The sequence below is a fragment of the Enhydra lutris genome, unplaced genomic scaffold (assembly GCF_002288905.1).
Source record: "Enhydra lutris kenyoni isolate GAN:26980312 unplaced genomic scaffold, ASM228890v2 scaffoldscaffold28, whole genome shotgun sequence".
NCBI classification, from domain to species: Eukaryota; Metazoa; Chordata; class Mammalia; order Carnivora; family Mustelidae; genus Enhydra; species Enhydra lutris.
The window spans coordinates 1,582,113-1,650,627 of NW_019154112.1; the positions used below are offsets into that span (position 1 = coordinate 1,582,113).

A 68,515-nucleotide genomic window follows, 5' to 3' on the forward strand; every position below is an offset into this window, starting at 1 on the left:
CCCTGCTCATTTGCTTTCTTGCTCTATCTCAAAAAATCTTTTTAGTTACATATATTTTTAAAAAGATTATTTATTTATTTATTTTAGAGAGAGAAAGAGCCAGCTTGGGGGAGGGGCAGAGGGAGGGAATCTTTGAGCAGACTCCCCACTCTTCCACTGACGACCCACGAGATCATGACCCGAACAGAAACCAAGAATCAAATGCTTAACCAACTGAGACACTCGGGCACCCCCTCCCAAATTAAATCTTTAAAAACATTTTTTTTAATTAAAAAAAGAACAAGCAGAACATCTCAAATTGAAATAAGTGAGTACACAAGCAATAACAGAGCAAATGAATAGAAAAGCAGTGAGTGGAAGATGAAATCCGTAATGTGGAGCAGAGAAAACAAGTGAATAACTTTTTTTTTAAACAAGTGAATAATTTGGAAAGGAGGTAAAATGAAGGATAGTATGAGATGAGGCAGCCTTGGGCTTGTGTGGTTAGAGCTGCTTCACCTGGCTCGTCTGTTACAGTGCTGCCGCCAGAACAGCTCTGCGCGGGCGGGGGAGAGTGCGGGGCGGGGCGGGCTGGCGTGGAGCTTGGAGCAGCTCAGGACCATGTGAGCTATTGTATACTTTCCCATCCATTCACATCCTACTTTTCCATCATTCTCTTTTGATGTTGTTCTTTCTTTCTCTCTCTCCTTTAAGATTTTATTTATTTGTGGAAGAGTGAGAGAGAGCGAGTGCACACACAAGAAGGGGGAGTGACATGCAGAGGGAGAAGCAGGCTCCTCGCCGAGCAAGGAGACTGTGCAGGACTCGATTCCAGGACCCTGAGATCATGACCTGAACTGAAGGAAGTGGCTTAACCAACTGAGCCACTCAGACGTCCCTGTTGTGTTATTTCTCAATGAGTAAGGAAACAGGTTATTCCTGAGGATTAAAGTATTTGCTGACTTAAAAAAAAAAAAAAAGATTTTATTTATTCATTTGTCAGAGAGAGACATATCCAGAAAGGGAACATGAGCAGGGGGAGTGGGAGAGAGAGAAGCAGGTTTCCCACTGAGCAGGGAGCCCGATGGGGGGCTTGATGTGGGGCTTGACTCGGAGCTTGATCCCAGGATCCTGGGATCATGACCCAAGCAGAAAGCAGACACATAAGGACTAAGCTATCCAGGCTCCCCAGGTATCTGCTGACTCTTAAAATGTTAACTGTTATTGCTGGCAGTCAGGTGAAACTCAGGTGGCAGTGGGTCAATTCTAGGCTGACTATTGCCTGACAGTAAACCACTGAATTCTAAAGAATGTAGCAAAGATAGAGATGTCACCAATAATCCCCAGTTATTTGCTGACATCAGGTAATAAACTAAGGTGGAGGTGGGGGGTGGGGAGGGGTGCGAGCTGTCTCTAAAGAGCCTTGCAAGAGCAGGTGTCACCCGCATCAGGACACTTCGCATTTCCTGGTGGCATACGGAGAGTTTCTGTGCTCCACATGGGTTGTTTTCTTCTAAAGGAAGCCAAGCAACTGTTACAAAAAACTAGTTTTTAAACTTTTTGTTATGAAACGTTTTAAATTAAATTTAATTTTATTAAAGATTTTATTTATTTTTTGAAGATTTTATTTATTTATTTGACAGGCAGAGATCACAAGTAGGCAGAGAGGCAGATAGAGAGAGAGGTGGAAGCAGGCTCCCTGCTGAGCAGAGAGCCTGATTCGGGGCTCCATCCCAGTACCCTGGGATCATGACCTGAGCTGAAGGCAGAGGCTTTAACCCACTGAGCCACCCAGGCGCCCCAAAGATTTTATTTATTTGTCAGAGAGCACAAGTAGGCAGAGCGGCAGACAGAGCAAGGAGGAGCAGGCTCTCCGCTGAGTAGGGAGCTGGATGCGAGGCTTGATCCCAGGGCGATCATGACCTGAACCGAAGGCAGCCGCTCAACCGACTGAGTCACCCAGGTGCCTCTGAAACTTTTTTAAAAATAAGGTCTACACCTGACATGGGCCTCAAACTCATGATCAAGATCAAGAGTTGTCTGCTCTACTGACTGAGCTAGCCAGGTGACCATGAGGCTTTTAAAACAGTAGGAAGGGACACCTGAGTGCCTCAGTCAGTTAAGTGCCTGACTCAAGGTTTTGGCTCAGGTCATGATCTCAGGGTCGTGACATTGAGCCCTCCACACCCAGTGCAGAGCCTGCTTATGATTCTCTCTCTCCCTCTCTCTAGCCCCTCCCCCCCAAAAACCGATAGAAAGAATAGTATAAAGAACACCTGTATACCCACATCTGAATCCAACAATTGTCAGCATTTTTCCATATTTAAAAGCATGTCAGTGGAGCACCTGGGTGGCTCAGTTGGTCAAGTGTCTGCTTTTGGCCTTGGGGGCTCAGGTCTTAGTCCCAGGCTGCTGGGAGGCAAGACCCACGTGGAGCTCCTGGCTCAGCAGGGAGCCTGCTTCCCCCACTCCCCCTGCTCTCGCTCTCTCTCTCTCAAATAAATAAAATCTTTTTTAAAAAAGTCTAAAAATAGGGACGCCTGGGTGGCTCAGTTGGTTGGACGACTGCCTTCAGCTCAGGTCATGATCCCGGAGTTTCGGGATTGAGTCCCGCATCGGGCTCCCAGCTCCATGAGGAGTCTGCTTCTCCCTCTGACCTTCTCGCTCATGCTCTCTCTCACTGTCTCTCTCTCAAATAAATAAATAAAATCTTAAAAAAAAAGTCTAAAAATAAAAATATATCAAATATATATTCAATTAGGGGCACCTGGCTGCCTCTGTCAGCAGAGCATGGGACTCTTGATCTCAGGGTCACTGAGTTCAAGCCCCATGTTGGGCCTAAAGCTTGCTTTAAAAAAAAAACAATAAAAGAAAATTTAAAAAAATATGTAAAATTCTATACATGTACGTGTATGCATATGCACACATTTGGCAGGCTCATTTCAAAGTGAGTCATCATGACATTTTATCTCTGAATACTTCAGCGTACATAAGTATGCCCAGTGTAAGGACATTTACCTATATATCCACTATACTATTATCATACCCAAGAAAATTGACCACAATTCCTAATTTTACTCATACTTAATTGATACTCAGTTTTTCCCAGCATTCTCAAAATGTTTCTTATGGAAGGTTTTGTTGTTTTTTGTTTTAATTTTTAAAATATTTTTAAAAATTTTTAATAAACATATAATGTATTATTAGCTCCAGGGGTACAGGTCTGTGAATCGCCAGGTTTACACAGTTCACAGCACTCCCCAATGTCCATAACCCCACCACTCTCTCCCTACCCCCTTTCCCCCAGGCAACCCTCAGTTTGTTTTGTGAGATTAAGAGTCTTTTATGGTTTGTCTCCCTCCCGATCCCATCTTGTTTCATTTATTCTTTTCCTACCCCCAAACCCCCCACATTGCATCTCCACTTCCTCATATCAGGGAGATCATATGATAGTTGTCTTTCTCCGATTGACTTATTTTGCTAAGCATAATACCCTCTAGTTCCATCCATGTCGTTGCAAATGGCAAGATTTCATTTCTTTTGATGGCTGCATAGTATTCCATTGTATACATACACATCTTCTTTGTCCATTTATCTGTTGATGGACATCTAGGTTCTTTCCATAGTTTGGCTATTGTGGACATTGCTGCTATAAACATTCGGGTGCAGGTACCCCTTTGGATTACTACGTTTGTATCTTTAGGGTAAATACCCAGTAGTGCAATTGCTGGGTCGTAGGGTAGCTCTATTTTCAACTTTTTTTTTTTTTTTTTTTTTATTTTTTTTAAAGATTTTATTTATTTATTTGACAGAGAGAGATCACAAGTAGACAGAGAGGCAGGCAGAGAGAGAGAGAGAGAGAGAGAGGGAAGCAGGCTCCCTGCCGAGCAGAGAGCCTGATGCGGGACTCGATCCCAGGACCCTGAGATCATGACCTGAGCCGAAGGCAGCGGCTTAACCCACTGAGCCACCCAGGTGCCCCTATTTTCAACTTTTTGAGGAACCTCCATGCTGTTTTCCAGAGTGGTTGCACCAGTTTGCTGTTTTTTTTAATTTAAGTAGGCTCCACACTAAGTATGGAGTCCAACACAGGGCTTGAACTCTGAGATCAAGACGGGAGCGGAGAACAGGGGTCAGACACTTAACCGACTGAGCCCCCCAAGCACCCTGGCAGTTATCATTTCTTAAAGAGTCAGTATGCAATCAAGGATCAAGCACTTTATTATATGTTACATCTTATTACTCTTTTGATTTCAGAATGACCCCCTTCTTTTCTCCTTCCTGGGACATTGATCTTTTGAAGAGACCAGGCCAGTCATCTTGTAGAATGTTCCGTGTATTGGCTTTGTTTACTTGTGCCATTTTGGTGTTTTGAACTTGTTCCTCAATCTTCTCTGCATTTTCTTTAAACTTAAAGTTGCCCCTAAAGGCCTATGTAGATTCTGATTAGCCTGGGCGAGCATACTTCATGTCTGACACTATGCATTACTTTCTCATGGGCTCTAATCAAAGTACTACATGCTTGGGGGGGATTACAGCAACAGATATTTATTTTGTTTATTTTTTTTTTCATTTTAAAAAAGATTTTATTTATTCATTTGAGAGACAGAGAAAGCAGGAGTGGGGTGGGGAGGGGGAGGAGCAGAGGGAGAAGGAGAAACAGGCTCCCTGATGAGCAGGGAACCCTATGTGGGGCTCTATCCCAGGACCTGGAGATCATGACCCCAGCCGAAGGCAGATGTTTAATTGACTGTGCCACCCAGGAGCCCCAGCAACAGATATTTATTCCGTCACAGTTCTGGAGCCCAGAAACTGTCTAAAAGTTTCCCTAGGCCAAAATCAAGGGGTCCACAGGGCCTTGTCCCCTCCAGAGACCCTAGGGGAGAATCCATTCCTTGTCTCCTCCAGCTTCTTGTAGTTGTTGGCAGTCATTGTGACTAGTGGTCACATCAGTCCAGCCTGCCCCTGAGGCACATGGCCTTCCCTTCACTATGTGTGTGCTGACTCCTCTGCTTCCCAAAACAACAGCATAAATGATTGCATTTGGGGTCCGCAGAATAAGCCAGGATAATCTCCCATCTCAAAATCCTTGACTGAGGGGCGCCTGGGTGGCTCAGTGGGTTAAAGCCTCTGCCTTCTGCTCAGGTCATGATCCCAGGGTCCTGGGGTCGAGCCCCACATTGGGCTCTCTGCCCAGCGGGGAGCCTGCTTCCTCCTCTCTCTCTGCCTGCTTCTTTGCCTACTTGTGATCTCCGTCTGTCAAATAAATAAATAAAATCTTAAAAAAAAAAATCCTTGACTGAATCACACCACAGATTCTCTTTTCCCTTGTGAAAGGTAGCAATCACAGGTTCCAGGGACTAGGATGTGGGTATCTTTTAGGGGATCATTTCAGTTTACCACATGCTATGTGCTTCACAGGGCCTTGGATCAGAGGGATCATCATATCTTCTTGTCCCATTCTTCTTCTTTTTTTTTTTAAAGTAGGCTCCATAACCAATGTGGGGATTGAACTCACAACCCTAAGATCAAGAGTAGCATGCTCCACAGACTGAGTCAGCCAGGCACCCCCTACTTGTCCCATTCTTTTTTTTTTAAAGATTTTATTTATTTATTTGTCAGGGAGAGAGCAAGCGAGAACGAGCACATGCAGGGGGAGCAGCAGACAGAGGGAGAAGCAGGTTCCCCGCCAAGCAAGGACCTTAATTCGGGACTTGATCCCAGGACCCTGGGATCATGACCGGAGCTGAAGGCAGATGCTTAACCAACTGAGCCACGGCGAGGGGGTGGGGGGTGTCTTTTTTTTTTTTTTTTTAAGATTTTATTTACTTATTTGTCAGAGACTGAGAGAGAGAGATATCTTGATCTCAGCTTGATCACCCAGTTAAAAGTGGTGGCCCCTAGATCTCTTCATTGTCAAGGTACTTTCCCTGCTTGTGGTTGACAAGTTTTGGCACCTTATGAATGCATATTCTGTTCCCCATCAACCTTTAACCTGATGGTTTTAGCATCCATTTCTGATCTTTGTCCTGTGTAGAGGAGGAAAATGTTCCCTGACCTTCGTAGGGTCCCTGGCTGCATTTGAACATTAAGGCAAATACACAGAAAAGCAGCATACAAATTTATTTAAGTTTCCCATGACACTGGAGCCTTTATATGGAAACAAAGAACCAAGGACACGGTGAAACCTATTTGCTTTTCTGGTGGGTTGAGAGGTAGTTGTGTGACAAAGCAACTCAACTGCAGGGAGGTGACGGGAAATCGGAATTGTTTTAACACAGTCTGTTTGTGTAACTTTCGCTCAGTATCAGCCTCTCATCCTTGGTAATGAGAATGTCTTCCTTCCTCTGGCTACAGCGAGGGCACTTTCACGGGGGAGCTTTATTTCCTGCTTTCAGGAAGAAAGAGGAAGGACAGAGGGCCCTCTTTGCACCTGCCATTTCTCCAGTGCCTTTAACTCAAAATAATCAGTATATCAACACCCCATGTTTGGGACTCCTTTACCTGAGTTAGTTCATTCAGGTTTGCAAAATGATGATTTTCTAATTGATTATTCTTCCTCCACTTATTAGATGATATCCTGCTGTAAAAGAATAAATAAGTCATTTCATCAACTGGTATTTTGTCTAACCTGAATGACTTGTTTCCATTGCAAAGGCAGGATATATGATGCACTTTTTTCTCTTTATTTACAGTATTGTGTGTGTACGGAGCTGGTATAAAAGTCTCCAACAGTGGCAAATGAGTTCCCGCTCTTCTTTGTAGACAATGGTCTGGGAAACTTCCCTGTAGTCCCTTTGACCTTATCAAATGCCTTGCTAACAACCAGACACGCTGAGACACTGGTCTTCCTCTGATATCTGTTTTTAAAATTGTGGCTGAGGAAATACCCATGAGGTTGGCATGGATGTGATTTCTGGTCCCAATCCCACAGGAGTGTGAACTTCTGTTGGGAGTTTTCCAGAGAGACTTCTCTGACCTGGATCCAGAACAAAGCCAGAGGCTAGTTCATCCCCTGAAGATGTGGTCTTTTGATACTTTGTTTACAAAAAGAGGCAGCCAGCTTGTGAGTTGTAGTTGGCCAATTTGATTTTTTAGAAATATTGCATTCAAACATTATTTATCTTGTTGAGTTTTTTGGTGTTCTCTTAAATTATGCATCCAGGAGTGCCTGAGTGGTTCAGGGGCGTGTCTCCTTTTGGCTCAGGTGATGATTCCAGGATCCTGGGATGGAGCCCTAAGCCCCACTTTGGGCTCCCTGCTCAGTAGGGAGCCTGCTTCTCCCTCTCCCTCTGCCCCTCTCCTGCTCATGCTTTCTGTCTCTCCCTCAAATAAATTATTAAAAAAAAAAAAAAATATATATATATATATATATATATATGTATGCGCCCAAAGTGCAGTCCTGCTTTGTTGGGGATGGGTTGGGACAGGAAGAAATTTCTTGTTTAATTTTCAGTCCTCAGGCCCTTGGCTTTATCTCCCGACTGCTAATCTGAGATCCACCGAAACCCTGATTTCAGCACTGAGCATTGGCTGATGTCCCCATGGCAAACAGAGCCTCCAGGCCCACTTCATTTTCTGCATTCTTGCTTTCTATTATTTATGGGTTTTGAAGATTTCCCTTATCTTTCTGCCAGCTAAGCCTTACACGAAAAGTGTGTTCTTAAAAATATTCCATCCAGAATATAAGGAAAGGAAAAACTACTCTTTCATTGTGATAATTTGAGTGAGGTTTGTTTGGTCAAAAACAAGTGCAAACTTTTGTCTTAGATCTTCTCTCCTAATCGTTCTTTTTAAAATTTTATTTAAAAGATTTTATTTATGGGGCACCTGGGTGGCTCAGTGGGTTAAAGCCTCTGCCTTTGGCTCAGGTCATGATCCCAGGGTCCTGGGATTGAGCCCCACATAGGGCTCTCTGCTTGGCAGGGAGCCTGCTTCTCTTCCTCTCTCTCTGCCTGCCTCTCTGCCTACTTGTGATCTCTATCAAATAAATAAAAAATCTTTAAAAAAAAGATTTTATTTATTTATTTGACACACAGCAAGAGAGCACAAGCAGGGGGAGCAACAGAGGGGGAGAGAAGCAGGCCACCCGCTGAGCAGGGAGCCCAACATGGGGCTCAATCTCAGGACCCCAAGATCATGACTTAGAGGGGAGTCTGCTCCAGATTCTCTCTCCCTCTCTTTCCCACTCTGCTTCTCACCCAGGGATGGGGCCTAGGGCTCTGCCTCACGCCCTCCCAGGGAGGATCCTCTCTCAGCTGACCGTTCTTGGCTAAAAAGAAACAAGGTCACTCTTCACAAGACTTCTGCCTCATCTACTTCAGAGAAAGTAGCTCTTGGGTCAGACACTCATGGTATCATTTCCTTTTTTCCTCAGTACTTTTTTAATTTTTATTTTTTTTTTTAAGTAGGCTCCACACTGGGCTTAAACAGATGACCCTGAGATCAAGACCTGAGCTAAGATCAAGAGTTGGACTCTTATCCAACTGAGCCACCCAGGTACCCCTCCCCCAGTATTTCTAATAACACTGTTAGCAAGACCTTGTCAGATGTGCAATTTTTAGTGATATTAGACAGCAGATGTCCCTGCAGACACCACTCTCTCATTCTTCCTGCATCATACTTATCTCATGATCTGCATTAGAAAAGCAGAACCCCCTCCCCCGCCCCCCACTGCTTGGGGCCTGGGTTTCTCTCTCCTTTCTTCCCTCAGATGTCCCCCTGCCTCCTCTGCCAGCCACAGATTCTTCCTCTATATGTCCCCTGTGTGGTTGGTAACAGTGTGGTTTACCGGCCAAGACAAAGTATTACATTAATCAGTTTACTCTGAGAATTGGCAAGTAAAAGGGGGAAAGTTAAGCATTTACCCCGACTTTCCCTATAAACCATGCTTCAGGGTAACCCAACACCTTCGATGAGGGAAAGGTCTTTTTTTTACTGAAGAATTTCAGGTAATAAATGGGGTAGAAATAATAGAATTTTTAAAAATCAACATTTCAGGGTGCCTGGGTGGCTCAGTCATTAGGCGTCTGCCTTCAGCTCAGGTCATGATCCCAGGGTCCTGGGATCAAGCCCAGCATTAGGCATCCTGATCTGTGGGGAGCCTGCTTCTCCCTCTGCCCCTCCCCCTGCTTGTGTGTTCTCTCTCTCACTGTCTGTCAAATAAATAAATAAAATCTTTAAAAGAAAAAATTAGCATCTCACAACCCCTCAAAAATGATTCAGGCAAAATCCATCTGTGGATGAAATTATCAGTTGGAAGTTTGATGGGGGAACTTACAAAGGAGGGGTTGGGCTGTGGCCACAAGCCAAGCTCAAGCTCGGCTTTACTCAGTACTTGCCCCAGGGGGTGCAGTACGAAGCCCACACCATCTGGGAGAGGATCCTATCGTGCAGCCCTCCCCCGCCCCCAAATGGAATTGGCAGCGGAACCTTCAGGTTTGATAAATGGAAATGTGAAGGATGGAGGAAGAAGTTAAATGACAGTCTGAGGAACAAACTGACAAATCAGAGTAGAAGGTTCTATAGGACAAATGCCTCTATTTCTGCATAGGTGGTATCAAGAAAAAGAACGGGTGGGGGCAGGCAGATTAATCTAGATTTAAGAGACATCAAAATGAAATGTGTAGGTTTTCTTTGGATCCTCATTTGAACAAAACCATAAATAAGATATTGCTGACACATTTGATGAAATTTACACATTGACTAAATGGATATTAGATGATATAGAGTTACTGTTAATGTTTTGGGTGTGCAACGGTGTTATGGTTATATAATAAAATGTTCCATTTTTTAAAAATGAGATGCATACTTAAGAATGTAGGGTTGAATGACACAAAGTCTGGGATTTGCCTCAAAATATTTCAACCAAGGAAAGGAAAAGAAAAAAGAATTAGAGGAAGCAAATGTTGGACATGTGGGGGTGTACATGGGGTTCATTAAGACATTTTCTCTACCTTTGTGCTTTTAAAAATGTCTATAAGTGAGAAAAATTAAAGTATTACATTACAAATTCTGGATCAGATCACAAATTCTGGATCAAAAACAGTAAAATTGTACCATATCCTCACATACAGAAATCATTTCATTTTTTCTGAAGGAATGAATTATTCTAACATTTCTTAGATGTTAGGGTAATTAGAGAAGCAAGTTCAAAGTAAAATGAACCTTTAACTCTAATTGAATGTGACCCTTACTCCTTAGTCATTAACATTCTTACCACCTCCTCTAGGCATCGTTATTTTCTTTCCATATGGAGGAAAGCTACGGCTCTCCCACTCATCTGTAGGCTGCCCATTCTCTTCACGCATCTGCCTGAGGAAGGTGCTATTTTCTCACATCATTCCTCACCATGCTTATTCCTCTGCCACACTGGCCTGGAAGAGCCTATCTGCATGTCACACACCTGCCTCACAGAGGATTCCATCTTAGCAATATAAAACAGGGCAGATTTTTTAGTATCTCCCTGCTACTCCTCATTACACCTGTGGAGATGAATCTGTTTTCCCGTGAGAAGGAAGAATGTGAAAGGGAAAGGATTTAATTTGCCAAAATCTGACTTCCATGGGCAATAAGCACACCAGCTTCCTCCCCAAAGCTCATTCCCAGCCTCTTTCAAGTGTGCACGAAGACACACACGGACAGAACCACAGAGACTCTACAAATGCTCATTCTCCTTCATTAAAAACGTTAAGTTACAAATATTTCGACTTATAAATAGTCAAGGCGGGTGGTAAACGCAGTTCTTTACCCTGAATCCAAATTTTGCCCTTCTCGAACTTTTACCAACCCGCTCCATAGCCAGCATCTTACCTCAAAGAGGAAGCTCAGCCTTCCCCAATTCCCTGAGTTCGCATTTATTCAATTCTACAGGCCTGCCTAGCCCTGTCGAAGAAAAGGACCAATCATCGCCCCAGGAAGGCAGAAGCCATAGGGGAACAAACCCAGCAATGATGTGGAAACAAAGTGCTCTCAAGTGAGAGCAGGACTTCCTGTGTGGAAGAAACCAGGCTTGCAGTCCTAACAGAATGATCTCCCTGTCAAAGAGAACTTGGTTTTGCAAAAGGCTAGAGTCTAAAGGAAGGTGGAACTGTTTTTTAGGCAACTCTAGCAAACCCCCTATGGACCCATAGTCCCGAAGGCTAAGTCCAAGGCCTTCTACTCCTGTGGCAGGCGTACAGGTCAGAGTGTCCCATAGACGCTGACTTTGGCCAGGGAGATGCTCTCTGTGTACTGGTTCCGGCCTTTCTCATACAGGACATAGAGCTGGGGGGCCTCGTCCTTCCCGTCCATGCTGCCCTCTAGGGCTGCCAGTGAGGAGTAGCCACTGGGGCCTGGCCACAGCTGGACTGTCTCTTTCCGCCACGAGGTACCATTGCTGAAGCTCCAGCGCAGCGTCAGGTTCACCCCTGGGGAGGGCACGAGGGTCAGGGAAGGGAGGGGCTCTGGGTGCCCCTTCTCTAGGTAACAGGGACTCCCCCCACTGGCCCCATCCAAGAGATACTCACGAAACTCGGGATGGGCTGGATTGGAGAAGAAGATGATGCCAGAGCTGGTGGCTACAGCGCCTGCAGCCACCACAGGGTCCACGAGCTCAGGGTCGAAGGTTACGTCACGGGGCCGTATTGTGTCACAGGCATCATAGCTGCGGAGGACAATGCGACAGTGGCAGTGGTAGTTGTTCTGGTTTCGGGCGTTGATGACAACTGAGCCATCTGGGAGCTCATAGGGCTAACAAGAGAGAATAGGGCTTCAGCAAGACCCAGGGAGGGGGCAGGGCAAAGGACCCTTGTCCCTGAGGAAGCAGGCTGGGTGGCACAGAGCTGAGAGGGCAGATCCTGGGTCTGTGAGGGAAATGGTGCTCTGGAGGGGGCAAGGCAGGTGGGGTGGGTGGGGAGCAGCCCATGGACTTCTGACCTGGCACTCATCAGGGTTGAAATCGTTCTCCTGCTTGGGCTGGCCATAGGGGATGCCGCTGATCCCACTGCCATAACGCCAGGAGGCACCATGATCATCACTGAGGAGGCAGAAGACCCCATCCCGCTCCAGTGTTCCATGGCCACACACGATGAGGCGGCCCTTCCGTGGCTCCCGCTGTTTCTGTGGGGAAGGAAGCTGGGTGTCACTGAGGGAGACACTGAAGGGACTCACAGGCAGGGAAGGGGAACCCATCACCCCCCAAGTGTGGGAACACATCTGGTCCCCTTCAGTTCCGTCCTGGCTACTGAGTGTCCCAGGAAGATTCCATAAACACCCATGGCCTGAATTGAGCTCCTTCGAAGAATAAGCTCCTTCGGGACATCTAGGGTGTACACTGGAGGACAGGTTGTGCACAACACAAGGGGGTCTAGCTGCAGGGGTGCATGGGAGCTTGAAGCTATGCTTGGTGTGCTCACTCACCAAGCTGTGCACCACAGCACAGGCTTGCATCTGCTCAAAGGAAGGGGTGCCTTTTTCCATTCTGCACAGCCCTGTTGACAACCCCCAAATGGGAAAGCAATGGCAAAGTCCCATCTTCCCTTGGGAGGGAGTTTCTCCCAGGATGTCCCTTTCTTCCAAGGAATCCCCAACTAGGGGGAAACCTGAATTCACAAGACCTTCTCCCCAGGGAAGAAGCCCAACTGGGGGCAGACTCCTCAAAAGACAGCCCCCTCCACCCATCTCGGAACAGAGACCTGGATGCCGGAGCCTGGTCCGGGGGCAAACATCTCGGTGCCAATGTCCATTGAAAGATTTCGGGGAGGGCTCCAGGAAACACCGTCATCTTTGCTCCACACCAGCATGGTGGAGGCCACCTGGCAGCCAGCCTTGTGAGCGCAGAGGGAATAGAAAAGGAACACCACTCCTGTCTTCATATCGCTCACCACTGCCCCCAGGTTCAGCCCGTCTGGGGTTTCCCCATCATCTACAATGAAGGCTGTTGGAGACCATGTGCTGCCTAAAGAGAAAAGAGAGGTTATCCAGAGTGAGCACTCTGAAGGTGCCCTTTCTACCACTCCCTGTCAATTTCCAGCTCTTGATAAGGACCCAAGGCCCCAGAGTGGCCCCAGGGCCCTACAAGACTACCCCACCTCCCCTCTCTGACATTATCTATTCTATCCTTGCTCTCTCCATCTTGTCCCCTAAGCTCCTTCCCATTCCTCGAATACTTCTCTCCTGGAGGCCTCTGAACAGGCTTGTGACATCTGACTGGTACATTCTTCTTCAGGGTAACTCTCACCTCCTTTACTCAAAAGTCACCTGTTTAAAATTGCAACCAGGGGTGCCTGGGTGGCTTAGCTGGTTAAGTGTCTGCCTTTGGCTCAGGTCATGATCCCAGGATTCTGGGGATCTGCATCAGGATCCTTGCTCAGCAGGATCCGATCTCTCCTTCTGCTGCTACCTCTGCCACTCCCCCTGCTTTGTGCTCTCTCTCTAGATATCTCTCAAATAAATAGATAAAATCTTAAAAAAAAATTGCAACCAATCTCCAGCAGCCTGTTTTATTTTTCTCCATTATATTTATCACTTTCCAACACACACAAAAAAATAAATTTACCTATTTATTATGTTTCACAACCATAATCACAGAATCTAGAACAGGGCCCAGTATATAGCAAGTGCTCAATAAATGTTTGAATGTTCAACTCCTAGATGATCACAATTTCTAGAACACTGCTCTGGACAGCTTCCCTCATAAAGTTCCCTCAGGAACCCAGGCCTCCAGCTCTCCCAATGGTCCTATCCTATTCTCAGGGACCTTGGGCAGGTCAGGCTCCCCACCCATGCAACCTAACACCAGCCCTTGTCACCCAGGCATCTTTATACCCTGGTCGGTGGATCTCCGAAGAGCAATGAACTTGGCCCCCTCATCCGATGTGGACATTTTCCTGGCCTCGGCGAAGGCAAGGAGAGTCCCCTGAGGAGTGGTTGTGATGAGCGGGATTCGGAAGGTGTGCACAGAACCGATCTGCTTCCCGCTCACCCACAGCAGCTGCTCCATGGTTACCAGCGGCTGAACCTGCGAAGGGAGGAGGAAGGGAGTGTCAACGGACAAACTCGACTTCGAGTTTTAGGACGGATGAATAGAGGCTCCGAGTTGAGTTTCCCTGGGAAAGCGATGTTGGGGATCAGAGTGTGGGTGGGGGGCAGAATGAGGAAGGGGAACGGGAGGAGAGTTTGGAGCAAAGCTGGGACCTCGGAGACGGGGAAGGGCTAAGAGGGGAGAAGGCGCCTTCGGGCAGCGCGGGGGTGGGGGACCTCCAAAGGGGAACGAGCGTGAATGAAGAGGAGACTCGGAGTACAGGAGGGCAGGAGGACAAGGGCCCCGGGAGGGAGAGGGGTTGGGAGCGCATGGAGGGAACGGGGTCTGAGAACGGCGAGAGAGTCCCTCGGAGGACGGGGTCTCAGCAGCTCGCGTCCCGGGGGACGCTGGGCACAGACGACCTGCGTGGGTCAGGGATGGGGATATACGAGGGGAGACTCACCAGACTGAAGTCGTTCCTTATCCCAGCCCCAAATTCTGCCAGAGACAACAGCAGCAGAAAGATCGCGGCAAATACCTGAACTCTACAGCCTCCCCAGAACCCCGGCATCTGCGGTCCCCCGGATCTGCCTGGGAGCACTGCGCCGGGTCGGCCAGCCATCATATCTCTTCCCGGGCCGCCGGGACGCCGGCCCTCACGGCTAAACGCGGGCGGGAGTCTGTCAGCTGACCCGGCCCTGTAAATGCCAGCTACTACCGCCCCCCTCACCCGCAACTCCCCTAACCCGCCCGGAGTCCAGCCACCTGCCGCACTTCCGCGACTCTAATTGGCCCTCACACACCCCAGACTCCTCACATGACCCTTCGGCGCCGTGGAGCTGGACCTTCCAATTGGCTCCTTTTGAAGCCTCGGAGCTTGTGACCCGGACTAGAAGCTTATTGGCTGGGATGAAGAAGGGCCGGCATCACTCCTCAGGAATCTTTTGATTGGCCATGGCCCCTGGGGCGGGTTTAGGGGCGGGGTCTACTTTAAAGAGCCAGGCGGCGAAAAAAAAGCTGCACATCGTCATGAAGGCAATTAATTAGAAGTCCCGGACTTTTTGAGAAAACAAAATATCAACATTTAATAATTTGTTTTGAACTACAAAATCAAGATCTGGAAGGCGGGGTGATGCTGGGAGGCTGTACAGGAGGGGAGCAGCCCTGATCGGGGCCGCGTCTCTCACTTCTTTTTCTTCTTCTTGTCCCCGGGGAACGCCTCGTTCTTCTTGCCTAGTATCTTCAGAAGGGATGTAGGCATGTAGTAGGGCCGGTCCGGGGAGCCGTCGTTCCTCTCCAGGTCTTCCACTGAGCCGCAACATAGACCGTTAGAGTGGACCCAAGGGCCCCCCAGTCCCCGGGAAGATCGGGGACGAGGAGACTAGCCGCATGGGTCCAGGCTGCACCAACATGGGCTGTTCTTTTGGGGGCAGTTTTGGTAACATACTGGGCAGGTTATGTAATCTCAGTTTCCCTGGGGTGACGTGGCGTCAGTAATACTGTTATTTCATAGCGTGCTTGGGCTTAACAGAAAAAATGCAGGTCAGCCGCATACTGCAGACTGTACTAAACCCTGAATGGACGTAGAATTGACTCCTGAACGACACAGGGATTAGCGGCGCTGACCCCCACGCAATCAACAATCCGCCTATTACTTTTGATCCCCCCCCCAATTTAATAGCCTACTGTTGACCGAAAGCCTTACTGATAACATAAAAAGTCGATTAGCGCATTTTGTATATGTACAGTATACTGTATTCTTAAATAAAATAAGCCAAGGAAAAGAAAATGTTAAGAAAATCCTAAGGAAGAGAGAATACGTTTACAATACTGTATTTATCTGAAGAAATGGGGTTGTTCAATGGTCCTAGGAGGGTGAGAAAATCCGCACTCACTACAGCCACCTGCTGGGAAGTCTCCTGTGGTGAAGGTCTACCTTTGATTTTCTGGGGAAAGACACCAGAGGCCTCTGCCCTGGAATGCTCTTTCTTGGGAGACTCTGCCAGCCCCACAGCTCACTTTCGCTTTTCTGCAAGCCCTTGGCTTGAGGATGGCCGAAGAGGCTTCCTCTGACTCTGGCTCCTTTAACTCCCAAAGTTGCTGTTTCTAGAAGTCCCAAGTCTCCAAAAAAATCCTAAACAATCTGGTACCTTGACATCTGGGGGAGGTGGGAGGGAGTGTTACTCACAGAAACAGAGGAAGAGCGTGTCCACACACATGCCAAAAACGCTGAAGAAGCCACTGGCAATGACGTAGGCCCCCAGGATGGAGATCTGGAAGATCCAGGGAGCGTTAGAGTTCGTTTGGGGCGTTGGACTGTAAGGCAGAGCCTGGGAGTCACTCACCATGATGGGCAGCCAGTAGTAGTTGAGGGAGGGGTTCTCAAAGTCTCTACCCAGGCCCCGGATGCGACCAGTGAAGAAAAAGAAGGACAGGACCCCTGTGGGAGAGGTCTGGAGGTCAGTGTCGTCACTCCTCTGAGGTCACCTCTTTGGCTGCCCTGTGCTTCTGCCCTCTGTCCCCGTAACTCCCAGCCCCAGCTCTTACCGACACCCCCAACCACCAGCAGCTTCCCGAAGAGCAGCAGCAAGTCTGTGACTTTATCCAGAACGACCACCCTGTATGGGAAGTTGGGGTGGGTCAGGCTTGAGTGCCCTGGTAGCGCTAGGAACAGGATTGGCTATATAAGTTGCTGTGACAGATGTCAAATGAAAATCATTTGTGCTTCAAGACAAAGGCAGCAGAACATTTAACCAAGCTCGAGACCCTTCTGAGCCCGCCCGTCATGCTCATGAAGCCAGCCTGGGCTGGGAGATCGCGGCAGGGGGCCAGGGAGAGCGGAGAGCCTGACCTGACAATGTTCCGCATGAGCAGCATGAAGGCATTTTTGGCGGAGACACAGAAATTCTTCCCGTAGATGGCGATCTGAGTGGGATGGAAAGGTCAGAGTCACCTGTGTGGAGCTCACCTGGGCCAGGGCCGGGGCCTGAGCCAAGGGACCCCAGAACAAGGGGCTGCTCATTCCCCGGGGCTCACCATGATGTAGGCGTTGCGGTTTAGGAACTTGATAAACTTCTCCAGACACCAGAGGCAGCACTTAAAGCAACACATGATGCAGCGGGCCACGGGGTTCTGGGCTCCTGGGAGAAATGGGGAGCTCATGTTTGGTCATTATCCCGTGGCAGCCCCTCCCCAAGAGGAGGTGAGCCAGCTGTTCACCTCTCAGTTTGTTGTCGATGTACTCCAGAACGACTCGGGCTATCTGCACAAGGCTCAGGATGAGGGCTCCGAAGGCCAGCGACCCAGTGTGGTACCTGCAGAGGAGGGAGTCAGAGGCAGCCCCAGGACCCCGAGACTCCCGGGTTCACACTTTCCAGTCCCCTGCCCCGGGCTTACCGGAGTGTGCGGATGAAGGCAGAGCTCAGGGGAAAGGTGGGGATGTCCTGGGGCTTTTGGAAGGCCCAGTAGAAGGAGGCAAAGGCGCCAGCCAGGACACACTGGCCCAGGGCCAGCACCCAGTTGAGGGTCCAGAATAGCCCCAGGATCCCGTAGATTTGCAAGTTGAAGAGAGAACGCTGAACCAGGCCGGTGGATGAGTAGCTCTGGAAGACGCACCTCAGCCCCGGGCACGAGGAATTCATGGGCTGGGACTGGTGGTGACAGAGGAGGGTCATTCCCAGCCAACTCCTGCCACTCCCGGAGGAGAGGGAGGGAAGTAGCCACCTCCCTGAGCTGGGGAAGCCATTTCCTTCCAGGAAATCATTCGTCAGGTTCTAGTTGGGTTCAGACTGCCTAGTGTGTGAGAGTAATTCGTTTTCCTTCCGTCTCTATATGGGCAGGAGAGTTCCCAGGCTGCGAGGGCCAAGCCTTAAGGGTGTGAAGGCAGTGTGACCAGCCCCTAGCTCTCTCCCTGGCACTCAGTCAGCAAGCCCCTCTAAGACAGCCTTTGCAACGTCAACCAAAATGCTTTCTAGCAAAAATGAACAGACTGGGTATTAGATGGTATTAAGGAATTATTGTTAATCTTCGGTGTGATAATGGTATAGTGGTTATGCTTTTTATTTATTTTTATATTTATTTTATTTATTTTTGGTTGTGTGTATGTTTTTTTGTTTTTTTTTTTTTAAGATTTATTTTTGGAGGGCAGGAGGATGGGTGAGCCTGGGGATGGGTATTAGGGAGGGCACGGATTGCATGGAGCACTGGGTATTACAAGCAAACAATGAATCTTGGAACATTACATCAAAAACTAATGATGTAGGGGTGCCTGGGTGGCTCAGTGGGTTAAGCCTCTGCTTTCAGCTCAGTCATGATCTCAGGGTCCTGGGATGGAGCCCCGCATCTAGCTCTCTGCTCAGCAGGAAGCCTGCTTCCCCCTCTCTCTGCCTACCTCTCTGCCTACTTGTGATCTCTCTCTGTCAAATAAATAAATAAAAATCTTAAAAAAAAAACCCCAAAAAAACCTAATGATGTACTGTATGGTGACTAACATAAGAAAAATTTTTTTAAAAAGATTTATTTTTAGAAAGAGAGTGCGAGCAGGGAGAGGGTCAGATGGAGAGGGAGAGAATCTGAAGCAGACTCTTCCCTGAGCAGGGAGCCTGCCCCAGGCCTCAATCCCACCACCCTAAGGTCACCACTCTGAGATCATGATCTGAGCTGAAATCAAGAGTCAGACGCTTGACCAGCTGAGCCACCCAGGCGCCCATTTGGTTATGCTTTTAAAAGTCCTTCTGTGTCAGGGCACCGGGCTGGCTCGATCGGTAGAGCGTGCGACTCTTGATGTCAGAGTTGTGTGTCTGAGCCTCATGTTGGGGGTTGAGATTCCTTAAAAAAAAAAAAAAATAAAGTAAAAAGTCCTTATCTGTCAAGATCCATCCTGATGTGTTTATGGGTAAACTGGCACTTATGTCCAGAATTTACCTTAAAAAACTCCAAAAAAGAAAATAAATAAATTAATTAAAAAAACAAAACTCCAGAAAAAAAGAATTGTGGGGTTGGGGGCGTAGAGATGGATGAAACAAGGACAGTGGGAAGCTGAGGGTTTCTGTGAGTTTGAAAATTTGCATAATAAAAAGTAAAAAAAACGCAAAAGTAAAAACAAAACCCTTTACAGGAAATGTGACAAAAATCTTGAGAATTGCTGAAATCGCTGAAAGTGTTTTTGAAATTTGAAAATAAACCACTTTCCACTTTGTAATTGTGTGTTTGTGTCAGTCTCTGCTGCTAGATCCTGAGCCAGCTGGAAGCCAGAACCATGTCGTTTGGAGATTTGCATACCTAGTGCCTGGCACAGGGTGGGTCCTCCCTAAATGTAAACCTCCCTCCCTCCCTCCCTCCCTCTCTTGCTTTAGAGTGCCCTAATGCCTGTGAGCAAGCCCCTGGTCCCAGCTTCCAAGGGGTGGCCCCCCCCACCAAAGCTCTGAGGACAGCAAACCCCCTGCAGTCCCTTGCACTTTCTGGAAACCTCACAGGGCAGAATGTGGGGAAGCGACTTCTCTCCGTCCGCTGCCCCCACCTGCCTATTGCCTAAGGCACCATGCTGCTAGGAAAAAGGCTTTTAAAAAATGAAACAAAACCCATCTACAGTTATCAGCTCTTATCAGGTGCCAGACATGTACAAAGCACTTTATGTGCCTGATGTCATTCAATCTTCTCGGCCACCCCGAGGGACAGATATTACGACTGTCTCCATTTTACAGATGAATGGACTGAGACTGGAGGCCGAAGTGGCTAACAGTTCTCCTGGCAAAGGCAAGTCCAGTCCAGGCAGGGGAGGGTGGGAAGTGCCGGTACCCAGCTTTCCCAGGGCTTCATGTCGCCTCCAGCCTTAGTTTCCTTCTCTGAGTAAGGGGTGGCTGAGGGGGAGCACTGCTGGAGGAGTCCATTGCTGGCTCCCTTCCTGGCTCTGCTGGGGGCCTGTTGTGGGATCTTGAGGGACCTCCTTTTGCTCTCCGGTCCTCCGTCTCTGCTGTGCAATGAGGGATTTGGACAAGCTGGCCCCTGAGGTCCCCTCAGCCCTGCTGTGGCCCTCTCCATGTCTACCCCAAATCCCCTCACCATGGGGTTGCATGATGTATTCATCTGCACTTTCTCACAGCCGGGCAAGCTGGCATTGGGTGCCCAGAGGACATATTGGGGTTGCCCCGATGTGGCCAGGTACCCAGAGGGGAGTCAAGGAACAAGGCATAGTCACATGAGGCTCACCACAGGTCCCCTCCTCAGGGACACCTTCCCAGGTTCTTGCACAGGTTGTTCACTGCACAAAGGGTGGGAAGTCAGCCTGGGTTCAGTCTTTCAACTCTGTCCAGGGGCAGGCCTGTGTCTGCCCAGATGAAGGGGCACATTCTTCCAATTGCACTGTACAGGTAAATACAACCCCTTCCCCTTCCCCACCCTAGGAGGGCCAGGCCATGTGGGCAAAGGATACAGGGCGGTCATGGCCCAGTAGACAATGCAGATGAGCAGGAGGACAAAGGTGACCAGAGGGTAGAACAGGGTAGACATCATCTGCCCCACAGCCCTGTAGGAAAGTAAGAGCGTCCTTCAGTATGGCCCCAGGCCCCAGCGTCCACCCATCCTCTCCTGGGGCTGACCCTGGCAAGGTCCCCACTGCCGTCATTGCCAGGACCTCCTCTGTCCCCCAGGCTGGGCACACAGTAGGTGCTCACGGAATGAACTGAATTGAATAAATCAAGCTCAAGGGACCCTTAGAAGAAATTGGAATCACAGAGAAGCAACCTGGGGCAGCTTTAGGGAGGATAAGGGAAAGAGTCTTTAAAGTATGGTCTCCTGATGGATTTGGCAGGTAGGTCCTGGGTGGGAAAAACCTGGGCTTCTGCCATTCCTTACGTCAACCACGACCGCCACAATGGCAGTTACCATTCTGACTGATCCTCACGGAGAGCCTGCTTCCTGTTCTGGAAGCTGACAAGACACTAACTCATTTAATCCTCATGAGAGCCCTACACAGTAGGAACTATTATTGCCACCCTACCCCCCACCACGGGCCCCTGGATGGCTCGGTCAGTTAAGCATCTGCCTTCGGCTCAGGTCATGATCCTGGAGTCCTGGGATCGAGTCCTGCATTGGGCTCCTGGCTCAGTAGGGAGTCTGCTTCTCCCTCTACCTACCACTCCTCCTGCTCATGCTCTCTCAAATAAATAAATAAATAAATAAAATCTTAAAAAAAAATTATTGTCCCCATTCCACAAATGGGTAAACCGAGTCTCAGAAAACTGGAGTCACTGAGTCACATAGTGGTGTTAACCACTGTGTAACTCTGCCCTTCTCCTCCGGGGCTCCCTGCCACCTTCCCAGCACTACCATTCCACGCCTGCACCCCCATCCTCTGCCTCATCTCCCCCCCAGGCAGATGCTGACTTGCTGGCCTCCTTCAGGAGGGCGATGGCGATGCGAATCCGCTGCCTCAGGAAGATCAGCAGCAGCAGCAGGGTGCCTTCAAGCACAGCCAGGACGATCACTGAGGGTGCACAGGGAGCAGACCGGCCAGGGGTCAGGGGCGGGGCTTGGCGAGGCCCTGGGCAGCCCCAGGCTGGCCTGCGGGTCCGGCAGTGGGCAGGGCACTCACCGGCTGCCAGCCAGGTCTCCTGAACGTTGCGGTAGGCACTGAGGTTGGTGGTGATGCCCAGCTGGGTGATGGAGGCACCCTTGTCCCGCAGCACACGGTACTCCTCCCAGCAGTGGTAGATGCCGTAGGCCAGCACGCCCAGCACCCCGAGGATCAGCACCAGCACCAGGGGCCCCGCCACCAGGCGCAGAAGCAGGATGAACAGCAGGCTCAGGACTAGAGCCACAGCTAGGGCGCTGTAGGCAGGGTGGGGTAGGTGAGGGTGTTCCCTGGTCCCCTAAGTTTTCTCCCTTCCAGAGGCTCCCAAATGCCTCAAGCTCCCAGTGTCCCCAGGTTAGACCCCCTTTCTCTTACGGATCTTGTTGGGTTTGGGGTCAGTTCTGAGCTCTGGCTCCTCCCCCTCTGTCCAAAATTTCTGTTTCAGACATTGGGCTAGGGGCCAGAGGAGGGGGGAGGGCAGCAGGAAAGGAGAGAGTAGGGGAATCGGGTGACTCACACAAGAATCCAATACCAGGACTGGGCAACGTCTTCGAAGATTTTCACAGTGATGTCACGGGCATTGAGGCTGTCAAGCACACCGCTGCTGGAGGGGGTGCACAGAGTCACATGGGGCTGTTGTGGGGGGAAGGGGTATGGGATAGGGGTGTGGGGGCAGAGGAGGCCCACCTGATCCCCTGGGAGATGGAGGTGTTGCTGGAGATCCCTGGGAGTTCAGGTAGAGTGCTGTTCAACAGTGGAAGACAACGCCCAAGAGCTGGAGGGAGAGAACCCGGCTCCTGGGTGGGAGGCCCCAGAGCTTTGCCTTGAAAACCTCTGGCTCCACCCAGCACCCCAGTGGTCTTAGGGAAGGCAGGACAGATGGGCTTTGCCCTCCCCCACCCAGACAGCTGCTCTTGACTCCACAGCCAAGAGGGGATTTCTGCCAGCACAGCCCTGTCCAGCTTCCTTCACTGTCTCTCAGGACCCCTTCCTCCCGTCCTTGCCGCTGCCAGGTGGAGACCGCATTTCCTCTGGCCTCTTACACTCCAGCCTCCACCCACCCTCCACCCACCCTTCAACCCACCCTCTGCCCGAGAGCCAGGGAGACCAGGCCTCGTCATTCCAGGGCTTTAGAGCATTCGGCTGCTCAGATACTTCCAGCAACTCTGCCCTGGAGAGCCCATGCTCCCTGGTCAGGCTTCAAGGCCCCACCACCTGAGCTCAGCCCACTTTGGCCTCACCTCTGTACCTCTGCTCTCCCTGAGCTTCTCTCTGAGTGTTCTCCCTCTAGAAATCCCCTCCATTACTGCCTGCTCAACTGCATCTCCAGGTCACTTCCTCCGGGAAGACTTATCACCCCTTCCTCATTTCCTGCGGTGCCTATTATGTGCCTACAGAACCCTTTATCTCCACCTTCCCAATGAATTTGCCAGGCAGGCTGGCTTTGGCATTTCTATTCTAAAGATGGGGAAACGAGACTCAGAGAGGTTGAGTAATTGGCCCAAGACCACACAGCTCGAAAGTGTTGGAATCTGGATCTGAGTTTGGAGCATTCACTTGAGATGTTTTTATTGTAGTTATTTTGAGAATTGGTTATCTTTTCTCATGTTATAATTAAAATTTTTCCTATTAAAAATACCATGACTATTGGAAAGAAGAACATACAGAAAAAATTAAAAAGCCAGCAGCAATCCCAGCACCCAGCCACGTTTGCTTGTGAGTCTGGCTATACATCCAGTCTGTGCCCAGAGCACAGATATTAACGTGTGTGGGTGCATTTGCCCAGCTGTGTTTCCATGGGGTGCTCATGCAGCGTCTTTGCCAACATCTCAGATCCCTGCACCTAAAATGTAGCTCGAACCCAGAGCAGTTTCATTTGCCCTGGGTCTCGCCTGGGTGCCTGGCACTCAGCAGGTGCACAAGATGGTAGGGTCAAGGGGCAGAGAGCAAAATGAAGACCCAGTGCTAATTCCAGTTTGGCCCAACAAGCTGCGTGACTCCTCTCTCTGGGTCTGGCTTCCCCATTTGAGCACTCAGAATACAGGACTAAATGCTGCCTGAGGAAGGAGTGCAGCTTCTCACCTGGAGCAGAAGGGAGGAGGAAACTGGGGCAGAGCTCCTGCTGCAGGCTTTGGATCACTGGCTGGGGGTAGGGGGAGGACATACAGAGGTGCAGACACAGAGCAGGATGAAAGAGGGAGCCCCCGCACCACCCCCACCACGACCACAGTCACCTACCCAACTGCCCCTCTCCCCACCCACGTGACTCCTCCTTGACCACAGCGATGACACTGGAGGCAACTCTCACCATATCCCAAGGCACCCCTGGCAGACAGAAGTTCCTGTTTGCCGTGTAGAAGACCTCCCCAACATTCTGTGAGAACTGGCTGACTTCCACCGTCCATGCGACCTCGGGGCAGGAGGACACACACACCTGAGGCCAGAGAGCATGCAGAGGTGCTGGTACCTGCACCCGGGGGGCAATCCGGGTAGAGGGGTGTCCCAGGCTCTGACCTGGGATGTGGGACACTGCAGGCCGTTCTCAGCGACCGTGATGATGTTGGTGGCCAGAATGCAGCTGAAGATGTTGAAGTAGAGAAGATACGGTTTATCTCTGTGGAGGGGAAGGAAACGTGGGCATCAGGGTCTGGTCGGTCAGGTGTGGGGAGAGGAATGCCAGGGCCGTACCTCGAGGATACAGTGCGCCCAGTGAAAATGTGTGTGGGGTCCACACCCTGACCCATAGCACTCAGCTCCTGGCCTTAGGAAGCTCAGTTCTCCTGGGGAGATACAGGAGGCACTCGGAAGATTTCCCAGAGTAATTGAGCCTCGAAACTGCTACCAAATGGCTGAGAGTTTTATGACCTGGAGCAAGTCACTTAACCGTCCACTGCCTCAATTCCATCAGGTGTAAGGTAATAGGACCTGCTTCATAGGGTTTAAATGAATTTGTGTGTGCAAAGTACACCATCTGCCTGGAACATAGTAAATGCCCATGTCATTGTTAAGGTTTTATTATTTACTGAAAGTTTCCTGCTGGTGGAACTGATGGCAGTTCGGGGACACCCCTCTGAACTTCAGAAGAAAAGATCAAAGCTCAGAGAAGTTGACTACCTTGCCCAAGGCCATACGACCAGAACTTAGCTCAGCTGGGGAATCAAATTTCAAACTCTGAACTTTAAAACCCATGCACTTAACCATGGCCCTGCCTCCCATTTTTGGAGGGAATCAGAAGCCAACTGCCCAGAGATGGAGGCTGCTCAATGTGGCCTCGAGTGGGGAGGCTGTGGCTTGTGGGCAATGAAGGAAGGATCTGGAGCCCGAGTGTTGGGATCCTGTTTTCTGCCCGCTGCCCACCTTACCTCCTGTGGGCCTCCCCTTTAATTTTTATTTATTTATTTATTTATTTATTGAGATCTCATTTATTTATTTGTTGGAGAGAGAATAAGCAGGGGGAACACCAGGCAGAAGGAGGAGCAGGATCCCTGCTGAGCAAGGAGCCTGATGCAGGACTCCATCTCAGGACCCTGGGATAATGACCTGAGCCAAAGGCAGATACTTAACCGACTGAGCCACCTGGGCATCCCCCTCTTTTATTTATCTACCTATCTATTTAAAGATTTTATTTATTTATTTAACAGAGAGATAGAGAGAGCACAAGTAAGCAGAGCGGCCCGCAGAGGGAGAGAGACAAACAGGCTCTCTGCTGAGCAGGGAGCCTGATGCAAGGGCTTGATTCCAGGACCCTGGAATCATGACCCGAGCCAAAGGCAGACCCTTAACCGACTGAGCCACCCAGGGGCCCCAGGTTTTTAAAAGATTTTATTTATTTATTTGTGAGAGAGAGGGGGGGCACAAGCAGGGGACATGGGAGGCAGAGGGGGAAGAAGGCTCAGGCTCCCTGCTGAGCAAGGACTCAATCCCAGGACCCCCAGGATCATGACCCGAGCAAAAGGCAGACGCTTAACCGACTGAGCCACCCAGGGGTCCCCCATCTGGTCCTTTTCCTGCCATTGTACTCACTTGTTAGCCCCTACCCCGCAGTAGGCCCCGGTAGAGTTCCTGGGGTAGAGGACTTGCCGGGGGTCTCCGTACACCCAAGCTGGAAGCAGAGAGATGAGTCACCAGAGGGTGGGATTTGGGGGTGGGGGGAGAGCAGCTTCTGGGATGGTCCCTGCCCCTCCCCACCTGTCAGGGCCCCAGTACCGCGCCTGCTGGAAACTCACCCACGATCCCCACCACGATGTAACCCAGAATGAAGACAAGGAAGAGGATACAGCAGATGATGTCTGTGCAGCTCCTGGGGGAGAAGTCGGGGAAGCTGTTGGAGAGGGGCGGGGTGCTGGTCTGGGGGAGTCCTGGGTTGGAGTTGGGGGATGCTGGAGAATGGGTGTCGGTAGGTTTTATTTTATTTTTCTAAGAAAACCTTTTTCTCACAAAAACAAATTCTAACAGGGAACAAATAAGAAGGAGTTGTTTCCATTTGTCCTCAGGAAGGTGTGTGGGGGGCATGACAAAAAACACAAAATTATCATTTTCTGGGTGAGGGAACTTCTGAAGCATGACACAGAAAAGTAAACAACTCCTAAGTGCCCAGCTGGCTGAGTTTTCCCAAAGAGCACATACCCGTGTAGCCAGCTCCCAGGTCAAGAAAAAGAACAGCAGCAGCACCCCAGAAGGCCCCTTGTGCCCGCTCCAGACACAAGAGTTCATCCAAGGGCACCATTCTCCTGGGGCAGGAGTTTTCTTTTTTATAAACTTCTTACCAATATTTCAGCAAATACAATGCAAAATCAAGACCCCCACCCCCTAGCTCGGGAAGTGCCCAGAACTCACCTGTTCCTGATGGGACCTCGAAAGGAGGGGTCATATTTGGCTGGTTTTCCTGAGGGGCACGGGGAGGAGTAGAGAGAGTGAGGGCCTGAGGGAATGTCTCTCCCTGTCTCCTGTCCCTCCCACCTCCTTCCCTGAAGGGTGATCCTACCCTAGCCCAGGCTCTACCCTGACCCTCAGGAATGCAAGGGAGATGGAAAGGGCAGGGCTCGTGGGAGAAGTTGGAGAGCAGGAGAGGTAGGATCAAGACCTGGGCAGCAGCCTCACTGCTGCCCACTCACTCTCTTTGGAGAAAGGGAAAAAGGGGGCCTTAACAGGTTGTTTCCAGCCCACACCTCAAGGCTGGCAGCCATGGAAATAGCTTTTGCCTCCTGCCCCTTTTCTGGCCCATTTGTCCTGTGTCTCCCTCCAGCTGGGATGTGGGACTCTGAGTGAAGCCACCTCAGTGGCTCTCCCGCCCCAATCCTTTTCCCTCTCCCTTCCTTGTACCCAGGCTAGGGTGGGCACCAATCTAAGCACCTCAGGGAAGTCACAGCCCTCCCCACAGCTGCCCCAGGCCCCACCTCCACACTCTGGCCCAAGGCCACAGGGAAAAACTGGAGCCAAAGGCTTGAACTCCTGCAGGACAGGACTGGGCCAAGGAGGGACCCCTGTAAAGCCCCCCACCCAAAAGGACCCCAGGCCACTGCCAGTCTCTGGGTGAGCAGTCAGGGTGACACCTGAGCCTGGTGGTTGAGACTGTGGTTGGTTTAGATTGTGGCCATGTCCTGTTCCTGGTCCTCCCTGAGTACACACAGGGAGGAGGTGGGGCCAGGCCACTAGGGTCCTGTATTGGCACAGAGGAGGCAGGGCAGAGGGTTGGGCAAGTGTGGGAAGGGGTGCGATTCATTCTCCTTAGGTGTTCTGGACTCTGTCCCTCCATGGCTCTTAGACATGAGATCAATGATTGACCCAAAGCTGTTCCAGGAAGTCTACTGAGAGGCCTTCTGCTCCTTCCCCTAGCCTGCTTAGGAACCCAAGCTTTGCCTCTGGGAGGGCCCTCCCTCCCCTTCAGACCAGGAGCTCAGACTTCCAAGCCTCAAGGGACCCCTGCAGGCAGGCCCGGGCCTTACCGCTCACAGGGATCCCAGAAGCGGGTGTCCCAATTTCCTCCCATCTCAGACCACCCCACCCTTAATCCTAGGGGGTCTCTGGGATGGGCTCCCAGCCCTGGGTCCTCATGGAGATTCTGCAGATAGGATCCCTGCTCCCTCTTGCCTCATCTTACCTTTCACAGGAAGCCCTTGTGAAGCCACTACCCTTATCTCTCATGGTCTCCTGAGAAGTCTCCCCTCCTAACAGAGACCCCAGAGGCAGGTCCTGGCCCCCTCTCCACAGAGGCCCACAGTCTGAACGCCTCATAGAGACCCCCAGACAAATGGCACTCCTGCTGTCACTGCTCACAGAGACTCTGAGAAGCAGACCTCTAGCACCATTTTCCCTCAGAGACCCAGGGTCCAGACTGAAACTCCTCTTCCTCACAGGGACCCCAGCTGTTCCTCCTGACAGAGGCCAGACCGCAGCCTCACCCCTTACAGGCTCTGCCGCACATAGACCCTCCTGGCCCCTGAACCCCATCTTCCTGCTTGGGACCCTGACCCTGCCTTCTTCCATTCAGGTTTGCTGCCCAGGGCCCTGCCCCGAGGGACCCGGATTCCAGCCTCAACTCCTCAAGGAGACCCCAGCTTTACTCCCCAAAGTCTCTCTGGCAAAGGCTCCCAGCCCTGAACCCAATCCTCCTCCCAGGACCCAGAGTCTACTTCCTTCCATCAGCTCTTTCCACGCCCTCCCTTCAGGGACCGAGGGCTCCCCTCAGCTCCTCTCCCTGGGGCCAGCCCCAGCCCTCACTCCCCCAGAGCAGCCAGGCTGGCCTCCCCTCCCTCCCAGGGTCCTAGGCCTCTGCTCCAGCCTTGCCTTCAGACTCACCACAGGCCTCATCTCCGTCCTGTTTTCCCCCCATGGTTTAGTCTCCAGAGTGACTGGAGCCAGGGAGACCTAGCGACTCACCTGCCTCCTGGCCCGCCCTCCCACACGTCACAGCCCCACCTCCGCCTGTGGTCCTGACACACTCAGTTCCTTTCTCAACTCCACCTGGGCAGTGCCCTGCTGGAGGCCCGAAGGCCGATCCTGGGACCAGATCAGGGCTGCTTGCCACAGGCGCCGTGGACCAGGACACGCTTTAAGAAAATCCTTCATGTTGGGGCGCCTGGGTGGCTCAGCGGGTTGAGCCGCTGCCTTCGGCTCGGGTCGTGATCTCAGGGTCCTGGGATCGAGCCCCGCATCAGGCTCTCTGCTCGGCAGGGAGCCTGCTTCCTCCTCTCTCTCTGCCTGCCTCTCTGCCTGCTTGTGATCTCTCTCTGTCAAATAAATAAATAAAATCTTTAAAAAAAAAAAAAAGAAAATCCTTCATGTTTTTGCAAATTACTTCAGCTGCAGTTGACTCACACCTATACTCTCCTGCCGGATTAAGTGTTGAGATTTGTCTTTTAGCCCTTTGCTGGACTCTGTCCACAGTGGTCTCCCCACAACCCCCCCTCCCCTCCCCTCGGGGAGCCGTCCACACCAGCCACACCTGTCTGGCCGGCTTCCCATCCTGCTCGTTCCCTTGGACCCACATTCCCTCTAGCCACGTGTGCTTCCTCCTTGACCAGACCCCCCAGCCCCCTAACAACCATCAAGACAGTTTATTACCAAACCCAGTATTTATTGAGAACAAAGGAAACCAGCTGGCATAGAGGCCCAATTTCAATTCATCAAACTTCAGCTGAGGATGGGGAACAGGGAGTGGCCAGCCCTGAAGTTACCCTCCCAGGGAGGAACCAGCTCTGGGAGAGAGGGGCTGTCAGACCTCCAGGGCCTGGCTGGGGTCTCTGGCCAAGGAATGTGTGAAAGGGGCAGGGAGAGAAGACGGCAGCACCCCAAGATGTGGGCTGTGAGCAGCAAGTGGCAGAAGGGGCTGCTGAGCTGGTGGCCATCCAGGGGCGGGGTGCACGTGTGGTCCGCTGTCAGGGATTGACGGGGGGCAGGGAGCTGAGCTCAGGCAGCAGCTCGGGGTGGGGGTCTAGGCGCGCCAGGCGGCTCTGTTCCAGGGCGATGGCCTCGGCTGAGTGCTTGCATTTCTCAGAGCCACACTGACAAGTGAAGTATTTGCTTTTGATGTCCCAGAAGCGGTCACCATAGTCAAACCTGTCAGAGGAGCACAAGAGGCTATGGGATCCTGAGCCAGTGGCCCAGGCCTGCCCCAAAGCACCCACCCCCATCTTCTCCTGACAGGCTCCTAGCCCTTCTGTGTGCACAGAGCCGCAACACAGGCCCTGCCTGCGGACTTGTCAGACGTGCAGAATCTTGGGCTCCACCCCAAATCTACTGAATCAAAATCTGGGAGGCTCAGGACTCCATTTACACTGTCTTGAGAGCCTTGGCTCTACTCCTTGCCTGGACACTAGGCACTCTCCAGCCTTTGGTGTCTGGTCCTGGGCTCACTGCATGTCCCACACCCCAGCCACACACTGGAGACACCTCACCCCAGCTCCTCCCCAGTCCGGATGTCTCGGGAACTGAAGAAGGCAATGCGTGGAAAGCGGAGGTCTTGGTGCAGCATGAAGACCCGGACAGGGATGATGTTGGGGTCACACAGGTGGTTGATGAAGCGGCTGATGTTGCCATAGTAACGGGCATCGATGCAGTACACCTCTCCATCCTGAGGGGAGGGCGGCACCCTTCAAGTCGTCTACTACCGTGCTTGCCTGGCCCACCCCCACCCCAACAAACCCCCCAGTCCCTCCTCCCCACATTCCCATCTGCTGACTGACTGTAAGGCACAGAGGGGTCTCCTGCCCACCTTATTGTCTAAGTCGAAGAGGTAAGAATCATCCTCTCTCACATCAGCCTCGGCATCAGAGATCAGCTCCCCGACATACCTGTGAGGCAGGAGGTGGTGGTTCTGAAGGTGAGTGGGGGTTACTGGGAGCCAGCTCCAGGCCCTGTCCCTCCTCACAACCCCACGGAATCCTCTTCCATGATCTCTCAACTGCCCTGGTCTGTGTCCATGGATCCCACAGATCAACATGGCTGGGGCGGGTGGGCAGCCAGGGCAGAGTGGGCATGGAGGACAGCAGACATCAGACATCATGGGATGGGGGAGGTGGGTAGCTCCCCCCTGGAGCGAAGAGCAGGAGGAAGAACAGGGGACACCAGCGTGGGAGAGGACTCACAGGGCCTCCCCCTGCCAGCTGGGGTCTCTGCTGGATACCTAGAACAACAGGCAGGACCAGGACATGTGGGGGAAGCTGGGGGCTAGTGGGCTGGAGATGAGCTAGAGAAGCAGCCATGGGGAAGGTAAAGGGAAAGGCCTAAGCTGTGCAGGAGGAAGAGACAGTGAGCAGGGAGATGGTAAGCCCCTATGGTTAAGAGGACCAGAATGTGTAGGCAGCTGGTTTTTTGTGGGGGGGAATCCATGTGGGTTTAGTGCCTGGGAGGTGTGTGCACTGGGGGTCACCTAGCACATGGGTGTGAAGCACCCAGCATGTGGGGGCGAAGCCAGGCTGTAGGACAGGATTGACGGCAGGGCTGCAGGAAAGGGTGGAGCCACAGGGGCCGTGATGGACTCTGGGAAGGAGCTATCGACAAGGACAGCCACATTTAGAAAGCAGAGGAAGAGAAGTTGGTGAAGAGGAAGGATGGACGGGTCCGAGGTGAGGACAGCATCATGGAAGCCAGAGCAAGGCGGGGTGCCAGACGCCAGAAAGAGGATCAAGACACGGGGTGAGGGGAGGTCTGTCGAGAGGCAGCGTCAGCAGGAGGGTGAGGGCCGAGGCTGATTCCGGCAGGGATGAGCAGTGAGCCAATGGTGGGGAACTCGAGGTCCAGGAGGAAGCAGCCATCTCCACAAAGTTGAAAGATGACCCAGTAAAGAGGAAATGGGGGCGCCAGGGTGGCTTGTTAAGTGTCTGCCTTCGGCTCGGGTCATGATCCCAGGGTCCTGGGATTGAGTCCTACATCGGGCTCCCTGCTCAGTGGGGAGCCTGCTTCTCCCCCTGCCCCCACCCCACTTGTTCTCTCTCTCAAATAAATAAAATCAAAAAAAAAAAAAAAAAAAAAGTAAGAGAAAATGGATGGTCCCTTAAATGGGAAATGGGGTCAAAGGAGGCCTAGAAGTCTGCCAGCCATGGGGGAGGAGCCGGACAGGGGGTAACAGAGGTTGGAAAAGAAAGTGGAGGTGGATGGAAAGGTCGCATTACCACCTCAATTTTGCAGACAAGAGAAATGAGGCTCAAAGAGGTTAAGAACTCGGCCACGGACACGCACAGCAGAGTACAGCTTAAACCAGGTCCGTCTCCCAGCTTGGAAAGGCAGGGGAGGGGTGATATGGTGGTGGTGAAAGGAGGCTCTGCAGTCTGGACAGGCTAGGGGCAGGTGCAGTCTGGCCAGGGAGGGGCAGTGAAAAGGGGCAGGACCTGTCAGGGAGGAGAGCGGAGGGAGACCCGGGAGGCAGCTGCAGCTGGGCATCTACCCCGACCCCTACTCACTCGCAGATGAAGGTCCCCTGGGGGATGGTCTGCAGGGCGCGGACCCCCCAGCCCATCTTGGCTGTCCGGTAGAGCTGCAGTCGCACTCTGGGGGATGGGAGAGAGGCTGGCATCAGGTGGGGGGATGTGGGGTGTGGGGGGCTGAGGGCGGGCTGCAAGGGCGGGCCTCACTTGATGCCACTCTGTACCACCCGGTTCTTGCAGTTTCTCCAGCAGGAGCACGCCTGGTTACACTCGAAAATCAGTGGGGGCTCGATCTTATTAAATTCCTGGAGCAGCCGCCCGTCCTGGGGTCGAGGGAGGGAAGGACAAGTAGTTTCCATGTGGTGCCCACTACGGCTCCCGACCCCACAGACGGGGAGGACGGGCTGGGGGAGGCCACACGTGCCAAACTCAGAGACTAGGACCTACACCACACCCTTGGTTGGCACGTAGCTGGGCATGGGCCCAGCTCCATCCTGGCAGCGCCCCCCCGAACCCCTGCCCTGCCCTCCTGTTCACGAGGGAGGGACTGGCGGCGGAGAGCAGGTGGAGTGCACGCACCTTGTCATACCAGCAGCGGATGCTGAGCTGCCCGCACAGGCAGTTGGAGCTGGAGCAGTCGTCCACACAGGTGCAGTGCTGGGGCAGGAGGCAGGGGATGAGCTCGACCCTCAGAAGGAGCCTTGTCCCCTCAGCAGCCAGTGCTCCCTGATCCCCCACCACTGTGCTTCCTGAGGTTGTTACTTCGGGACAGTGGGTGCTGATGGTCCCAGGGTGAGGGGGAATCAAGGTGTTGCTGACAAGGGTGTCCCAGGGCTACTGTAAGCCCATATACCTTCACGTGTCCTAAAGAAAGCACCCTTTTGCCAGATGGATGCAGGCCCACACCAAGTTCCCTTTCAGCCTGGCTCCTTTGTTCATCCACGACTTGCCCGACTGGCCCTGGCTGCTCTGGATGTCCCTCTGGGCAGGGGGGCGGGTGCAGGGCCCCCCACTCACTTGCAAATGGGTGATGTTCCGGTCGATGTTCATGGTGGATGTCTCGCAGTTCTCTGAGATGTACTTGTAATCTTCAGGGCAGGGTTCCCCGTCCACGCCGTTGACACAGGGGATAGGCACGTTCTCATAGCCCCGAGCCACATCCCTGACAGAAGGGAGATGGGGCTGGGGGCGCTAGAGGAGGGGGTGCGGGGTCCACCAGGTGCAAGGAGAGGCCTGAGAGGTTCCTGGGGCCGTGGGAGGGAAGGGGGTGTTTCTGGGAGTTTGTCGGGGCAGGGGGAGGAAGACTGACAAATAAACTGTGGGACAACCAATGAAAACCGGACTTCAGATAACTGAGGAATAGTTTTCTACTACAGGTATGTCCCCACTGCTGCACTGTACCCTCTTAACACTAAACATGCACAGCTCCTCTGAAACCCTCATTTAGCTCTATTCTCATTTACTGTCTCTGGCATCCTGTTGGGGGCTGGCTCTGAGGATTCAGTGGAGCCTGTTCGGGGGTGCCCAAGGGATGTTCTGAGGGTTCAGCAGAGCTTGGGGGCGGGGCAGAGGCTGTCCCGGGTGCAGAGGGCTCCAGGCTCACCGGCATATAATCTTCTCAGTGCGGATGGCCCGATTCCCCACTCCCAGCCGAAGCTTGCGGTTGAGCTGCAGGGCAAACCACACATCGGAGCGCTCCGGAGTCAGGTCCCACGCCGTGTCCCCCTCCTTGTTCCGCAGCTCCGGGTTCGCCCCGCGTGACAGGAACAACCTGGGAGGGGATGGGGAGCCTGTGGGGTCCAGGGTTGGGAGCCTGCGCTGGGATGCCAGGGTGCAGGGTGGGTGGGGGCTCACAGCACACAGTCATGGTAGCTCTCCCGCGCCGCGATGTGCAGGGGCGTGTCCCCGTGGTAGTTGACTGCGTGGAGGTCGCAGCGGGCATTGAGGAGGACCTCGGCGATGGCCGCACTGCCCGTGAAGGAAGCCCAGTGCAGGCAGATGTTTTCTTCCTATGCAGGTGGGAGGGGCGGGGGGTGGGCCCAAGCCGTGAGCCCTGGAACCCAGCCTCCCCCTCACTCAGGGCAGGCCAGGGCAGCCCCCACCTCCCTTAACCCCCGCCAAACTCTCACGTTGTCTGTGAGCGTGACGTCAGCGCCCCGGGTCAGCAGCATGCGGATCACCTCAATGTGCTTGTGCTCTGCGGCCCAGATGATGGGTGTCCACCCCCCACTGTCCTGTGGGCGGGGAGAGAGGGAGGAGGGTGAGAGGCCACTGTCCCCTGCCCAGAGTCCACCCAGCACTCAGCCCTGTTTACCAAAGCAGCGTGAGGTCTAGAGCACAGGCTCCAGAGCTAGGCTGAGAGCAGGAATCTCAGCCCCACCACTCACATGCTGCGGGACCCTGGGTAAGTCTCTTCATCTCTCTGGGTCTATAAGATGGGACTAACAGTGTCTATTGTCCGAAGTTGTAGAGTAATTTTTCTCTTTCTAAAACACAGACATTTCCTAGGTCTTTCCACTCAAAAATCCTAGAATGTGATGACCCAACAGCACACAGGCTGTAGTCTCTAAAAAATATTTTCCATTTAAAGGAAGCAGAGTCTCTAAGGGGCGCCTGGGTGGCTCAGTGGGTTAAAGCCTCTGCTTCAGCTCAGGTCATGATCCCAGGGTCCTGGAATCGTGCCCCGCATCCGGCTCTCTGCTCAGGGGGGAGCCTGCCTCCCCCCCACCTCTGCCTGCCTCTCTGACTACTTGTGATCTCTGTCAAATAAATAAATAAAATTAAAAAATAAATAAATAGAGGAAACAGAGTCTCTTAGAGAAATGGCAGATTCAGCCTGGGGCAGGAAACGTGCTAAAAGGTAAAGATGCTCTCAGAAGTTGCTGGGTTGTAGCAAAAGCCACAGGAGCCTCATTCAAAGGGCTCCTCCTGGACAAACAACAAACAAATCAAAGACTGAAGAATGACTGTAATAGGCCAAAACACACCCAAAATATGACAAACTAAGAGGTAATAAAGAATATCTGCGTGTTTCTAGAGATTAAGGCAGCAACTCTTTGTTCTGAAAACTGATAAAAAGAAGCAAAAAAGAGAAAAGTAAAGAAAAAATACGAACAAGGAGGGAGAAAGAGATGGAGACAGACTGGAACAGGGCTGAGATTCAGGGAAAGGGCCAGAGTCAGCGGAGGCTCAAAGGAGGCCCGGGGCCTGGAGCCTGAAGCTGAGCCCAGGACCCCGAGGAAGGGGGCTGGCTGGTGGGGCAGCCAGGCTGCTGACCTGGGCGTTGACGTCCACCTGTCCCGTGCTGAGCAGCAGGCTGACCATCTCCAAGTTCCCAATTTTGGCTGCATGGTGCAGGCAGGTGGAGCCATCCTCCTCCTGAGGGAGAGGCCGGCCAGTGAGTGCCTTGCCAGCTCCGCGGCCCACCCTCTGACCCAAGGCCCCAGGAGGTGGGGTTGCGGTTGGGGGCTGGGGGGGTGGGGCCAGCTCTGCACACCTTGCTGTAGACGCAGCCGCCACGCTGCACCATGTAGCGGGCCGCCTCCAGGTGGTTGTTCACCACAGCCTCCATCAGTGGCGTCCGCTGCTGCTTGTCCACTGCATTGATGTTGGCTCCCGCCTGCGAGGAGGGGGCACGTGGGCTGGTGCCCCCGGGGGGCCGCGCGAGGGAAGGGGTGCGAGGACGGGGTCCCAGAGGCAGAGGGCTGGTGGGAGCTGACCTGCAGCAGCACGTGGCAGATCTCCACAGAGCCCTTCTGGGCGGCTGCGTGCAGGGGCGTGCGCTTGCTCTGCTGATCGCTCTGGAAGTTGGGGTCCAGGTTGTCCACTGTGGGGAGAGCCCGCCACACCGGAGGAGGGAGGGACAAGCGGTAAGTGAGAGAGCCAGAGGGCGGGGCCTTGTCCTAGTCAACCTCTCCCGGCTTCCACTGGGAAGGCTGGCGTGAGTGAACGCATGTACGCACTCAGCACTGTCCCCAGCACCTATGTGCTCGCTGTCACCATTGTCCCCACCATCACAGGTTATGTGTGTGTGTGTGTCTCCGCTGCACGCTAAGTGACGGGGACCCTCAGCGTCTGGTACATAACTGCTGCTCCAGCGAGGTGTGCAGAACAAACGCAAGAGCTGAATACTCACGCAGCATCAGGATCACCTTCTGCAGCTCCCCCTGCTTCACGGACAGGTACAACTGGCGGGGGTGGAAGCGGAGTTTCTTCCGCCTGCCACGGTGAGGGACAGGGGTAGGGTCCTCAGAAGGAGCATCACCCTCAGTACCTGTGACCCACCTTCAGCCCCAGCCGCCCGGCCCGAGAACAGCCCTGCATTCACCTCTCAGACTCCTGGATGACCAGGGCCTTCTCCAGGGCCTCGCGGCCGGGCCCCGGGGGCAGCCCCACAGCTGACAGGCAGCCCCCGTTGGGAAGGGTCAGGGAGGGCCCCGAGCTGTCGATGGTGTCAGCCAGAGGGTCGCAGGGTGGGCGCCGGGGCTCCCCATGCCCTCGCATCCGGGCACTGCAGGAGAAGGAGCTGATGTCTACAGGCCGTGGCGCCAGGCAGGGAACAGACAGTTGGGAAAGGGGAGGCCAGTACCTGGGCTGGGAAGTGTCTGCTCTCCCGGGGGCATCCTGAGCCAGGGGTGGGGGGGCAGGGGCTGCAGTGCCAGCTGGTGGGGTCACCCCATCCCCCCAGGGGATGGTCACCTCCTGGGCCTCAGATGCATCTTCCCCACAGTGGGGACAGAAGACCATGCCATTCAGCTGGGACACACAGGCCTTATGGAAGCGGTGGGCCACACGGAAGTCGGGGTGGCACTCCAGGAAGGTGCCCTGAGGAAACAAGGCGCTCAGGCTCTGGGACAGCCCTCCCCTGTGGGGCACGCAGCCGGCCTGCCCCTCTGGCCACTCACCGCTGTACAGAAGTAGCCACAGCCTGGGCAGCAGTGGTGCTTGACCATGCGGGCACGGTGGGTCTCACAGAGCACCATCAGTGCCACGCGGCTGGATGGCCTCATGGTCTCCCGCTTGAGGATGGCGGCATTGCAGCCTGACAGCTGTGGCGGTGTGAATGGGCAGGGAGAGGATGAGGCTGGGGCCTGGGGCTGGGTCCCCACCACCGCCACGCCCCCTGGCAGCTCCCAGGCCCACCTCTCCATCCACACTCTCTGTGGCCATGCACTTGTGCCCAGCTCGCTCACTGATACGGTCAATCTTGGGAGCCTCCATGCGGCAGCTGCACAGCGGTAACTCCTCAAAGCCCCGCTCGGTCTCCAGTGAGGACGTGTCATTGGATACCCCTTGGACAGAGGGAAAAGGGAGCTGAGGGAGGCCAATCACGTCACCCACAGGGACCCCTGCTGGGGCCTCTCACCTCCGCCCTGTTTTTCCCTCCATGCTCTAGAACTCCCAAAGCCTGGCCATGGACAGACACCTGGGCTCCAGTGGGGTCCCCCTCCTCCCCATCCCTCCAGCCCAGAGGGTGCCTGCCCCCTAGTGGCTCGCCATCCCGGCAATTGGCAATTACCAGCGTGGTTGGGGGAGAGGGTCCCCTCGCTGGGCAGCTCCAGGGACCCCAGAGGGACCTCCATGTACTCACTGGGGCCTGAGGAGCCCACACCATTCACTCCTGACATAGAGACAGAGAGAGTGAGAGTGCGAGCTCACAGGTACCTGGACGCGTGGGTACATGCGGGCGTGCGTGCGTGAGCACATGCGTGAGCGTGTGTTCGTGCACACTCTCTGGGGGCCGGGAGGGGGCTGGAGGAGGGGACCCAAAAGCAGAGGAGCCTCCTCACCTCGTGGCTCCTTGGCCCGGGGAGGCTCGCGCTTCCGCCGTTTCCTGGACGGCTTCACCCATGGGCTGTCCTTTCGCCACTTCTTCTTGGCTTTGCGGCGGCCACTGGAGCCACTCTGGGATGGCGTAAGAATTAGAGAGCCTGGCCCCCAGCCCATGACCTCTACCCCATGAGGACTCAGATCTCGGGCCCCACAGCCCCCCAGCCCCCCACTCCTTGGGATGCTAGCCTCCCACCCTTACCCTGTCGGACTGATTGCCTGACTCCTCGTCTTCCTCTTCTTCTTCTTCTTCCTCTTCCTCCTCTTCTTCTTCCTCTTCCTCCTCCTCCTCCTCTTCTTCTTCTTCCTCACTCAGTTGTTCAGCCAGAGCTTCAACCTCAGACTGGGAGGAAGGCAAGGCAGGTCTGAGGAAACAGCAACCTCCAGGCCACAGCCCCCTCTTGGAGGAAACTTGGGAGAGAGGCAGGGCAGGAGAGAGCCAACCCCCAAGACTCAGACATGAAGCAAAACAAAGAGGCTACTACTATTAGCCCAGATGGCTCCCCGGAGGAGGTGAGCATGGACAGGGAAGGCAAGAGTGCTGAATGTTAGCTGTGAAAAACTCACTCACAATGTGTGTGAATCTTGGCAACATATTAAGGGAAAAAAATTACCAGAAAACAAGCACATAGTTTAATACTCTATGACGTTTTCACACGTAGGCAAGACTACTACCCGTGGCTGCTCAAGACACTAGATGAGAGGCTCAGGAGGAACTTTACAATGAGGATGAGGATGATATTCCATAAATCCACCGACCAATCTTAAATATGACTAATAAAAGATGAGATGTCCTATAACTCCTGATGTGATGCAATAGGAAAACATGCACACCAGCTCTCAGATCTTCTTGCCACTTAAAAAACAAAAAACAAAAAACCACCCAAAGCCAATAGTGCTTCTAGATCTGCTTTATAAGAAATACCAGGCAGAGAGGAACATGATAGTCCCTGCCCAATCAGTGAATGCCTAAATGCGAGGAATTCTATATTACAAGTGACCTGGTTCTATCAACAAGTAAACGGCAAGAAAAGCTTCTTTTTCAAAACCAGGGGCACCCACGCATCAAGACAGACCTAAGGCAAATGTCGATCAAACTAGTGGATGCAGCGCATTTGAATCTGGACAGACAAAATCCCATTTATGAAACCACAGAGGCGATGTGAAACCTGGTAGCGAGATGATGGTTTTAAGGAGTCACTGGGACATTTTCGAGGTTGTGAATACAGTGAAGCGGTGATCTTAAAACTCAGGAAGAGGCCTCATGTTTAGAGATACATATGGAAACACTTCCAGATAAAACGATGTGATGGCTACTTTACAACAGTCCGGGAGATGGGCGGGCTGGGGGAGGAAGAGTTGAGTGAAGAGCTGCTGTGTGCTGACAACTGCTGGGGTGGGCTGAGGCTTCGTGAGAGCTCAGCCCTTATTCTTTTATGCCTATCTGAAATTTCCCGATGTCACGTTAAATAGAAAGCACGTCAGGCAGAACAGCATTATACCGCATAAGCAAACACGTGTGAGACAAAACCAAGAGCAAAATAATGAATAAGCAAACAAACAACAAAATGGGATGGTAAACCCCGAAGTCCAGGATGGAGGTTACCACCCTGGGGAGTGGCAGGGGATGGGCTGGGATGGAGCACACACCGGGAGCAAGTTAGAGGAAGGCCAGCTCCTTCTCACCTTGCTGTCGGAGTCCACACGCTCATCCACAGAGTAGGAGTCGTAGTAGAGGCTGAAGTCGTCCCCCACCACTGTCTCCCACTCCTCTAGGGACCCTGGGCCCCCTTTCTCCATGGTCACTTCTCCCGAACCCCGCGTAGAACCCAACTCCTCTGACTAGGAAAGATCAGAAAAACAGAAGCTGCTGGTACCTGGTACCCGACCCCCATTTCCCCTGGGTACAAGATACAGCCCCCACCCTGGTGGAGAGGCCTTGTGTTCTGCCTCTCCAGGCTCACCAGGCCACCTCCGGCGTTCAGCTTCCTTCTTTTCGCCACTTCTGGAAGAAAAGAGAGAGAGAGAGAAAGGAGTTAAGGCCTGTCCTTAAACCCTCAGGACAGGTCTTATCCAGTGGCCAGGGGGTGGGGGTGGGGTGGGACTGACCTGAGGTCATCTTCCCCAGCGAGTGTACATCATCACTCATGCGGAAATGCTGTACTTCAGGGGGCCGCTTCTCAGGGACCGGGGGCTGGGGACCAAGAGGGAACACACTTAGTAGTTCTACCTAACTACTAAGGTAGTTAGTAGTTCTACTAACTACCTTAGAAGTTCTACACACTTAGTAGTTCTGGATTAGCCTGGAGTCCTGGATGAGGCTGGGGTGGGCGAGACACACCCTCAAAATTGCCATCTGAAGCTCCAATAAACCAGAATGTGGCAATCACAACTCTGGTCTCCTCAGAGGCAGTGTGTCAAGCATATCCTCACCTAACACTTACCTCTTCAAGCACGCAGAAGCAGGCCCTATTTACCCATTTTACAGAGGAGAAAACAAAGGTTCACGCCTTGCCCAAAACTGCCTAAACCATATTCAAAACAAAATGATACCAGAGCCCCAGAAACATTGTTATAAAGCTTTTGAAATTCTGGGGCTTTTGTCCTTTCCCTCACCTCCTTCCCTGTAGGGATTCACAGTAAAAAAAAAAAAAAACAACAAAACCCTTAGAAACCCTCTGAAAAAGGAAGCAGGGGCAGTTTCAAAGGGAGGAAAAAGCTCCCTTGGGGCCCACTTTAAGGTAGAAAGAGAGTTTGAAGTTCCTTAGACAGTCATTATCATAAGAATAATTACGAGGTTAACTACATCATTAACTCTCTAACCTTTGTTTTTTCCTATTCTCTCCCCAAGAATTGTAAACTCCAGGAAGATAGGAACTTGTCTGTTCAGATTAAGCCCAGCCCAGAATTTGACACACAGTGGCCCCCAAGTAAGTATGTGGAACCAAGAATGGATGAAGAAAGGTCTCCAGCTAAACTGTTTAAAAAAAAAAAAAAAAAAAAAAAAGGCCCACAAGGGGTTCATAGTGGACTACTTTAGTCTCCCCACCCCCACGCCTCTCCCCCGCAAATCCTCACCTGCCCATTTCCTGGTTTGGACATGGTTTTTCTGGCTCGGTGGACCTTGGGCTGTCCCTCTGGGCTGGGTGTGGCCACAGGGGGCTCGGGCCCTGCTGTAGCTGCCCCCTGAGCCCCCGGCATACTCAGCAGCCTCATAGCCAAACTCTGGACTGATGGGGGTGATTTTCCAGTCCCTGTCATTGACATCTTGGCCCGGCTGGGACAGGTGCCCCCCTTGCTGGGGGAAGAGGGGAATGACTTTGTGGCATGGCCTGGAAGACAGAGAGGCAGGCAGGCAGAGGCAAGATAAGAGTGAAAGTGTTCAGAGAATACCCCACCTCAGCCCTCCAGGCTCCCCAGCCTCTCACCCAGCAGGATGCGGCCCCCATGGAGGTCCCCATCTCCCTCCAGATTCTCAGGTTCATCCCCAATGAGTGGTGCGGCTCCTACAGGGGTGTCAGCCCCCTCATCGCCAACGGTGACCGTGACAGAGGCTGGGGATGAGGGCCCAGCAGGCTCCAGGGAGTTGGGGCTGGCCTTGGGCAGGGTCTCCTCATTACGAGGAGTGTCCCCCAAAGAGCCATGGACTGTAAGGGAAAATAAAAAGTTTAGGGTTAAGATCTCAGGGAATCCGGTGTTGGGGGAGGTGAAGGTCCAACTGGGCCCGTTTCCGCTGCACTCACCTCTCTCAGTGGCTCCTCTAGGCTCCTTCTCCAGCACCAGCGCCCCCATCTCAGCAGGGGCCTCCCCCTGGCAGGGGACACAAGGTATAGGGGGGCTGGTCAGTCCAGTCGGAAGTTGGGGAGCCCAGGACGCCTGGGCTCTGGGAAGAGAGAGTAGGCTCCGGGGCCTACCTCTTCCTCTATGAGGACCCCCCCTTCCGCGGCCTCGGCTGCCCGGGGGGGCCGCACGACCCCTCCCCCGGGCCCGCATTAGCCCCCTCCCTCTCGGTAGACCCCGCATCTCAGGGGCCGAGAAAAGAGGAGGGGGAGGGGGCGGGGCCTCCGCGCCCCGGCCCCGCCCCCTCCTCCCGGCTGCACGCGCCGCTCCCCCTTTGTCCCCCAGGCCGCGGGGACCCCGGGCACCAACCCCTCCAGCGCCCGCTGCCCCCCAGCCCGGTGGACGGCCCCTCGTGCCCCTGGCGCGTGCTCCTGGGGCCCCGGCGCCAGCCGCCCACTCGGGGGCAGCCGGCGGCTGCACGCGTGCCTCCGTGCCCACTCCCCCCACCTCCCACCCCCTGGTCCCCTCATCCGCCCCCGGTGCTGGCCCTCCGGATTGCTGCAGGTCCCGTCCGGGCCCCCCGGCCCCGTTGCACCCCCGGAGCATTGCACGGGCGCGCGCTTCCCCCGGGCGCGCGCGCGGGCATGCACCCGCCTCTCCCCCTCCCCTTCCGCACCTCGGCGGCCGCCGCCGCTGCAGCTCCCGCCGCCGCCGCCATCGCCGCTTGCGCGGGGGGCCGAGCCGGCGCGCGGCCGCCCCGGGTCACGTGGGCGGGGGAGGGAGGGCTAGGAGGAGCCTTAAAGGAGCCACTACGCGCTTTCTGGCCATTTTCCCCTCGAGAGCCACTTCGGAAATGGTAGTGGCTGTCCTAAGCTGGGGGGCTGCAGGGGAGAATTCCTGCTAATCCTGGCGTCAGCTCAGCGGGGAGCCGAAGGTGAGGCACGCCTGGGTTCAGGTGTGGCTTCTCCATCCCCCGCCTGTTTGTAGGTAACGAAGGGAGGGTCGTCTGACCCTCACTGCTTTCGGCAGCGGCTGTCTTTCCAGTCTAGCCCGTGTTATGTTTCTCCCTCCTCTGGGTGCTTTCTGGTTTCTGGGTCGCCAGATGGATCAGGCTCAGTTTTGGCCTGGCTTCACTAACGAGCAGGAAGGGGTCAGTGGGAACGCGCGGAGGACACCTTTACTCCTGACTGTTTCTATCTTGGTGCTTCATGTCTCCTAGATCGGCGTCCTCTTTTGAAAACCTAGGGCTAAAGTCTCTTCTGTTTATGCCAGACCTGTTACGTCACCATAGGCACTAGGGATCCAAGTAAGCCCCCAGAGGCCCTAGAGTTATTACTGCCTAGTGACACTACTAATCTTTTTTTTTTCTTTGTGCCAAACACCTCACAAGCATAGTCAGGAACTAAGTGGGGCATAAGCCCAGTTAACAGTGTAAGTATGAATAATATTACACAAAGATATACAACCTTTATAGCATAACTTAGGATACCATCCCTTTGCGGATTACATTCTGGTCAAAGTCTGGAGAAAACCCTGTATGATTTCACACGCAGTATTTGATAGAAGCCCTTAGTTGGGGTATGGGGCACCTGAGGCCATTTCAAGGCCTTCTGGGAACTGTAGTTCTCTTTGGTTAAGAAGTATTTCAGAGCTTTGTGGGACTTGTAGTCTTCTCCATACCCTAATCCAAACATAGTGTTTTTGCCTTTTTTTTTTTTTTTAAGCTTTCCGGAGGACATGAAACCTTTCCTCAGAATATAAATGCCCAAAAATAGCCTCCTGCTTACAATTTTGGTGGGCATAATGATCACCTTTATAGCTCATCCCCAGGGCTGATACCAAACTCTTGTAATAGAGGGGGAAGTTGTGTGTTACCACCACCACCAATCATGGAACATAAGTATGAGATACCTGCCAGACGCTGAGGTTGCAGAACTGGGAGGGTCCCCAGCCAGAGAAGCCCACTTGTCACAATCCCCTGCTCTTGTCAAGTCTCCTTCAGGCATGGGTCCTGCATGAGCTGTGCTGAGTATTGAACAAATGGCATAAAGGAGAGACTGTCTAGAGTGGGATAGTCATACACATGCAGTTGCCAGACAGAGTATAAAGGAAAGAGTGTGGGTTTCTTTTTTTAATTATTTATTTTGTGGAAAACAAAAGCAGAAAAACTAAAACCCCAAACTCCAGAAAAAATCCTAAAAAATACGTTTTTTCTTAAAAAATACTGTATAAGTCTCTACTCCTCTCCCTCCCACCCAACAGCCCTCCTTGTATCCTCTCATCTAAGTGCCCTACCCCCCACCCCCACCACTATTCATCCTTCTCGCTATTGTCCCCCACTTTTCCATATCTACCCAGGATGCTCACCCCCAAGTTCTCTTACCTGGCACCTGACATGGTTCTCCCTAGAGTTCCGGTGAGCCTTTACCCACAGTCCCATTCCCCCAGCATGCAAGAACTGTCTCCCCACTTCCTTTTCTGGGATTCAATAATCCTTTCCCCCACCACTCCCTCTCCCAAGGATCTATGCTATGCAGGAGCATGTAAGCTGCCTCCTGCCAAATTCCCTCCCAACTCCCACCCACCCACCCCCCCATCTCAAGAAATATCAGAACCTCACCCTGGGCAGCCTTAACCAGGAATAAATCATTTTCCTTTTTTTCTTCTCATTCTATAAGACCCTTTCCCTCCCTCCACATTTCCATGCACCTCTAAGAGAAGAAAAATTTTCTCTGGGAGCCCATATTCCCTTGGCCTTCTCAAGAATCCTCTCCCTCTCCATTACTTTTTTTTCCCCCTGAAAAGGCAGGGGTCTTCTCTCCAAGGAATCTTCAGCCCCTCCCTCAGGATGTATCTGCTCAGGTTCCCCACCGTACCTGCCTGTTCCCGACCCTCCCACCCGCCCTGTTCTCCTGGGCTAGGAGCTCCCTTCCCACTCAGCCCAGGGACGCCCGCCTCCTGGCCTCTGAGACTGCCCCGCTAGCGGATGAGGACGTTGATCTCGGCCACGCTGGCCTCCAGCACGTTCTCCGCCGTGGTCTTGCCATGTTGCTCCTTAAGGTGCCGCCTAATGGCGGGCTTGTGAGCGAAGCGCACGTCGCAGTAGGAGCAGCGATAGGGCCTCGCTCCGGAGTGGAGATTGAGGTGGTCGTGCAGCGTGGATTTCTGCGTGAAGCACTTGCCACAGATGCCGCATGAGTGCGACTTGACGCCGCGGTGCACGTTCATGTGGCGGTTGAGGTTGCTGCTGTGGTTGAACTGCTTGCCGCAGCGTGGGCACATGAAGATGAAGTGCTGCGCCCGCATGTGGAAGACCAGCTTCTCCACGCCCTGGAACACTTCCGGGCACTTGGTGCACTTGATGTTCTTTAGGGGGTTTCCACTGGAAAAGCCCCCTGGCAGGGGTCCCCGGCTGCCCCCTGCCCCCAGGCTGCCCCCCGCCCCCCGGGCAGCCATGGCCACCGCTGCTGCCTCCACCAGGCCCGAGGTGGCCCCCACGCTGGCCCGGCCTCCGGGGATCAACAGCAAGCCCTCCCCTTCTGCGTCCTCAGACAGGCTATAGCAGGCTTTCACGACCCCCTGCGGTGGGGCCACAGTGCTGGGGGGCACGCTGCTCTGGGCCAGCTCTCCCAGGTGGCCGCCCACGGAGCCTCCGATGCTCAGACCTCCTCCCAAACCTCCGGGAGGTTTGAGCCGGTGTGCCACCTCCAGGGCCGATTCCACCTTGACGATGCAGATGTCAGACACGTCCTCGTCCTCGTCCTCATCTTCTTCCTCGGCCTTCAGCTCCAGGTCCTCATCCAGAGGAAACTCCAGTTTCACGGGCCGTGGGAGGGGGGGGGGTAGGGGGGGGGGGGGGGGGGGCTTGGGGGCTGGCTTTGGGGTCCTGGCGGGAGGGAGGAGGGATTTGGTGGCACTGACACTGCTCACAAGGCTGGCATCGCTGACCCCGTCCTCTTTGAGGCCTATTTTGGGCTCAATGAACTGGCTGAGGGCGTTCCTGCATTTCTCCACCACGTGCTCCATCTGCAGGTAGGAGGCAGCCGTCAGGTAGTTGACGATGTCCCTGACAGCGAATTCCAGAGCGCCCGTGTAACAGGAGAGGAGCAGGTCGGCCACGATGCGCGCACTATGCATCAGGGAAACCTGCAGCTCAGAACTGGGGTTCAGCAGGAACTGGTCCCTCAGGAAAGGCGAGCAGGCGGCCAAGATGACCTTGTGGCCACGGAACTTGAGGCTGTCGGCCACAATGGTCACGTCGCAAAACCGCTCCTCTGCGCGGAGCTGGTTCATATTCCGCAGGGTAGCGGCCTCGTGGCCGGGCAGCTGGAAGCGCAGGACTTCCACCCCAGAGGCCATTGTGGTGGGGGTGGGCAACCCTGGTCGGGAAGGAAACCTGGTCAGAGACAAAGGTCTCTGGCTCTGCTAAGCCAACGCTCCAGGCCCCTCGCCCCCATTTCTGCCCAGCCTCCCAGCTTCGGATCTCCCAGTCTTCAGGCCTTTTCCTCAGTTTCCCCAGTCCCTGGGGAAGCGCTGTCCCTCCGAGAGGACGGAGGCGTGGTTCCCGGGGGCGGGGCAGCGGCGTCCACACCCCCCAGCCCGACCGCCCGCGAGGACCGGGCGAGCCCGCGCGCCCACGGGGAAGGTAGGAGAAACCGGGAGCAGAGGCCTGGGGTTCTGGGCTCCGGGGTGACCCGGGCTGCAGCCTCTTCTCACCCCGCCCCCTTTCCCCGCTGCTTCATTCCTCCGCCCCCCCATGCACGTTTGCACGCGCATTTCACGTCCTCCCCCCGCCGCCTGCACGCTTCGTGCACGCACCCCCCCACGTTCAGAGCTCCGTGGCACGCCCCCCAGCCCCACGACCCTGAGTGCACGCGCCTCTCACCTGGCCCGGTTCCGCGCGCTGTTTTTTCCCCCCCTATCTCCCCCACCCCCCCCCGGGGTCGGAAGCGCCCCCAAACACGGGCAGGGCCTGGGCAGCGCGCAGGCGCGGGGGTGCACGAGGCGCGCGCGCGGGGCCAGCTCCGCGTGGGCGTAAGGAAGGAGGGGCGGGGGCGGCTCGTGCGGTGTGTTCCAGGCCCCGCGCGCCTCGGCGCTGGCGAGAACTCGGGGAGGAGGAAGAGGGGAGGGAATTAAAGGAGCAGGATTCCCCCTTTCCCGACCCCCCTTTCTTCACCAGCACCCCCCACACGGTTAAAGGGCCGGACGGCCTGGCCTCCCCTTTGGCCAGTATTATTTGTCCGCCAGAGCGGAAATACGTTCCACACCCCCCTCTCTCACTCCCCCTCCTCTGTGCCTCCGGGCCCCGCGGCCCGTCTGCGCGTGCGTGCCAAGTGCCGCGCGGAGGCCCGCTTGCTCGGGCCCGCCCCCCGTTCCCGGCGGCCCGCGGCGCCCTCCGCTCCGCGCCCCCCAGTGCGCGCCCCCGCCTGCGCTCCATGCCTGCCAGGCTCCCGCCGACCGTGCTGCCACCTGCTCTGAGGGCGGGTGCGGCTCTGGCCCAGCTGTGCGGTGCGGGACAGGGCTGCAGCCCCTCCCAGGGACCCAGACCGCCCCGCGGCTATCAGAGCTCAGGTCGAAGTTGCCCACGCGTGCATCCTCTGTTGCACAGTCCCTCTGGCCACATTTCAAGACTTTTTTCCAACTCTTCTGAAGCCAGTGACCACTTAAGTCCTCCTGGCCTAAACGAAGTTTTAACTTCCTACAGTAACAATCCAGTGCCCTCCACTTGCCTCTGTCTTAACAATAGTGTATCATCGCACCCATCCGACCTTCTCCTCCATTCTAAGAACTGATCCTACTTTTTGCCAAGGCAAAGGTCCTCCACTGTGTGTACTGTCGGTGACCTTGCCCATTTCACCCCTACTGTATAATTAGCCCTAGCACTAATTCTTCTAATTATGCGATTATTTGTATCAATACCATTTTACCATCTTTGATCTTTCCAACTGCAGCTGTCTCTGGCAAGGTCAGAGATCCATCGCCCTAAATAAAAGCTCTCCTCAACTCTGCACCTCTACTATCTCTTTCTCTGTCACTCCCAACTAACCTGAGGTCTCCACAGCTTTGCCAACACCATTTATTAGCACGTTGGGCAAAGGGTGATTGCCCTCCCCGCCCCTTTCTTGCACACTCCCCTCCCCACCCATCCAAACCCAGGTGAAAAAGGCCCTGCTTCCCATTGGTTGGGCTGGTTGGTTACATACTCCAGGAGACTAGAGCATTTCTCTTACACATCAATTTTGAGGAAACTGATTGTTATATAATGGGTTCAGTATCTGGTTTCCCCCATTTGATTGTAAACTACTTGATTGCAGGAATTATGTCATGAATTATATTTTGCAAATAAAAGGCATGCAGTAAATGACTGACTGCTGAAGTCGTTCCTTTTCAGCTCAGCCAGCATCCACCCAGAAAAAGTTTGTTCCTGACTTAAACTGAATTCCTGAACTCAGAGGGATGACCTTTGGTGGGAGAGTTGGGGCAGTGTTTAGGTGGTGCTGGACTCCTTGCTTTCCCTTTTAAATTCTTTGCCTTTTATGCCTCTACCCAATTCTCTTTATTCTAAAATGCACTCTTTGTAGAAATCTCCTTTGTAGTCAGGCCGTATAAATCCAAGTAAGAACTTTGGCTTTTGTGTCAGACACACCTAGGCTCAAAGTCATACTCCACTACCTTTTTTTTTTCTTTTTTAAGATTTATTTATTTATTGTAGAGAAGGGAGGCGCGGGGGGGCGGTGGTAGAGAGAAGCCCGTTCCCTGCTGAGCACTAGGTCCTACCCCAGGCTCTATCCCAGGACCCTGAGATCATGGGCCACCCAGGTGCACCCATATTCCATCACGTTTTAAAAGAGGCCCCTTGGGCAAGTTACTCAATTCTCTGAATCACAGCATTTTTGTCTTTGAATTGGAGACCCTGATATTTCACAAGGCTAATTTGAGGTTTAAGAGAGCCTGGGTGCTAGAAGAGATAGCTCTCTTCCCTTTGCCTACTTGGGAGACTATAAAATCTTCAAAAGAATTATAACTGGATATTCTGTTTCCCTGTCTCATCTCTTCTTTCCCTCATTGCCAGACTTCTCAAAAGAATAGTGCACACTCTAGTGAAATCAGAAATACACAGCCTGTCCAAGTAAGAACTGAAGTTTGTCAAGTTTTGTATTCTGTCACCTTCTTGCTACTTCTCCTTTCTGGGGGAGTGTAAACAGGACAAGGGGCCTCATCTCAGCTTGGGATTTTTAAGACAGGTTCTTGGTGGCAGGTAGAGTTGTGAGCTGATGAATCCTTCAAATGCCAGGCCCTCCCAGTTACAGTTTTTTTTTTTAAGATTTTATTTATTTATTTGACAGAGATCACACGTAGGCAGAGAGGCAGGCAGAGAGAGAGAGAGAGAGAGAGGGAAGCAGGCTCCCCGCTGAGCAGAGAGCCCGATGTGGGGCTCGATCCCTGAGATCATGACCCGAGCCGAAGGCAGCGGCTTAACCCACTGAGCCACCCAGGTGCCCCCCAGTTACAGTTTTATATGGAAACAAACCGTAGTGCCCAACAAGGCTGCCTTCTCCTGTGCAGCCTGGTAGACAGATGCTTTACAGGATGTTTTCCCACATAGCCCATGTAGGGGTATCTACATGCTTGTCCCTTGGTTCCAGACTTCTGCCAGGGTGAGATAAGTGACCCTCCAGTCCTTGGCTAGCAGTACTGAACTCGCTGGTGTAGTGTCAAGGAAGGGTAAATTCAGGATTCTTAGTGGGCTTGAGAAATAAAGTCTGACTAGGGAGCAAGGAACAAGTAGGAGACAGAAGGTCTAGGTTCTAGTTCAGGTTGGAGGCCATCAAGGTCCCAGAGGTTTCAGTATTCTCTTCAAGAAGTGGAGGGGGTTACCTGGGTGCCTCAGTCAGCTAAGCATCTGCCTTTGACTCAGGTCATGATCACTAAGCAGGATCTGTCAAGAATGTTTTGCAGTTCCAGGCCCCTGAAGAGGAACAACCAGGCCCCTGCAGCAGAATGATCACCTCAGACCTTTAAAAAAAAAAAAAAAAAGATTTTATTTATTTACTTGAGAGAGAGCACGCGAAGGAGAGAGCACAAGCAGGGGGGACAGCAGAAGGAGAGGGAGAAGCAGGATCCCGTGGAGCAGGGAGCCTGATGTGGGACTTGATCCCAGGACCCCAAGATCATGAACCCAAGCCAAAGGCAGCTGCTTAACCCACTGAGCCACCCAGGCACCCCAATTTTCACCCTTTAAAAACCGCTGCTTGGAAGTTGACGGGGAGTTTAGGCCTCTGAGCATTAGCTCTCTGTTTTCCTGCATGATGGTGCACCAGTAAATAGCCTGTTTTCCTTCACTCCAAAAACAAACAAAACGAAACCCCAAACTAACCAAAACAAAACTCTGAAAAGCAAACAACCAACTAAACAAATAAAACCCCAAACCCACAAAATTGAGAAAGGGTAAAAGGGTACACACTGAAAGGCCTCCTGTTACCCCCCCACCCAGTTCTCCTGCCCTCCCCGCCACCAATATTACTGGTTTCTTCAAAGCTGTTTAACTTCTGACAACCTTTTTTTTTTTTGACCTTTGGACAACTTTTATCTTCACTCCATTTCATCCACTTTCTTGCCAGGCTCATCCTCTGGTGACTGACAGGATCCAGAACTTCCTCCTTTATGAAATTTGAAACTCCACTCCAACATACCCTTCTCTAAGTAGCCCTCAAATCCACCACCCCCCCCACCCCGGAGGCAGTGAGTATACCTGCCCCACTCCCCAGGGAGACCATCAGGCATCTCAGCTTCCCCTTTCTCCCTGTCCGGCCAAGAGAGCACCGCTCAGCTGTTCTGACCTAGCAGCACCTTGCAGTTGGGCTCCTTGATGCACCTGGAAGAGGCCCTCTGCCTGAGCCCCTGACCCCTCTCCTGATCCTCTTCTCTCAGCAGACTGGAGTGCCCTCCTTCATACCCCAAACATTTCTTTCTTTGCTTATCCTTATTTCCCTTTCCCTAATTTCAGAGCCTGTTGAAAGCCGGTCCACCCTTCCTAGCTCCCATTCTTTTTTTTTTTTTTTAAGATTTTATTTATTTATTTGACAGAGATCACAAGTAGGCAGAGAGGCAGGCAGAGAGAGAGGGGGAAGCAGGCTCCCCGCGGAGCAGAAAGCCCGATGTGGGGCTCAATTCCAGGACCCTGGGATCATGACCTGAGCCGAAGGCAGAGGCTTTAACCCACTGAGCCACCCAGGTGCCCCCTAGCTCCCATTCTTTACCTTGCTCTGTTTCTTGCCCTCTTGGGCTTTATACTCACCCCTTTATTTTCCCAATCTCTCAAATGGAACCAGTGTTCATGTACTAGAGGCCGAACGGTCTTCGCCCCTTTATTTTAAACCCAGACAAGCCTTTGCTGCATTAAAAGAAAAAATCTTTCTTCAGCCTGGTCCCTCTAGGCTGCCACCACATCTTACCTTGTCCTTCCCAGCACAGCCGGCATTGCAATTGTGCCCCACCCCTTCGTGCTCATCCTCTAAGAATATATATTGTGAATACATTATACATATAGAAGAACGTATAAAAGGAGCCTATATAGTTAGGGGTGCCTAGGTGGCCCAGTTGGTTTAGTGTCTACCTTTAGGTCAGGTCATGATCTCAGGGTCCTGGGATTGAGCCCCGTATTGGGCTCCCTGCTCAGCAGGGACCCTGCTCCTTCCTCTCCCTCTGCTGTTCTCCCTGCTTGTGCTCTCTCCCTTGCGTGCATGCGTGTGCTCTCTCTCACAAGTAAGTAAATAAAATGTTAAAAAAAAAAGACAAATGAAACAGAATACTTAAGAAATAAATTCCTAGGACCTTAGATGTCTTGTGGACTGCACACTGATTGTATTCCTCTCCCTTTTTGCAGGGTGACTTTTACCCCGAATTTCTTAAATATATGTCCTTCTCTTGTCTTCATAATTTCACTCTCTATGTATGTTGTAGGTATTCCTAAATAGCATGCTGTTTAGCTTTGTATGTTCGATCTTCACATGGATGGAGTCATATGTTGTGTTTTTCTGGAGCAGGCTTTTTAATTGGTTCTCATTTTGTTGAGTTGTATAGTTGTAATTCACTCACTTCCTTTCTATTGCAAGCTTACACCACAATTAATCCTTTATCCTGTTGATAAAGATTTATTTATTTGAGAAAGAGAGAGAGAGAGAGCAAGCAGGGGAAGGGGCAGAGGGAGAGGAAGAGAGAATCTTCAGCAGACTCCTTGTTGAGCATGGAGCCTGATGCAGGGCTTGATCTCACGATCCTGAGATCCTGACCTGAGCCGAAATCAAGAGTCGGACACTCAACCAACTGTGCCACCTGGGTGCCCCCTTTTTGTGTGGTTTAAACTAGTGGTTATCACTGCAATGCTGCTATGAGCTCTCTTACTTCTCTGAGTGGGACCTGTACGCTTCTCCAGGGCAGCTGGCTTCAAACTAGGGACGTGTGTCCCGGTAGTGCGAGAGGGCTGTCCAAGGAGTAGGTGGACTTGGATAGATGTAAGGGAGCCCTTTTCAGATCTGCTCTCTCAAAAGGCATGGGGTCCCAAGGAGACCCCTGTGAAGGAGAAACACGTGTCCCCATCCCCTTGCCCAGCCCTCCCTTACCACAGAAACTAGGTCCCAGGGGCATTCAGGAAGGTCGAAGCACCAGGGCACCAAAGGGACAGTTCCAGAATTTGTGTTGGTTCTGAGAAAGTGAGTGGCCTAGCGACATCATTCTGCAAGTCAGCTACTTTCTCTGTCCTTTCAACGAAGGTGAGTGGCAGCTGATTTATTTATTATTTTATCCTTTTTGTTATCGAGGGGACATCGACACAACATAAAATTAACCATTTTGAAGTGAACAATTCAGTGGCATTTAGTATATTCACAATGTTGGGCAACCTGTCTCATTCCAAAATATTTTCATCACCCCAAAAGAAACCTGTACCCATTAAGCAGTTGTTCCCTTCCTCCCTGCAGCTCTCCGCAACCACCAGGATGTGTTCCGTTTCTCTGGAATTACCTATTCTGGGTATCTTGTATCTTGTATAAATGGAATCGTACACTATGTGGCCCCGGGTCTGGTTTCTTTTACATGACATAATGCCTTTTGAGGTCCATGCACACTGAAACATGGATCAGTACTCCCTTCCTTTTTACAGCCGACTGACATTCTAGTGTATGGATATATCACAACTGGGTTATTTATTCCTCTGCTGATGGGTGTTTGGGCCACTTCTACCTTTTGGCGATTGTGAATAGTGCTGCTATGCACATTCATTTGTTGAGTACCTGTTTTTATTTTTTATTTTTTTACAGATTTTATTTATTTACTTGAGAAAGAGAGAGATCACAAGTAGGCAGAGAAGCAGGCAGAGAGAGAGGGGGAAGCAGGTTCCCCGCTGAGCAGAGAGCCCGATGCGGGGCTCGATGCCAGGACCCTGAGATCATGACCCGAGCTGAAGGCAGAAGCCTAACCCACTGAGCCACCCAGGTGCCCCTGTTTTTGTTTTGGGGGGTATGTACCTAGGAGTTGAATTTCTGGGTAATATATTAATTCTATATTTAACTTTTGAGGAAACACCGAACTGTTTTCCACAACCTCTGAGACATTCTATATTCCCACCAGCACATTGTATGAGGGTCCCAATTTCTCCACATCGTAGCTATCACTTATTTCCATATATATGTATTTTAAGCCGTCCTAGTGGGTATGAAGTGGTAGCTCATTGTGGTTTTGATTTGCATTTCCCTAATGACTCACGATGTTGAGTTCTCTTTTCATGTGGTTGTTGGTGCCACTTGTATATCTTCTCTGAGAAATACCAATCCAAGTCCTTTGACCATATTTAAATTTTTTTAATTTTTTTACTATTTTTTTTATTTGCCTCTTTGTTGTTGAAGTGTAAGAGTTCTTTATGTATTCTGGATATTGGATTCTTATAAGATATGTGATTCACAAATATTTTCTTCCATTCTTAGGTTGTCTTTTTTACTTTCTTGATAACATGTCTTTAGATCAGGGCACCTGGCTGGCTCAGTCAGCAGAGTGTGCCACTCTTGATCTTGGGGTCATGAGTGCAAGTTATATGTTGGATGTAAGTGCTTACTAAAAAAAATAGTAATAAAGTCCTTAGAATTACAAATATTTAAAATTCTGGTGGTGTCCAATTTATCTATTTTTTTCTCTTGTTGCTTGTGCTTTTGGTGTCCATATCTAAGAACCCATCAATGAAGGCTTGGTGAGAGTGTGCGACCCTTGATTTCAGGGTCATGAGTTTGAGCTCCACGTTGCATGTAGATTACTAAAAAAAAAAAAAAAAACTTAAAAAAAATCACCAAATCCAAGGTCATGAACTTCTAACAGTTTTATGGCTTAAACTCTTATATTTAGGTTGTTGAACCATTTTGAGTTAATTTTTGTATACAACATGAGGTAGGGGTTCCACGTCATTCTTTTGCATATGAATATCCAGTTTTCCAGCACCATTTGTTGAAGAAACCAGCTGATTGATTTTTGATGATAAGTCACTGTGTTTTGGTATATAACTTCGTGTGATTTCAAAGAACTTAGTGACATTGCTATGACAAGACTCTATTTATATCTACATATTTATGGGAACAAAATTTTCAGTTCTTAAATCTACAAAAATGAAAACTAGGGGGATGCCTGGGTGGGTCAGTCAGTTGGGCGTCTGCTTTTGGCTTGGGTCATGATCCCAAGGTCCTGGGATAAGGTCCTATGTCAGGCTCCCTGCTCATCAGGGAGCCTGCTTCTCCCTCTGCCTGACACTCCCCCCTGCTTCTGCTCTCTCTCTCTCTGACAATAAATAAATAAATAAAATCTTAAAAAAAAATAAAACTAGAATAGAATTCATACTGAATCCTATCTAATTCTAATGGTAAGTAATGTTCATGAACTAATTGAAAAGAAAGGGCCCAACGATGTTTTTTAGAATTTAGAATTTAGAATTCTACTTCTTTTTAAAAAAATATTATATGTTACCAACTTATTTTTTTAAATATTTATTTATTTATTTACTTACTTACTTAAGCTCTATACCCAATGTGGGGCTTGAACTCATGACCCCAAGATCAAGAGTTGAATGCTTTACTGACTGAGCCCGCCAGGTGCACCTAGAATTGCACTTATAATCTAATCTGATTAATTGATTAATTAGAAGATTTATTTATTTACTTTAGAAAGAGAGAGTGTGTATGGGGGAAGGGGCAGGGGGAGAAGAATAGCGAGAGAATCTCAAGCAGACTCCCCAATGAGTGCAGAGCCCTACATAGGGCTCCATCCCAAGACCCTCAAATTATGAGCTGACATCACTGAGCTGAAATCAAGAGTCAGACGTTTAACCAACTGAGCCACCCAGGCACCCCTGTAATTTTATTTTATTTTTTGCGTAATCATTATTTAGCAAAATTTATCATATATGCATGTTGTTTTGACAAACTAATTATTAATGATAATCATAATAATTACTTAATCCAGAAGGAAAAGTTTGAAACTTAGAGCCTTGAGGCCACAGAAAGTTAAAATAAAATTTCTTTTTTTTCACTAGGTTCCATGCCCAGCGTGGAGCCCAACTTGGGACTCAAACTCATGACCCGGAGATCAAGACCTGAGCTGAGAATCTAATGTTTAACCAACTGAGCCACCTGGGTGCTCCTAAAAATTCAGTTTTTTTAAAGAAACGTTATTTATTTTATTTTAAGTAAGCTTTACACCCAATGTGGGCTCAAACACACAGCCTCGAGATCAAGACTTGTATGCTTTCCCCACTGAGCCAGCCAGGCACCCCTGGCTGGGTGATAAAATTGAAACTGATAAAAATCAATTTTTATCTATATACATATTTTCATTGCAGAGTATAGACACAAGCCATATTTTATTAAGATAATGTTTTGATAGGCCGGAAGAGAAATATGAATTCAGACGAAATGGAACGTGAAATTTCTGACTGTTATAGAAGAGAGTGGTCATGGGCTTTTTAATGAATTGGAGAGGCTGTCCTTCAAAGAGGGAAATAGCACTTTTTAAAAAGGGTCAGTGTTTACAACTCACTGGAAATTGCATCTTTTTGCAACAACTTAAACATTTCAGGAACATTTTAGATTTTTTTTTTTTTTAATTTGACACAGAGAGAGAGAGAGATCACAAGTAGGCGGAGAGGCAGGCAGAGAGAGAGAGAGAGGGGGAAGCAGGCTCCCCACTGAGCAGAGAGCCCAATGCAGGGCTCGATCCCAGGACCCTGGGATCACGACCTGAGCCGAAGGCAGAGGCTTTAACCCACTGAGCCACCCAGGCGCCCCTTCAGGAACATTTTAGATGATAGCATAAAAATGTGCAAGGGTGGGGGCGCCTGGGTGGCTCAGTGGGTTAAGCCTCTGCTTTCGGCTCAGGTCATGATCTCAGAGTCCTGGGATCGAGGCCCGCATCGGGCTCTGCTTGGCAGGAAGCCTGCTTCCCCCATTCTCTCTCTGCCTGCCTCTCTGCCTACTTGTGACCTCTCTTTCTGTGTCAAATAAATAAATAAAATCTTTTAAAAAAATGTGCAAGGGGTACCTACATAGTTTACAAACTTTTTTATTTTTATTTTTAAAAGATTTTATTTATTTATTTGACAGGCAGAGATCACAGGTAGGCAGAGAGGAGGCAGAGAGAGAGAGAGAGGAGGAAGCAGGCTCCCTGCTGAGCAGAGAGCCCAATGGGGCTCGATCCCAGGACCCTGGGATCATGATCTGAGCCGAAGACAGAGGCTTTAGCCCTCTGAGCCACCCAGGCGCCTCTACAAACTTTTTAAAACACGAGTAAGAAAGGTTGAAGATGAGGTGCTTCTCACACTTTGTTGGGCATGTGAATCATCTGGATATGTGTTCATATGCAGATGCTGAGGCTGAAGGTCTGGCTGACGCGGGAGGCTCTGCATTCTTCAGGCTCCTGGCGATGCCAGGGCTGCTGGTCTGTGGACCAGACTGAGTAGCAAGCATCCACACACAGCAGGCCCCCCCTTCCCTGTAGGGGATACACTCTGACACCTTCATTGGATGTCTGACCTTACAGAGGTCCTGAACCCCATAGATATTAATTTTTCAGTAATACATACCTAGGATAAAGTTGAATTTACAAATTAGCTACAGTAAAGAATTAACAAGAGTAACATAATAAAACAGAACAATGATAGCAATATCCATGAAAGTGATATGAATGCGGTCTCTCTCTCAAATGTCTTATTGTACTGTGCTCACTTCTTGTGAGCTTGTGAGATGGTACAGTGCCTACATGAGAGATAAATGAGATGAATGGCTGGCATTAGGCTCCTGTTGACTTGATGCACTTGATCCGGCAGAAGTAGGATCATCTGCTTTCAGACCGAGGTTGACTGCGGGTAACGGCAGTGGTGGAAAGTGAACCTAGGGATGTGGGGATGCTGCCGTGGATGGGGTTACTGCTGCGGATAAGGGGTTGGATACTGCTGTATTCCTACCAGTGGAACTGCTGCTGGGTGATGGAATCTTCACATCTCCACATCTTCACTCCCCTGCCTGATGCTGAAGTATCTTCTGAAGTAGTCGTACCAATTTACACTCCCCAGCAGTGGCCCTGCTGCCGCTTGTGAAAAGGTCACCACAAGCTTCCTGATTTCCAGAGCTCAACTCACTTGAGCCTTCTGCAGCCCAGGGCACATTTGATCGTGCGTGTCTGATACACTGTCTTCCCCTGGTTTCTGGCTTCCCTTCCTTCTACAACCTCAGGCTCCTCTGCAACCCCTTACTCTCTTCCTTTGTCCACCTTTTAACTGTTGGTGTCCTTGGCCTTTATTCTCCTTGTTCTCCGTGGGCCATCGCTTGTGCTGTTAAGAGGTGGGTTATCACCCAGGAGACTCTGTGATGGTTAGTTTTATGTGTCAACTTGGGTGGGCGATAGTACCTAGTGCTTTAGTCAAACACTACTCTGGATGTTTCTATGAGATGTTTTGTAGATATGATTAACATCTACACTTAGTTGACTCAAAGGAGGTTTTCCTTGATAACGTGGGTGGGCCTCATCCAATCAGTTGAAGGTCTCAGGAGCAAAAAACAAAGTTTCCCAGAGAAACTCAAGACTATCACATGGAAATCTTACTTCAGTTTCCAGCCTGTCTGCCTACTCTACAAATTCGAACTCAAGACCACAACTTCAACTCTTCCCTGAGTTTCCAGCCTGCTGGCCTGCCCTATGGATTTTGGACTTGGCAGCCCCCATAAATGCATGAGCCAATTCCTAAAAAGAAATCTCTTTGTATGTATTTGTTTTTAAATATTTTATTTTTATTTATTTGAGAGAGAGCAAGAGTGAGAATGAGAGAGAATGAGCATGAGCAGGGATGGAGGGAAGTGGGGAAGGGCAGAGGGAAAGGGAGACGCAGACTTAATGCTGAGCGGGAGCCCAACGTGGGGTTTGATTCAGGGCTCAATCCCAGGACCCTGGGATCATGAGCTGTGCCAAAGGCAAACGCTTAACCAACCGAGCCACCCAGGCACCCCAATCTCTTTGTATTTATGTTCTGCTTTTCTGGAGAACCATGACTAATATAGAGTCCCATGTTTCTGTTTCCCACCAGACCTGCCTCCTGTTTCAGGTTTAGAATATCCACCTTCTCCTGAATGTTCTAGAAGTACTTAAAACACGATATGTCCTGGACAGCATCTTTCTCTTTCTCTCCAAACCTGTTTCTCCATATAGGTGCCACCATCCATCCCATCACCCAAGCTAAAAACTTGGGATTCGATGCAGACTTCTCTTTGCCCTTCATCCCTCATGTGTTCTTTACCACCAAATCTCTTCCCCTTCCATTTAATAAATATATGAGTTCCTACAGTGTGCCAATGGTGAGCTAGTGCAGGTGGTTCAAAGGAGAGTAAGACACACTTGCTGAGGGTGTGGAGAAACTGAAACCCTGGTTGGTGGGAATACCAAATGGTACTGAAAACACTATGGTGGTTCCTCCAAAAAATTAAAAATAGAATTACCATGTGATTCAGAAACTCCACTTCCGGGTATACATCCAAAAGAATTGAAAGCAGGGTCTCAAAGAGACATTTGTACACCCATATTCACAGCAACATTACTCACAGTAGCTAAAACGTGAGAACAACCCAGATGCCCATCAACAGATGAATGGATGAGCCAAATGTGGATGCGCATATAATAGAATATCACTCAGCCTTAAAAAGGATGGAAATTCTGACACATGCTACAACTTGGATGAAACTTGAGGACCTTGTGGTAAGGGAAATAAGCCAGATGCAAAAGGACAAATGCTGTATGATTCCATTTATATGAGACACTTAGAACAGTTAGATTCATGGAGGCAGAAAGCAGAATGGTGGTTACCAGGGCTGGGGGAGGGGGAAAACAAGGAGTTAGTGTTTAATAGGTATAGAATTTCAGGTTTTTTAAAAAAGATTTTACTTATTCATTTGAGAGAGAGAGTGTGTGCGTGGGTGAGAGGGAGAGGGAGAAGAGAACCTGAAGCTCTCCTTGAGCACAGAGCCCGATGTGGGGCTTGATCCCACAACCCTAAGACTGTGACCTGAGCCAAAACCAAGAGTGAAACCCTTAGCCGACTGAGCCACCCAGGCACCCTGGAGCAATCATTTTAATACAGAAAATTGTCCTGTCAAATATAACTCTGGAAAAAGAAAGCTATCTCTTTAAAAGCTAAAAACCTGTGTCTGTTTATTGGACACGTTTTGCTTTTCTTGTTGGTTTCCCAGGAAGCTAAAATCACTCTAATATTTCACTGACTTTTCTATTGAATAATAAAATGTTAATTTATAAAAACAAAAACAAGAAAACAGGGGTGCCTGGGCGGTTCAGTCATTAGGTATCTGCCTTTGGCTCAAGTTATGATCCCAGCATCCTGGGATCAAGCCCCGTATCAGGATCTCTGCTCAGCAGGAAGCCTGCTTCTCCCTCTCCCACTCCCCCTGCTTGTGTTCCCTCTCTCGCTGTCTCTCTCTCTCTCTCTGTCAAATAAGTAAATAAAATCTTTAAAAGCAAAAACAAAACAAAACAAAAAACGAAAGAAAAGACATTTCCTACCCTCAAGAAGACTGCATTTAATAAGTAAGTAACCAGAGTATGCTGGGGTGAGCACTGAGATGCGGGCAGCCTGGGTGTCGTGAGAGCCCAGCAGAAAGCACAGAGGGGCCTCTAAGGTCTAACCCTCAGCACTTGTCCTGGCTCTCCTTCCCCACTACTCTGCTTCCGTGTAGCCCCTGGTCTCTGGGAAGGATTATAAACGTCCCCTAACTGGTCTTCCTATTCACCTTCCACAGTTTCCAGAAGAATCTTTTTGAAATGCTGATGAAATCATTTCACTACCCTGCCTAAAATGCCATATAACTAATTCCTTACAAGCCACCAACGTGGACAGACTGTCCTCCCCAGCCTCATCTTACTGTCACCTCCCCTTCCCTTTCCCACCCTACAACTTGCTAACCTACCTGCAGTTTCCTTAGCACACTCTGGGGTTCCAGACTCCAAGCCTTTCCCCACACAGATTGCTTTGCCTGGACTGCTCTCTCTCTTCCTTGTCCAGTGGTTGAATATTCGTCTTTTAAAGCTTATTTCCAGCTCCCCTGTGAAGCTTATCTGAACCTCTGAGAGATCTGATTCCCTCCCCTTTGTGTCTCTGTGAACTCTAGATGCACTCCTATCTCAGCTTGTATCAGTCAGAATGGCTAAGCAACACTGCAGTAACAAACAGGACCACAATCTCAGGAGCTTCACACAGCTGTTTATTACTTTCCAATGCTATCTGTTGGCAGTGTGATGGTGTTGGGGGCCTCTGATGACAAGTCACTTGGGATCCAGGTTAAAGAAGGTACCACCAAAAGAGGGCGCCACAATAGCTCAGGTCACACTGGCAATGAGCACTTCTGCCTGGAAAAAACAGCACCCATGTCTTATTCTCATGTTTTATTGGTGAGAGCAAGCCATATGGCTATGCCTAACTTCGAGAGTGCTGAGAGAAATTCAGTGCCACCCTGTGCCTGGAAGAAGGCAGAAAACAGGAAAAACTGGTGAACAGCCTCAGTGACTATCACAGCTTGGTGTAGTGCCTACCTGCTTCCATTGGACACCTGCCTCCTCTTCCATTGGACACTGAGGGTCCCGAGCATGTCACAGGGTCCTTGCCCTTGAGCAGTTTGTGCTCTAGGAATGGGCAAAGACCAGTAAATCAATGGATTGTAATTCTCCGTGTTCCTGTTACAGTCCAGGTTTGGCTGGCGTGTTGGTTGGGGAAAACCGGTGAAAGAAGAGCAATGGATTATGGGAGAGGAGAGTGGGAAAGGGACAGTCTTAATTTGTGTGTCCCTGAAATCGGAGGCTGAGATGTAGGTTTAGGCAGTTAGTTTAGATGATTCTAGAATGCAGAAGTCAGGCAGTGTGATATCGTGAAGAAGGAAAACCCATTGAGGAGGGGGATGTTACTGTTGTGCGCCATGGAAGTTTCTGAGGAAGGAAATAGAACATTCTCCAGAAATTGCCCACCAGAAGGACAGGAGGCAGGAGCATTTAGCCACCAATGGGCACCAAGGTGCTGGAAAAGACCCAGGTTGAGATGATTTAGCACAAGATGAGTCTGAGCTCCAAAGAACTGTCACCTCAGCCACAGCTAAAATCAGAGAGGGGCAGAGAAGATACAGAGCACAAAAAGTGGCTGCCACAGGAGACCTAATGTTTCTTAAGTTACTGCTTTCTGTCAGTTACTCTGCTAGGTGCTAATTTATGCACCTTACTCTAGTACAGCAACCTCATGGAGTAGGTTTTGTGGTAACTTATAGAAAGATGGTAGCATGTCATCAGAGCAAGCATGATGGGTGGCTCTGATGGGGTGGCTTGACCTACATCTGGTCATTTTCCAAAAAGGTCTGTCTCAGAAATGGGATTTTAAAAATGCAGATATGACGGGGCTCCAAAAGACTGGCTCATGCCAGTAACACTCATGGAAGTCTAATGTGTAAATGGCTCATTTATTAATTTCAGTGGTAGGTGTAACTTACAAGGTGACTTGGTACTTACGTTCCTTGAGCTTTATCATTTATTTGTTTGATATTTTTGACAGAGCCTATTGTGTAGCAGGGTCTTTGTGTCTTTTCTAGTCTTTTTATTTGCTTGTTTGATCTTAGTCACTTAATGGTCAAAAGGGGTTTTAAAATTTTTATATTTTAACTTTTTAAAAAAAGATTCTATCCATTTATTTCACACACACACACACACACACACACACAGCATAAGTAGGGAGAGCGAGAGAGAGAAGCAGACTTCCTGCTGAACGGGGAGCCCAACTTGGGACTCAACATGGGGCTCAATACCAGGACCCTAAGATCATGACCTGAGCTGAAGGTAGATGCTTAACTGACTGAGTCACCCAGGCACCCCCCAAAATAAATTCTTTTTTAAAAAGTCAGTGCATTGTATACTTAATATGTGTGCACTATATGTGTGTTATATCTCAATTAAAAAAAGGACCAGTCAGTGTGTCAAAGGTGAAGTGTCACACATATTATTCAAAATAGATCTGACCAGGGGCGCCTGGGTGGCTCAGTGGGTTAAAGCCTCTGCCTTCGGCTCAGGTCATGATCCCAGGGTCCTGGGATCGAGTCCCCGCATCGGGCTCTCTGCTCAGCAGGGAGCTTGCTTCCCTTCCTCTCTCTCTGACTGCCTCTCTGCCTACTTGTGATCTTTGTCTGTCAAATAAATAAATAAAATCTTAAAAAAAAATGATCTGAGTAGAGGTGCCTGGGTGGCTCAGTGGGTTAAGCCCCTGCCTACAGCTCAGGTCATGATCTCAGGGTCCTGGAATTGAGCCCCTCATCGGGCTCTCTGCTCAGCAGGGAGCCTGCTTCCCCCACCCCGCCTGCCTCTCTGCCCACTTGTGATCTATCTCTCTCTGTCAAATAAATAAATAAAATATTTTTAAAAATAGATCTGACCATTTCATCTAGGTTTTCCAATTTGCTGGTGTACACTTGCTCACAGTATTCACTTACAATCCTTTTTATTTCTGGAACAATGTTCCCAATTTTATTTCTGAATCTAGTAATTTGTGTCTTCTCTTTTTTCTTAGTCCAGTTAGATAAAGGTTGTCGATTTTGTTGATCTCTTCGAAGAAACAACTTTTGGTTTCATTGATTTTCTTTACTGTTTCTCTAGTTTCTATTTTGTTTATCTCTGCTCTGACCTTCATTGCTTCCTTCCATCTGCTAGCTTTAGGTGTAGTTTGCTCTTTTTCTAATTCCTTAAGTTGTAAAGGTAGGTTGTTGATTTGATAACTTTCTTGTTTTTTAATATGTGTTTATAGTTATACATTTTCCTCTTAATACTGCTTTTGCTGCATCTCATAAGTTTTGGTGTGTTGTATCTTCATTTTCATCCATCTTTAAGTATTTTCTAGTTTCCCTTCTGATTTCTTCTTTGATCCATTGTTTAAAAGTGTGTTGTTTAATTTCCACAAATTTATGAGTTTTCCAGTTTTACTTTTTTTTTAAGGTTTTCTTTATTTATTTGACAGAGAGACACAGCGAGAGAGGGAACACAAACAGAGGGGGTAGGAGAGGGAGAAGCAGGCTTCCCACTGTAACCTGAGCTGAAGGCAGATGCTCAGTGACTGAGCCACCCAGGGGCCCCTTCCAGTTTTACTTTTGTAGATGGTTTCTAAATTCATCCTGTTGTGATTGGAGAAAATATTGGGTATGATATCTATCTTTGAAATCTATTGAGACATAATTTATGGCCTGATACCTGGTATATCCTGGAAAATGTCCCACATGCACTGGAGAAGTGTGTGCTATTGCTGTTGGGTAGTGTTCTGTACAAGTCTGTTAAATCTAGTTGGCTTATTGTGTTGTTTAAGTCCTCTGTGTCCTCACTTACTTTTCGTCTGGTTATTCTGTTCATTGTTTTGCTTGTTTGTTTTTTTTAAGTAGGCTCCATGCCCAGTGTGGAGCACAATGTAGGGCTCAAACTCACAACTCTGAGATTAAGACCCGAGCTGAGATCAAGAGTTGAATGCTTAACTGACTGAGCCACCCAGGTGCCCCTGGTTGTTCTGTTCATTGCTAAGAATGGGGTATTGATGTCTCCAACTACGATTGTAAGACTTGTCTATTTCTCCCTTCAATTCTGACCCTTCTTGCTACATATATTTTGATGGTCTATGATTAGGGTGAAAGTGTTATAATTGTTATATGTCCTTGCTGCATTGAACCTTGTATTAATATATAATGTTCCGCTTTGTCTGTTAATTTTTTTTTTTTATTTAAAGTCTATTTTGTCAGTTACTGGTATACCTACCCCTGTTTTCTTTTAGCTATCATTTGCTTGAAGTATCCTTTTCCATCCTTTCACTTTCAATCTATCTTAATAGATTGTCTTTGGCTCTCAATTGAGTCTCTTGTAGACAGCATATAGTTAGATCATATATTTTTAAAATCCAGTCTGCCTATCTCTGTATTTTGATTGGCGAATTTAATCCATTTACATTTAAAGTAATTACTGATTAGAAGGGAATTACATCGATCATTTTGCTATTTCTTTTCTATAATGCTTTATAACTTTATTTGTCCTTCATTTCTTGCATTACTGTGTTCTTTTTTTTTTTTTAAGATTTTATTTATTTGACAGAGAGAGAGATCACAAGTAGGCAGAGAGAGGCAGAGAGAGGAAGGGAAGCAGGCTCCCTGCCTAGCAGAGAGCCTGATGTGGGGCTTGATCCCAGGACCCTGGGATCATGACCTGAGCTGAAGGCAGAGGTTTTAACCCACTGAGCCATCCAGGTGCCCCATTACTGTGTTCTTTTGTGTTTAGTTGATTTTTTGGTAGTGAAACATTTTAAACATTTTGGTTGATGACGTTACAATACTATATGGATGTATTTAATACCACTAAATTATACACTTAAAAATGCAGAAGATGTGGGGCACCTGAGTGGCTCAGTAGGTTAAGCCTCTGCCTTCAGCTCAGGTCATGATTTCAGGGTCCTCGGATGGAGCCCTGCATCAGGCTCTCTGCTCAGCAGGAAGCCTGCTTCCCCTCTCTCTCTGCCTGTCTCTCTGCCTACTTGTGATCTCTCTGTCAAATGAATAAATAAATAACATCTTTTTTAAAATGCGGAAGATGGTAAATCTTATCTTATGTATATTTTACCACAATAAAACAATTTTTGATTTTATTTTATTTTATTTAAAGATTTTATTTGTTTATTTGATAGGGCAGAGGGAGATAGAGCATGAGTGGAGGGGGAGGGGCAGAGGGAGAAGGAGAAGAAGACTCCTGAGCAGGGAGCTCAATTTGGGGCTCGATCCCAGGACCCCAGGATCATGACCCAAGTTGAAGGCAGACACTCAAATGACTGAGCCACACGGGCACCCCTAAAAATAGATTTGATATTGCTGATTTTTTAAAAAGTGGGATAATTGTATTATCATTGTGTTCTCAAAAAGGAGTATTTATCTCTTAGAGGTATGTACCTATGTATATTAACAGGTGAAAGGTAATATAATACCTTGAATTTGAAGGTATTATAATATACCTTGAATTTGAAGGAGTGAGTGGGTCTGAGATGAAGCAGTAGTGTCCATATACTGAGGACCCTTGAAGCTAGGTGATGGGTGCATGGAGGTTTGTTATACTCTTCTCTACTTTTGCATCCATTTGAAGTTTTAGAAAACAAAACTTAAATTGTCTGTGGAGAGACTATGTGAGGAACTCCTGTTAGTAGCTCAGCAGGGTGACTCTTTTGGTGTGTTGGAACATTTAGGCAGACATTCAAGCCACTTTTCCCTGTAAGATGGGTTTTCCAGGACTTCCACTGGGGACAGACCGAGGATACAGAAGAGGCGCTGACTCCCCCAGAGAGCCTCTGCAGGAGTCTAACTGCCTGGTTCCAGAACTTTCTCCTCTGGCTCCTTACATTTCCCTCCTTCAGTCTGAATTTGTACCACATGTGCCCAACAAGAGTGCAAAGAGAAAGAGAGGGGATTTTGAGAAGAGTGCATCTTTCTGTTTGCCCTGCAACCATTTTCTAGCCCCTAGGTCTCCCCAAAGACAACTCTCTCATCCAGTTTTTTGTACACCTTGCCAGAGAAATTGTGCACATAGAAAGAGCAGATGTAGCTACATCTTCTTTGCCCCCACTTTTCTGCATAAATAGCAACAGACCATTTATGGTTTTGAATGTCAGTTTAGTTAAAAAGTACATCTTGTGAATAATATCTTGAGACCTTGCACTTCATACATACATAAGCCTGAAAGCTTTTGGAAGCTGCATAATGTCCCACAGTCCAAACTACAAGATGTGGAGTGTTATTCCTCTGTTAATGGATGTGGGTTATTTCCAAACGTTTGTTCGTGCTAACAGTGAATGCCATGGTGAATAGCTTTGTACATCCCCCTTCCACACCTGTAAGGGAAAAGAAGCTTTCATTTTGATAGTCCTAATTTAATTCTCACAGGTAGCCTCAAGGGCAGTGGATTTTGTTGTTGGCTCCCCGTGTGACAGATGACAAAACAGGATAAGTAAGGTTGTGAAATGGCTAATAAATTTGTCAAGCCAAACCTGAGGTTCCAGGCCTTCTTCAGTCAAAGTCTGAATTCCCTCTACCACACGGTGGCTGGGGCCAGACATGGGGACACAAGGAGTTCTGCTGGAGTGTGACTTTCATTTGAGTCTGGTAGAAGAGCAAGGCATGAATGTATGTCCCTTCTACACTGGAATGTTCTCTCCCTGTCCCTTGGCAACATTAGGGGGTGGGAGACTGCCCTTCTTCGAACCCCAGCACTGCCCTTTTGGTGGGAGGGAGCTAGGATCCAGAAGAGGAAAAGAGATGAAGCATCCCCCCCACCTGCCCCCACAACACACACATTCCCCATGATATGGAGAAAAACATTAGAGAGGCATTTTTTTTAATTTATTAAAAAAATTTTTTTAAGTAATCTCTATACCCAGTGTGGGGCTCAAACTCACAACCCCGGGATCAAGAGTCACGCGCTCTACCAACTGAGCCAGCCAGGCACCCCTGAGAGGCATTTTGAATGAAAGGGCAGAGGAGGGATGGTAAGGTCCCCCTTCCCACCAAAAATAAGTCCAGATCTGGGGGATGGAGGTGGTGAGAGCGGGATCCAGGGAGGTATGGCCTGAGGCCATCTCTCCCCTTGCCCTTTTCCAGCTGACCCCTGAGTACATGAGTCAGAGTCATGGTCACCACCATTTCACCTGGGCTACGCAGGACAGCCTCCCCATAGGCGGCAAAAAGTGAGGGAGGGTGAGTGACATGCATCACTGGCCACCCAGGACTGGGAGACTTTGGAGGGATGGGATGGACAGAGGTGAGGTGAGAGCTGTGTTGTGGAGAGACGGACATACTGGTGTATCCCAGGCTTGTCTGTTTCCAGAGACCAAGTTTCCATATGAAGGGTATGGCTCCTTACAGGAGGTCACAGACAAGCCTTCCATTTCTTGGGAGGTCTCCACTCTGCCTTTGATGTCTTGTTTAATTCTTAGGAACTGTTTGTGCAGTGGATGAGTGAGAAGAGGAGGTTCAGTGTCCTGACCCAGAGTCTAGGCCTGCAAGTTGGCCTTGGGTTCAGAGGCCTGGAGGAGCCTGGGGTTGGGGAGGGACTAGGGACTGGGCATAACCCTTTCCCAAGGCTCTAAGGGTGATTTATGTAAAGGTTTCTCACGGTTACGGTTGGGCAATTAGTTCCATGTATGTAGGTCAATGCACAGTAGAATGAGGGCGTTGTGTACCTAAGCCCTAACTGTGACCTGTTCCAGAGGAAGTGGGTGGGGTCCAACCTTATGTAAACATATTTTTTTTTAAAAAGAAATAGATGGGGGCGCCTGGCTGGCTTAGAGGAGAATGTGACTTTTGATCTTGGGGTTGAGATTTCAAGCCCCACATTGGGGGAGAGATTACTTAAATAAATAAAACTTAAAAAAAAAAGTGGAAGGATTAGAAACTAAAGACACTTCTGTTGCTGATCTAAAGGGTGCTGTTTACCCGGAGTGAGAATAGGACAGGGGAGGAGGTTCTGCTGGTGTGTAATCTTGAGGCTGGGGTATAACCATGAACCTTGATTTTACTCGGGGAGCTCATTGTTTCAACAGAAACCCATGGTCCTTTCTTAGGGGAGGTTGAGATAAGCACACAAAGGACTAGAAGGCAGCACATCCTGTGTGGGCCTTGTAGGAATCTGGAGAACTAAAGAGAGCTTCCTCCAAGATGAGGGATTGGAGAAGAATGGAGAAGATGTCACAGGACAGGGGGTAGCCAGAGGCAAGCATCCAGGGGAAGGAGGGCTCGGGAAGGCACTGTGCAAGGGGGTGGGTGGGCAGCTGGGACTGGAGGGGAATTCAGGAAGCTCAGATGAGCCTCTTCAGAGAAGGGGTTAGGAAGAGGCATGAAGCACTGGGCTATGAGTGTGGACTCAGGAGCCATGCTGCCTAGCTTTGAACCCTGGCTCTGCACTTGGCACCTGTGTGAATCTGGAGTGAGTCACTGAACATTTCTGTGCCTCAGCTTTCCCATCGGTAAAGTGGGGGTGATAACAAAAACTGTGTCATAGGCTATTTGTGGGGGTTAAGGGAGCCTCTACACACAAAGGGTTTAGAATAGTGTCTGGCACAGAGCACCTCCTTCATATGAAGTCTTCTTCCCCAGAAGCAGCCTGTGAGACAAGGATTCAAGGGCAAAGGAGGTGGTGTTAGGAAACAGGGGTAGGGGAGTGGGAAGGTGGGATAGGGAAGGAAGGCGGTTAATAAAAGGCGTGTCATCAAGCAAATTTATCATTGCAGATGAGTGGAGATTAGTCCCACTGAGGAGCCCTGGAGAAGCCTGGGATGTAGAACCTCAGAGTGGTCCTGTGGTGGGGAGTGAGTGAGCTGCGATATTTATATGCCCATTCCCTGAAATCATAGGTTGAAGGCTG

The 68,515-nt window shown here is 50.6% G+C and overlaps 4 protein-coding genes across 8 annotated transcripts; all 4 read right to left on the reverse strand.

The window, feature by feature from the left end:
- Positions 1-10,643: 10,643 nt before the first annotated feature.
- Positions 10,644-14,712, reverse strand: LOC111152263 (neuraminidase 1). The gene is made up of 6 exons (XM_022510714.1): positions 14,445-14,712; positions 13,786-13,978; positions 12,654-12,916; positions 11,896-12,078; positions 11,487-11,709; positions 10,644-11,387 (listed from the first exon to the last, which is right to left on the reverse strand). Exons 1-6 carry the CDS (start codon positions 14,604-14,606, stop codon positions 11,161-11,163), a joined length of 1,251 nt encoding a protein of 416 aa, XP_022366422.1. The 5' UTR covers positions 14,607-14,712; the 3' UTR covers positions 10,644-11,160.
- Positions 14,713-15,164: 452 nt separating this feature from the next.
- LOC111152330 (solute carrier family 44 member 4) lies at positions 15,165-28,383 on the reverse strand. The gene is made up of 21 exons (XM_022510825.1): positions 28,350-28,383; positions 26,388-26,436; positions 25,778-25,851; positions 25,575-25,653; positions 24,066-24,165; positions 23,860-23,985; positions 23,634-23,694; positions 22,239-22,326; positions 22,069-22,155; positions 21,573-21,808; positions 21,365-21,464; positions 20,412-20,504; positions 20,042-20,144; positions 17,378-17,631; positions 17,201-17,295; positions 17,018-17,121; positions 16,833-16,906; positions 16,529-16,599; positions 16,327-16,421; positions 16,170-16,254; positions 15,165-15,289 (listed from the first exon to the last, which is right to left on the reverse strand). Exons 1-21 carry the CDS (start codon positions 28,381-28,383, stop codon positions 15,165-15,167), a joined length of 2,133 nt encoding a protein of 710 aa, XP_022366533.1.
- Positions 28,384-29,103: 720 nt separating this feature from the next.
- On the reverse strand, positions 29,104-42,242 carry LOC111152229 (euchromatic histone lysine methyltransferase 2). 5 transcript variants are annotated; one of them, XM_022510644.1, is made up of 28 exons: positions 42,201-42,242; positions 41,488-41,554; positions 41,173-41,391; positions 40,823-41,076; positions 39,854-39,938; positions 39,709-39,749; positions 39,431-39,586; positions 37,947-38,087; positions 37,705-37,819; positions 37,434-37,535; positions 37,058-37,206; positions 36,820-36,963; positions 36,504-36,739; positions 36,243-36,425; positions 36,051-36,133; positions 35,635-35,741; positions 35,412-35,534; positions 35,192-35,293; positions 34,045-34,149; positions 33,770-33,924; positions 33,519-33,686; positions 32,933-33,077; positions 32,495-32,572; positions 32,123-32,238; positions 31,952-32,038; positions 30,265-30,343; positions 29,948-30,123; positions 29,113-29,609 (listed from the first exon to the last, which is right to left on the reverse strand). In XM_022510644.1, the coding sequence occupies exons 1-28, from the start codon at positions 42,240-42,242 to the stop codon at positions 29,429-29,431; spliced, it is 3,639 nt and encodes a 1,212-aa protein (XP_022366352.1). In that variant the 3' UTR covers positions 29,113-29,428. The 5 variants fall into 5 exon arrangements, with proteins under 5 accessions (XP_022366355.1, XP_022366352.1, XP_022366353.1 ...); XM_022510645.1 differs by lacking the exon at positions 37,434-37,535; XM_022510642.1 differs by lacking the exon at positions 42,201-42,242 and having other exon boundaries at positions 41,488-41,767.
- A 1,962-nt stretch (positions 42,243-44,204) lies between these two features.
- Positions 44,205-46,511, reverse strand: LOC111152313 (zinc finger and BTB domain containing 12). The gene is made up of 2 exons (XM_022510794.1): positions 46,410-46,511; positions 44,205-45,903 (listed from the first exon to the last, which is right to left on the reverse strand). Exon 2 carries the CDS (start codon positions 45,881-45,883, stop codon positions 44,504-44,506), a length of 1,380 nt encoding a protein of 459 aa, XP_022366502.1. The 5' UTR covers positions 45,884-45,903; positions 46,410-46,511; the 3' UTR covers positions 44,205-44,503.
- Positions 46,512-68,515: the final 22,004 nt, after the last annotated feature.

Excerpts from the sequence above, each read along its gene's own strand:
- LOC111152330 (XM_022510825.1), bottom strand. The coding sequence starts at position 28,383 with ATGGGGGGAAAACAGGACGGAGATGAGGCCTGTG. Across the intron at positions 21,465-21,572 it reads GGAGACCTGGCTGGCAGCCG|TGATCGTCCTGGCTGTGCTT; the intron begins GTGAGTGCCCTG and ends GTGCACCCTCAG. Across the intron at positions 16,255-16,326 it reads ACTACTGGCTGCCCATCATG|ATCTCCATCCTGGGGGCCTA; the intron begins GTGAGTGACTCC and ends TGGATCTTCCAG.
- LOC111152313 (XM_022510794.1), bottom strand. The coding sequence starts at position 45,883 with ATGGCCTCTGGGGTGGAAGTCCTGCGCTTCCAGCTGCCCGGCCACGAG.
- LOC111152263 (XM_022510714.1), bottom strand. The coding sequence starts at position 14,606 with ATGATGGCTGGCCGACCCGGCGCAGTGCTCCCAGGCAGATCCGGGGGA. Across the intron at positions 12,079-12,653 it reads GACCAGGCTCCGGCATCCAG|AAACAGCGGGAGCCACGGAA; the intron begins GTCTCTGTTCCG and ends CCTTCCCCACAG. Across the intron at positions 11,710-11,895 it reads TCAACCCTGATGAGTGCCAG|CCCTATGAGCTCCCAGATGG; the intron begins GTCAGAAGTCCA and ends CTCTCTTGTTAG.
- LOC111152229 (XM_022510642.1), bottom strand. The coding sequence starts at position 41,767 with ATGCGGGGTCTACCGAGAGGGAGGGGGCTAATGCGGGCCCGGGGGAGG. Across the intron at positions 38,088-39,430 it reads GTGTGGACTCCGACAGCAAG|TCTGAGGTTGAAGCTCTGGC; the intron begins GTGAGAAGGAGC and ends CCTTCCTCCCAG. Across the intron at positions 37,536-37,704 it reads CCGGGCCAAGGAGCCACGAG|GAGTGAATGGTGTGGGCTCC; the intron begins GTGAGGAGGCTC and ends TCTCTATGTCAG.